General features: G+C 47.7%; 5 protein-coding genes and 1 pseudogene across 9 annotated transcripts; 4 read left to right on the top strand and 2 right to left on the bottom strand.

Annotated features, from left to right (window-relative positions):
- The first annotated feature begins 7,608 nt into the window (after positions 1–7,608).
- Vps11 (VPS11 core subunit of CORVET and HOPS complexes) lies at positions 7,609–21,926 on the top strand. 2 transcript variants are annotated; one of them, XM_036193395.1, is made up of 16 exons: positions 7,609–7,840; positions 9,445–9,593; positions 9,684–9,819; positions 10,557–10,720; positions 12,170–12,417; positions 13,816–14,017; positions 14,397–14,548; positions 15,452–15,638; positions 16,257–16,403; positions 16,521–16,709; positions 16,804–16,965; positions 17,468–17,607; positions 17,695–17,897; positions 18,009–18,180; positions 20,996–21,218; positions 21,482–21,926. In XM_036193395.1, the coding sequence occupies exons 1-16, from the start codon at positions 7,654–7,656 to the stop codon at positions 21,644–21,646; spliced, it is 2,826 nt and encodes a 941-aa protein (XP_036049288.1). In that variant the 5' UTR covers positions 7,609–7,653; the 3' UTR covers positions 21,647–21,926. The 2 variants fall into 2 exon arrangements, with proteins under 2 accessions (XP_036049288.1, XP_036049289.1); XM_036193396.1 differs by lacking the exons at positions 7,609–7,840; positions 9,445–9,593; positions 9,684–9,819; positions 10,557–10,720; positions 12,170–12,417 and having other exon boundaries at positions 13,902–14,030.
- Positions 21,927–25,606: 3,680 nt separating this feature from the next.
- LOC118587569 lies at positions 25,607–26,010 on the top strand (annotated as a pseudogene).
- Positions 26,011–26,645: 635 nt separating this feature from the next.
- Positions 26,646–35,654, top strand: Hmbs (hydroxymethylbilane synthase). The gene is made up of 14 exons (XM_036193879.1): positions 26,646–26,854; positions 29,971–30,024; positions 30,364–30,436; positions 30,959–31,008; positions 31,093–31,148; positions 31,479–31,556; positions 32,457–32,534; positions 32,632–32,707; positions 33,934–34,047; positions 34,264–34,302; positions 34,499–34,618; positions 34,833–34,886; positions 34,991–35,077; positions 35,155–35,654. Exons 1-14 carry the CDS (start codon positions 26,822–26,824, stop codon positions 35,326–35,328), a joined length of 1,086 nt encoding a protein of 361 aa, XP_036049772.1. The 5' UTR covers positions 26,646–26,821; the 3' UTR covers positions 35,329–35,654.
- A 303-nt stretch (positions 35,655–35,957) lies between these two features.
- On the bottom strand, positions 35,958–37,332 carry LOC118587797 (histone H2AX). The gene has a single exon (XM_036193881.1). It carries the CDS (start codon positions 37,235–37,237, stop codon positions 36,806–36,808), a length of 432 nt encoding a protein of 143 aa, XP_036049774.1. The 5' UTR covers positions 37,238–37,332; the 3' UTR covers positions 35,958–36,805.
- Positions 37,333–38,228: 896 nt separating this feature from the next.
- On the bottom strand, positions 38,229–44,925 carry Dpagt1 (dolichyl-phosphate N-acetylglucosaminephosphotransferase 1). 3 transcript variants are annotated; one of them, XM_036194263.1, is made up of 9 exons: positions 44,327–44,923; positions 43,871–43,991; positions 43,394–43,607; positions 42,553–42,699; positions 40,820–40,904; positions 39,881–40,069; positions 39,481–39,568; positions 39,158–39,313; positions 38,229–39,073 (listed from the first exon to the last, which is right to left on the bottom strand). In XM_036194263.1, exons 1-9 carry the CDS (start codon positions 44,485–44,487, stop codon positions 39,008–39,010), a joined length of 1,227 nt encoding a protein of 408 aa, XP_036050156.1. In that variant the 5' UTR covers positions 44,488–44,923; the 3' UTR covers positions 38,229–39,007. The 3 variants fall into 3 exon arrangements, with proteins under 3 accessions (XP_036050156.1, XP_036050158.1, XP_036050157.1); XM_036194265.1 differs by lacking the exon at positions 44,327–44,923 and having other exon boundaries at positions 38,530–39,073; positions 43,394–43,591; positions 43,871–43,937; XM_036194264.1 differs by lacking the exon at positions 38,229–39,073 and having other exon boundaries at positions 39,247–39,313; positions 39,462–39,568; positions 44,327–44,925.
- A 6,912-nt stretch (positions 44,926–51,837) lies between these two features.
- Positions 51,838–61,849, top strand: C2cd2l (C2CD2 like). 2 transcript variants are annotated; one of them, XM_036193007.1, is made up of 14 exons: positions 51,838–52,615; positions 54,487–54,582; positions 54,942–55,061; positions 55,214–55,324; positions 55,404–55,520; positions 55,597–55,708; positions 55,955–56,063; positions 56,711–56,775; positions 56,864–56,991; positions 57,082–57,256; positions 57,881–57,982; positions 58,094–58,227; positions 58,312–58,597; positions 60,767–61,849. In XM_036193007.1, the coding sequence occupies exons 1-14, from the start codon at positions 52,262–52,264 to the stop codon at positions 60,976–60,978; spliced, it is 2,121 nt and encodes a 706-aa protein (XP_036048900.1). In that variant the 5' UTR covers positions 51,838–52,261; the 3' UTR covers positions 60,979–61,849. The 2 variants fall into 2 exon arrangements, with proteins under 2 accessions (XP_036048900.1, XP_036048899.1); XM_036193006.1 differs by having other exon boundaries at positions 58,091–58,227.
- Positions 61,850–66,133: the final 4,284 nt, after the last annotated feature.

Raw genomic sequence — 66,133 nt, 5'->3', positions numbered from 1 at the left:
TTCTTTTCCCAGGAAAGAGAACAGTATTTCACAAGAACAGGTTGTAAAACGATGGAAATTTTTCACGTAAAGATGCCTGTTATGGATTGACCTTGGCTGAAAACCTCACTGTTCCAATCCGGAACAACTGGTTAATGTAGCTCTTTTCTGGCACTGTGCAGAAATCCCAGGAAAGAGCATCGCTGTCCTGCAGGGATAGGGGCTAAACTGACAAAGTAGAGGGAACACAGACGGAGGACAGCAGCACAGACTGGGTGATAGCAGAAGGAAGTAGAAGGATCTAGAGTTCAAGACCAGACTAGGCTACCTGGCCAGAAAGAAACCCAGCCAAAGTATACATGCTGTGTGTTTCGTCTACAAAATTTACAGGAGGCAAATGGTCATGGAAGTGAGGGCTGTGCTTTCCCTTAAGAAAGGTAGTGTTCCAGAGAAGTCAGGAGGCGGGCTTCCGGAGTGCTGGCAACTCTGCAAAAGCTCTGTCCTGATTGTGCAATTTCAGCGGGCTATAGCACTGTCTGTATGTTATAAACTAATAAAAAAAATGTTACACAAAAACTTCAAAGCTTGACTTTGTTGTGCCTTCTGCAGGGAGAGAATCTATTTTTTTTTTCTTTCTCTGTTTCTCTCTTCTTTTTCTTTCTTTCTTTTCTCCCCCCACCCCCCCCCCCCCCCCCCCAAGACAGGGCTTTTCTGTATATTCCTGGCTGTCCTGGTACTTGCTCTGTAGACCAGGCTCACCTCAAACTCACAGAGATCCACCTGCCTCTGCATGTGCCACCACCACCCAGCTGAGAGAACCTAGGTTTTTGTTGTTGTTGTTTTTTTAACTGAGCATTGAACCCAGGTCCTTGCGCTTGCTAGGCAAGCAGTCTACCACTGAGCTAAATCCCCAACCCCGATTTTTTGTTTTTGTTTGTGGTTCATTTATTTATTTATTTATTTATTTATTTATTTATTTTTCTATTATCAGCTTGATACAGTATAAATTCTTATCCTAATAGTGAAATGTTTCATTGAGGCTTGCCCAGTAATTGAGTAAAACCAAAACTTATTGTAAGCCAGTCATCCTAGGGTCCCCCCAGCTATATAGTCTCTCTGGTGAGTAGACCAGGCTGGCCTTGAACTCACAGAGATCCACCTGGCTCTGGACCCCCAGTGCTGGGATTAAAGGCGTGCACCACCACCACCACCACCACCACCACCACCACCACCACCACCACTGTCTGGCTTGACTTTTTTTTAAAAGAAAAAAAAATTTAAAGATTCATTTCTGTTCTGTGTATGAGAATTTAACTGCTTGCATGTGTAACATGTATGCACAGTGCCCAAGGAAGCCATAAGAGGTTGGATCCAGATTCCCTGGAACTGCAGTTATGGATAGCTGTGAGTCACCACGTGGGTGCTGAAAACCACACTTGGGGCCTCTATAAGAGCAGCAAATGAGGTCTTACCCACTCTGAGGAGTGGATGGGTGTAGAGTGGGAGGGAGGTGAGGAGGCAGGAGAACGGGAGGGAGGGGGAATTGGGGTTGGTATGTAAAATGAAAAACATTAAAAACAAAACAAAACAGCAAGTGTTCTTCACTACTAGCTAGCTCTCCAGCTCTTCTAAAATCTTTTAAGATCGGTCTTCTGTAGCCCAGCCTGGACTCAGTGGAGGTTGTTTTGAATTGTTTCTTCCTGTCTCTACCTTCCACATGCTAGGATTATAGGCATATGCGGCTATTCTGGATTTTTGGTTTTTGGTGGGAGGCTGGGGGTTGTTATGTTGGCCCAGTTCCTTTTATTTTAAGAAAGTATTTATTATTTATTTAGTTTTTAACTACTTATTTATTTTTCTATTATCAGCTTGATACAGTATAAATTTTTTGTTTGTTTCTTGTTTTTTCCAGACAGGGTTTCTCTGTGTAGCTTTGTGCCTTTCCTGGAACTCGCTTTGTAGACCAGGCTGGCCTTGAACTCACAGAGATCCGTCTGCCTCTGCCTCCTGAGTACTGGGATTAAAGGAGTGTGCCACCAACGTCCGGCTATAAATTCTTATCTTTTTTTTTTTTTTTCTTTTTCTGGAACTGAGGACCAAACCCAGGGCCCACTGAGCTAAATCCCCAACCAAATTCTTATCTTTTTTTCTTTTTGGTCTTTCTCTCTCTCTCTCTCTCTCTCTTTTTTTTTTGTTGTTGTTGTTTTTGTTTTTTCGAGACAGGGTTTCTCTGTAGCTTTGGAGGCTGTCCTGGAACTCGCTTTGTAGACCAGGCTGGCCTCGAACTCACAGAGATCCACCTGCCACCTGCCTCTGCCTCCTGAGTGCTGGGATTACAGGCAAGTGCCACCACTGCCAGGCGCAACATTTCACTATTAAGATAAGAATTTGGGCCGGGCAGTGGTGGTTCACGCCTGTAATCCCAGCACTCGGGAGGCAGAGGCAGGTGGATCTCTGTGAGTTCGAGGCCAGCCTGGTCTACAAATAGTCCAGGACAGGCTCCAAAGCTACAGAGAAACCCCGTCTCGAAAAAAAAACCCAAACAAACAAAAAAGTGAAATGTTTCTTTGAGGCTTACTCAGTAATTGAGTAAAACCAAAACTTATTATAAGCCACAGTCATCCTAGGGTCCCCCCCACCCTGCTATGTAGCCTTCATGGTTCTGTGGGTTGCAGTCTGATTGTTCTTTGCTTTATATCTAGAATCCAGAAAGTGTTTATATTTATTTTATATATGTATAGTAAGTTTGCTGGCACGCATGGATGTGCAATGAATATGCAGTTCCTTAGGAGGCCAGAAGATGGCATTAGATCATAGATTCTAGAATTAGAGTTACAGACAGCCATCATCTGCTACTTGGGTGCTGGGAACCAAACCTGGATCCTACAAAAGAGCAAAAAGTGCTCTTAACTGTAATATGAATTGCTAAACCATCTTATTAATAAAAAACCCAGATCAGATATTGGGGTGAATAGTGAAAGATTAGAGAAACAGAACAAGCCACAGCCACCAGCTATTACCTTACCAACTCCACGAATCCTCTGACTGAATTCCTTAGCCAAGTTCCTGTTTCCTCACGCCTTATTTACCTTTCTGTGTCCTGCCATATTACTTCTTGGGATTAAAGACCTGTATCCTTCCTCAGCAAACACTGGAGATTAAACAGACTTTAATCCCTTCAAGTGCTGGGATTAAAGGTGTGTGCCACCACACCTGATTCTGTTCCCAGTGTGGTCTTGAACTCATAGAGATCCATACAGATCTCTGCCTCCCAAGTGATAGGATTAAAGGTGTGTGCCACCACGTCTGACCTCTATGTCTAATTTAGTGGCTGGCTCTGTTCTCTGATCCCCAGATAAGTTTTATTGGGGTGCACAAATAAAATATCACCACACTTAACTGCTGAGCCGTCTTGCTAGCCCAGTGGTTTTCATATATGGGGTCACATATCAGGCATTTTTTCCTGCTCTGATACATATCAGGTATTTTGCATAGCATATATTTACATTATGATTCATAACTGTAGCAAAACTACAGTTATGAAGGAGCAATGAAATAATTTTATGGTTGAGGGTCACCATAACATGAGGAACTGTATTAAAGAGTCACAGCATTAGGAAGGTTGGGAACCATTGATCTAGTCACCCCCCCACCCCCACACACACACTTTTTTTTTCTTGGTTTTTCAAGACAGGGTTTCTCTGTATAGCAACCCTGGCTGTTCTAGATCTCACTCTGTAGACCAGGCTGGCCTCAGATTCACAGAGATCCACCTGCCTCTGCCTCTCAAGTGCTGGGATTAAAGGTGTGTACCACCACCTCTGGGCTAGTCCCTAATTTTTTAAAAATTTTGAGACAGGGTCTTGTCATTTAGTGCAAACTGGCCTCTTCCAAACAAGATAGGAGTTCTACCACATGATACATCTCTAGCCTTTTAAAACTATTTAAAAAAATATTTTAATTAATTAATTAATTTTATTTTGTGTATATGAATGTTCTTGCATATATGTTTATGTACCACATGTGTTCCTGGTGACCTCAGAGGTCAGAAGCGGCTTCTTTTCAAGAGGACCTGGGTTCAAGTCCCAGCACCCACATAATGGCTCACAGCTGTCTGTAACTCCATTTCCGGGAGATCTAGTGCCCTCTTCTGACTTTTGTGGGTACCTCAAGAACACAGTGCACATACATGCAGGGAAAACACCCATACTCATAAAATAACAGAAGAAACATTTTTAAAAAATAATTTATTTAAATTTATTTTATGTGCATTGGTGTGAAGGTGTTGGATCCCCTGGTATTGGAGTTACAGGCAGTTGTGAGCTGCCATGTGGGTGCTGGGAATTGAACCCAGATCCTCTGAAAGAGCACCCAGTGCTCTTAACCACTGAGCCATCTCTCCAGCCCCCAGAATAAACATTTTTAAAGTTTATATTGATTCTTGAATTCCTTCAGAACTGGAATTCTCAGTATTCAAAATTGTATACAAATTTGTGCCCATACCTGTTTATCTTCTTCGCCTGACTGATGTTCCTAGGTTAGAAAAGCAGAACTAACAGACTAATCCTGGTGTGTGTTCTGACAAGAGTACCTTACCCTCACACCCCAGAAAACCATCTAATTAAAAATCAGGAAAATGAAGAACTCATGTTTTATTTTCAAATAACTTTGATGTTTTTGGCTGGGGAATCACTTCTCCCTTGGATAATTATACCTCTTTTTGCAGCTGGGTGCAAAAAGGACTCTATGAAAAAGCAAAACCACTGTTAGGTATAATTTGCTACATGAAATTGAGGACTGGTTACTGCTGATTTTTTTTTTTTTTTTTTTTTTGGAGACAGAGTCTCTTAGGCTAGCCTTGAGCTATTGCAGTCTTCCTGCCCCAACCTTCCAAACTTCAGGCATGAGCCAACCATCTCCGGCTATTGTCGGTTGATTTTTTTTTCCTTTTCTTTTCTTTTCTTTTCTTTTTTTTTTTTTTTGGTTTTGGTTTTTTGAGACAGGGTTTCTCTGTAGCTTTGGTGGCTGTCCTGGAACTCGCTGTGTAGACCAGGCTGTCCTGGAACTCACAGAGATCCACCTGCCTCTGCCTCCTGAGTGCTGGGATTGCAGGCGTGCGCCACTACCACCTGGCTTTTGTCAGTTGATTTTTAAAGCCTGTTCCCAAGTGTGGTGGTCAAGGATCGAATTTTGCTTGTTTAGCTTTTGGGCATTTAGTACAATTTCAGGAATGGGGAGTTTTTGACTTGGTATTACACATCTATAAGACACCAAAGGCACTGGCAGGGTCAGATCCAGATATCAGAAAAAGAAAGACTTCTGCCACTAGGCAGCAGGGGAGCACATGCTGGCATGCTTTGGCACGTGCTGTTCTCCTGTGTTTGTTTTGTTTTGAGACTCAGTCTCTTTTTGTAGCCCTGGCCGTCCTGGCATCACAATACTTCTTGAGAACATGTTTGGAGGCTCTAGTAGGGGGAGTTCCTCCTTCGTCCTGGAAGGTCCCGACCTTTGAGTAAGCATGCTACAGGAGGGTGGCACACGCAGTGATGCAGTGATGCAGTGACGCGAGAAGAAGGGGACATCTGCCTGGACAACCAGGTTAACTAAATCAGTCCTGGTGAACAAGATGTCACACTTGATATTGTCATATTCCTCACAGTGCTTCTTTTGACACAAACTCCTTATGATTTCCTCCAGCACACGAACAGGACACAGAGCTGTCTCCACACAGAGCTGGTTTAGTCAGCATTGCTGGAACAGCCATGGACTACCTTGACTCACCTTTTATTAAGTCACTCTGTTCTCAAAGCTGCCACCCCGACACTCCTCCACTGTTGGTGGGAGTGCAAACTTGTACAACCACTGTGGAAGTCAGTATGGCGGTTTCTCAGAAAATTGGGAATCAATCTACCTCAAGACCCAGCCATACCACTCTTGGGCATATACCCAAGGAATGCTCAATCATACCACAAAGATACATGCTCAACTATGTTCATAGCAGCACTATTCGTAATAGCCAGAACCTGGGGACAACCTACATGCCCCTCAACTGAAGAATGGATTAAGAAAATGTGGTACATATACACAATGGAGTACTACTCAGCAGAGAAAAACAATGACAGCATGAAATTTGCAGGCAAATGGATGGAAGTAGAAAATATCATCCTGAGTGAGGTAACCCAAACTCAAAAGGACAAACATGGTATGTACTCACTCATAAGTGGATACTAGATATAAAGCAAAGAACAATCAGACTGCAACCCACAGAACCAGGAAGGCTATACAGCAGGGGGACCCTAGGATGACTGTGGCTTATAATAAGTTTTGGTTTTACTCAATCACTGGGCAAGCCTCAGTGAAACATTTCACAATTAGGATAAGAATTTATACTGTATCAAGCTGATAATAGAAAAAAATAAATAAAAATGAAAGCAAGCTGAGCAAGCCAGTTTAAAAACAACAACAACAAAAGGCTGCCACTCCCTGGCATTTGCTGTCCCCTGCCCAACATCCTGCCCCTATATTAAGGGTGAGAATGGTTTTGTTTTTGTTTTTCTAGACAGGGTTTCTCTGCAGCTTTGGAGCCTGTCCTGGAACTTGCTTTGTAGACCCGGCTGGCCTCGAACTCACAGAGATCCACCTGGCTCTGCCTCCCAAGAGCTGGGATTACAGGCATGCATCACCACCGCCTGGCAAAGGGTGAGAATGTTAACAGTGTCTTAGGATCCCGTTTCAACAGTACTTCCCATCTCAACAAACATGTTTTGAGTGTTATCAGGCACGACACACACTGACAGGTGAACAGAACTGAATATATACCACAAGGTTGGTTCAACATGTGTCAGTGGCAGACACAAACTTTTATTTCTCCTTTCCAGCAGTTGAAAAACTGGTTTTGTATACCTGCTTTCACTTATGACCTAAAATATTTCTGACAGGTTAGAAATGCAACTCGCTTAGGCACACCAAGCTACAATTCACAAAATGCGTGACGTCCTTCATCAAGAGCCATCAGTGCCTCAGTGTTTCATTGATTTGTGCGCTTCCCTGCACCCCCACCGGAAAACAAAACAAAACAACAAAAGCCAAACCCAAACTTTCTTTGTTGGAATAAGATTTCTGATTGGTATACAGGCATGTGTTTACTAAAGAGACCTGTACAGAAATTACATACTATCTATCCGTCTAGTTGCCTATTGATGGAATAGTTCCATTTATAAAGTCTTAACATATATCTAAAAAGCCTTGAATTTGATCAGGCTGTTTTTTTAACCACTTCTGAAAAGGTGGCGTTTAATTTCAGCTCGATGCAACATTAAAAAGCTGATGCATTAGATAGCTTCCCAAAACATTACTCTCTTGCACAGCGACCCCGAACAGAGCTGAGTATTTTAATTCTGAGACACGGTCTCACTGTGGAGGGCATGCTGACCTCGAAACGCGCCACCACACGTTCAAAGGGAAAAATGATGCAGAAGGAAGGACCCTCGACGTTTTAACAAGATCAAAGCACTAAGGGAGCTAGCGAGCAAGCTCCACCCCCAGAGCTTTGCGAAGTAGGCGCCGCCTACGCAAGCGCGCCTGTGCGCGCATGCTCCCGGAGGATGCCTCTCACATGACTCGCCTGTGCGGTTCACGTGATGCTGCTTCCGGAGGCGGGGGCCCTCGGCCAAGATGGCGGCCTACCTGCAGTGGCGGCGCTTCGTTTTCTTCGAGAAGGAGCTGGTGAAGGAGCCGCTGGCTAACGATGGGGCCGCTCCCGGGGCCGCACCGGCCTCTGGGTCCACTGCTTCCAAGTTCCTTTGCCTCCCTCCTGGCATCACTGTCTGCGACTCCGGCCGCGGGAGCCTGGTCTTTGGAGATATCCTTCTTGTGGAGCTGTCCCTTTCCTCCGCGGAAGCCTTAAGAGATGCCTCCAGCTGGAATGGAATCTGTCAGAGGTGCTTTGCGCGCTCGCAATTAGATGCGAGCCCAGACCTCTTCTGTGGTCTGATGGGAGAAAGAAGCGAGTCCGTTTTCTAACTTGTCAACTGAGCAGTCCTGGGCAAGTTGTTTAACTCTTGGCCTCAGTTTCCTTTCCTGTAAAAAGGTTGTTAGTGCCATTTTGACAAGGTTGAGGTCAGCCCCCTCCCAAGTAGATGCAGCTTGCCTTTAAAGATGCGTGTGTGAGGTGTTGCTTTCCCTGTGTGATATTGTAGGCAAGGAAACAGATGAGTCAAGGAGTTTGTTAGCTTTGTCACGAGGTATATGGGGAAAGCCCTTGGAGTTTCTAAAGAGGTTATGTGCATGTTTCTTGATGTCTAGATTCTGGTGTAAATACAGTCAAGCCCTCAGGTCATGTCTGGAGCCACAAATAGTGACAAACGACATAGGTGCTACTTTTTCCTGTAGAGATGTTCCTCAACTTATGCTGGGGGTCACACCCCGGTGAATCCATCCTAAATAGAAAGTACTGTAAGCCAAACATGCATTTAACGTGCCTAGTCTACCAGTGTAAATAGCAACACGGTACACTGTACTCTATCAATTTTCCCTTCTAATTCCATTGCTGACAGGATGCTAAACCTGCACAGCATCACCAAAGAGTTTTTTTTTTTTTTTTTTTTTTTTAATTGTAGGACAGGCTCTCATTGTGTAGACTAGGCTGGCCTTGAACACACAGAGATCTGCCTGTCACCAGAGCACTGGGATTAAGGGTTGGCCTCAAAGCATCTTCCCCATATTATTAGCCTAGGAAAGGCTGACAGTTCAAATTCTGCCACCTTCTCAAGCGCTTTGCTCCTCAGCCCTTCAAAGTAGGGTTTCTACTACATGTCACTTTTGTAACATTGTAAATTAAAAATGGTTAAATCAGTGAAAACAAATACTGACCATACCTTTAATTTCTAACTTAAAGTTGGTATGAGACTAGCAACATAATACTAAAACAGAACAGTTGTAATAGTATCTTATAATTTGAAGTTATGTGAATATGACTTTTCTTAAGGTGTGTGTGTTTCATTTTTTTCTCTATATATATTTCTTTTTTTGTCTTTGTTTTTTTTTTTTTGAGACAGGGTTTCACTATTTAGCTCTGACTGTCTTGGAACTCTGTAGACCAGACCGGCTTCAAACTCACAGAGATCCACCTGCCTCTGCCTCTCAAGTGCTGGGATTAAAGGTGTGTTTCACCACTGCCTGGCATTTCTTTTTTTTTTTTTTTTTGAGCTGAGGATTGAACCCAGGGCCTTGTGTTTGCTAACTAGGCAAGTGCTCTACCACTGAGCTAAATCCCAACCCCATGGCATTTCTTTTTCAGTTACTTTTTCTTTTCATAAAATATTTTAATTTTTCATCTACTGTAGTGATACTTCAGGAGTATGGTTGTCTGAAGGTAACTTAAAGTTAGAAAATGCAGCCACAGATTAGAGGGTGAGGGTGGGGTATGTCACTCCTTGGAAAGGAAGCTTCTTGACTCCCCTGCACATATGGAAGGCCAGATCTGGTTCTTGCCACGTTCCCTACAGCTTACAGGCTTCCAGGCCTACAAACTACGAGTGACACATCTGTATCAGCTGAAGCAGCACAATATTCTGGCATCAGTTGGTGAAGATGAAGAGGGTATTAACCCTCTGGTAAGTCCTAGAAAAGGAAGATCCAGAAGCCGAGGACTATGTTTTGGTTGGAGGGAGACTGATACTCAGGTGTCTGTGGTCTGTCCCCAGGTAAAGATCTGGAACCTAGAAAAGAGAGATGGTGGCAATCCACTCTGCACCCGAATCTTCCCTGCCATCCCAGGGACAGAGCCAACTGTTGTGTCTTGTTTGACGGTTCATGAAAATCTCAACTTTATGGCCATTGGTAAGTGGTAAAAAGCGGAAAAGCCAACATCCTACTTTGTTTTTTGAGACAGAGTTTCTCTGTGTAGCCTTGGCTGTCCTAGAACTCCAGTCCTAGATTTTTAAGCACATTTTCTTTGAAGTAGTTTTTACAGTACATATGGTGTGTTCTCATTGTACTGACCCAAGGCCTTGTAGATTTATTAAAGTTTATAATGGTGCCAGGCGGTGGTGGCGCACACCTGTAATTCCAGCACTCGGGAGGCAGAGGCAGGTGAATCTCTATGAGTTCGAGGCCAGCCTGGGCTACAGAGCTAGTACAGGACAGGCTCCAAAGCTACAGAGAAACCCTGTCTCAAAAAACAAAAAAACAAAAGTTTATAATGGTATTTATTTTTGTTCTTTGAAAATGAGTCAGTCAATGGGCTGGATGTGGTGGCATACACCTTTAATCCCAGCACTTGGGAGGCAGAGGCAGGAGGATCTCTGTGAGTCTGAGGCCAGCCTGGTCTACAGAGTGAGTTCCAGGACAGCCAGAGCTACACAGAGAAACCCTGTTTTGAAACACAAAATAGGGAGAAAGAAGAGAGAGAGGGAAAATGAGTCAGTGAATAGATACTGAGGTTCCCAGGTTACCATTAGTGAAGTTGTAGGTACAGAAAAAAGCAGGGCATTTCCTATGAATGCCTCCGATGGCCTTTTTCTCTGTTTCCACTCCCTCTTTTCAACCTCACTGAAACACTGTTTTCTGGTCTTCAGGTTTCACAGATGGCAGTGTTACTCTGAACAAGGGAGACATCACCCGGGACCGCCATAGCAAGACTCAGATTTTGCACAAGGGTAACTATCCAGTCACTGGACTGGCCTTTCGCCAAGCAGGAAAGACCACTCACTTGTTTGTTGTGACAACTGAAAATGTTCAGGTATGATTAAGGTCTCACTCAAGGAGGAACCAAGGAGGGTCTCCCCAGTGCTCAGGGAAATAGTGTAAACAACTAACAGGAGAGGTGGGAGTCTAAAGTTTTACCATAGAGCCTTGAATCATTTGCCCAGTTTAATATTTTATTTCTTCATGAAGGAGACTAGAAGAGGGAGACTTAGGAAAAGAACTCTGTGCTTGTAGTAGAATAGCTTGATTCTTCATTGTTAAACATAATTAGGACAAATAGCTGTACCTCTCTGGTTCCTGGTATTCCATTACATTCTTAATTAAAAAAAAAAATTTCTCCCCCAATTTTTATTTATGTGTATGTCTGTAAGTGTAGGCTATGTGTGTGCATTTGCCTTCAGAGGCCAGCGGGAGTTATGACACCTGTGAACTGCCTTTGGAAAATGTTTGCTACCAAGAGTCAATCCCAGAGCCGCGTGTTCACTATGCTGAACTGAACTGCCTCCCTAAACTAGGAATACACTTTTGATAAAATAGCAAAGAATCATTGTGTTTCTTTAACTTGCATGATAGCTTGTGATCATATAAAAGAAAGGGACTATGGCCCCCCAATACATTCATCCAGTAGCTAGGTGGTGGTGACTGGAGAAGGCAGGGTACCGAGGGCAAGTAGAATGCTAAGTGGAGAAAATGTAAGAGAGTCAAGGTAGAAATGAACGTCTGTAGCTGGATGTGGTGTTGCACACCTATATTTTATTTTATTTTTATCATTAAAAAAAAAAAAGATTTAGGGCTGGAGAGATGGCTCAGTGGTTAAGAACACTGACTGCTCTTCTAGAGGTCCTGAGTTTGATTCCCAGCAACCACATGGTGGTTCACAACCATCTGGAATGAGATCTGGTGCCCTCTTCTGGCCTGCAGTCAAAACATCCTGTATATTGGGGTTGGGGATTTAGCTCAGTGGTAGAGCGCTTGCCTAGCAAGCGCAAGGTCCTGGGTTCGATCCTCAGCTCCACCAAAAAAAAAAAAAAAATCCTGTATACATAATAAATAAATGAATGAATGAATAAATAAATAAATAAATCTTTAAAAAAAATAAAAAAAGATTTAATTAAAAATTATTTAAAGATCATAAGCACTATTCTTTTTTCTTTCTTTCTTTCTTTTTTTTTTTAAAGTTTTTTTGAGACAGGGTTTCTGTGTAGCTTTGTGCCTTTCCTGTATCTCACTCTATAGCCCAGGCTGGCCTGGAACTCCCAGAGATCTGTCTGGCTCTGCCTCCCAAGTGCTGGGATTAAAGGTTTGAGGATCTCTGAGTTGGAGGCCAGCCTGGTCTATAAAGCAAGTTCCAGGACAGCCAGGACTACAATGAGAAACTCTGTCTTGAAAGAAAATAAAAGAAGAAAAGAAAAGAATGTCTTTATGAAGACTTAGGTGCTGCCTCTTCAAAGGGAGCCTGCTAACTTTCTCTTACCTTTGGCAGTCCTATATAGTTTCTGGAAAGGACTACCCCCGTGTGGAGCTGGACACCCATGGTTGTGGCCTGCGCTGCTCAGCCCTGAGCGATCCTTCTCAGGACCTGCAGTTCATTGTTGCCGGAGATGAGTGTGTTTACCTTTATCAGCCAGATGAACGTGGGCCCTGCTTTGCCTTTGAGGGTCATAAGCTCATCACCCACTGGTTCAGAGGCTACCTTGTCATTGTCTCCCGAGACCGGAAGGTTTCTCCCAAGTAAGACTCCCGGGAAAGGGGAACAGGAGAGGACTAGACTTGTGCCCCAGAACTATCGTATTTTTAAAACCCCAGTGCCTGGATCCAGCCAGTCTGTCATTTGAGTTTTATGTAGGTTGACCTTCCACCTAGATTCAGTTAACTGTTTTTACTGAAAAATAAGGTTGTGCTCCAGGCATTTGCTGTGAAAATACTAGGATTGGATTTTTTTGCTCTTTGGTTAAAGTAAGTTAGGTAGAGCCAGAGGGTTGAGTGTTGAGGAAGTGCAAAGTGCTAGGAAGTGTAAGGCCTGGGTTGTTTTTTTTTTCTTTTTTCTTTTTTTATTAATTAATTTAATTTTATTTCATGTGCATTGGTGTGAAGGTACCAGATCCCCTGGAACTGGAGTTACAGACAGTTGTGAGCTGCCACGTGGGTGCTGGGAATTGAACCCGGGTCCTCTGAAAGAGGAGCCAGTGCTCTTAACCTCTGATCCATCACTCCAGCCCCAGGCCTGGGTTTTCTTGTTGGGGGTTTTTGTTACCTTCATCGTTGTTTTCTTAGAGCACTGAAAGGGAATGGTGGGCCTTTAGCATAGTGAAAGCACTCCCTGTTGGCTTGTGTGTGTGTGTTCATGTGTGTGCAGGTGCATGTATGCACGCATGTATGTGGAGGCCAGAGGACAGCCTCGGGTGTCATTCCTCAGGCACAATCCACTGTTTATTTTGGAGGATCTGCCTGTACCCTTTTCCCTAGCCCAAATGTGTGCCACTGTACCTGTTGTTTTATTTTATGTTTTTTCCTTTATTTGTACATATTTGTGTGTGGATTTTGTGCACACATGTGCAAGTGCTCGTGGAGGTCAGAGGCATCTGATCCCCTGGAGCTAGACTTATAGGTGGTTGTGAGCCACTTGATGTGGGTGCTAGGAACTGAACTGGGGTCTTCTAAAAGAGTAGCAAGTGCTCTTAACTGCTGAGCCATCTCTCCCACCCCTGTACCTTTTTTTAAAATGTGGGATCTAAGTATTGAACTGAGATCCTCGTGCTGCAGAGCTAGCATTTTATCAACAGGGCCCTCTCCTATCCCCTGCTGGATTGTTTTCATTCAGTACCAAGCACATTGTCTGACATACCAGGCGACGGGTGGTTGTTGTTGTTGAGCGGGTGGACATGTGAGTGTTTAACTTTCTGCTCTGTTGGTTAGGATTAATGACAGGATGCTAGTGGCAAGACCGGGATTATGTCCTTTTTCATAGCCGGCAGCACAGTTCTGCACATGTCAGATAAGCTGCTGGAGGGCCAGTGAGGTGATCCGTTCTAACTGGAATGGGGCAGCACCAGAGTTGTCGTGGGAAGGAACCGTGAGGGAACTGCAGCGGGGTGGCCTAAATAGTGGGTGCTTCTCTTTCCTGTGCAGGTCAGAGTTTACCAACAGGGACTCGCAGAGCTCTGACAAGCAAATTCTCAACATCTATGACCTGTGCAACAAGTTCATAGCCTACAGCGCTGTTTTTGAGGATGTAGTGGATGTGCTCGCTGAGTGGGGCTCCTTGTACGTGCTGACGAGGGATGGGCGGGTCCACGCATTGCAGGAGAAGGACACACAGACCAAACTGGAGGCAAGGCCACCAGGTTCTGAGAGTTGGCACAAGCATCTGGAACTAGCTGCAGGAATAGGTTTCTTAGGTCACCTGGGCCCAGGGACTTTCCTTCCTTTGGGTCACAGTCTTACCCAGTTTCCTTAGGATAGCATAACAGTGGCCTAGGATGTGGCTTTGGAGGGAAGTAACGGCTGGGAACCTGAGCCAACCCTCCTTGTTTACAGAGACCTGTATGAGGTGAGGTGATGCTGGTGTTGGTCTTGGGGTTACCTTGAGGTCTTTGTCTAGATTGTAGGCAGATTGTAACTCCAGGACTGTTTGCATTGTCTATTATGGGATGTTTTGGGAGGGTGTACTCTCAGGACTACCTCTACCAATGTTCTCATCTCTCCTCTAGATGCTGTTTAAGAAGAATCTATTTGAGATGGCAATTAACTTGGCTAAGAGTCAACATCTGGACAGTGATGGGCTAGCTCACATTTTCATGCAGTATGGAGACCATCTCTACAGCAAGGGCAACCATGATGGGGCTGTTCAGCAGTATATCCGGTTAGTGTGGACGTGCCATGGGATGCAGCTCTGGATGCAGAACAGTCAGCTAGATTTCTGAAACCCATGCTGGAAGTGAAAGCAGAAGTGTGTGTGTAGGCGAGAGCGGGGAGAAGGTGTCTTGTATTTCATCAGGAAGTAGTCACTTTTACTGTGGAAACTGGGAAGCCAGTGAGAGGATAGCTGGGCATGCTGATACATGCTTATAGTCCCAGGACTGAGGCAGGAGGATTGATTGTGAGTTCAAAATTAGTCTGTGCTACACACTAAACCTATCTTAAAACACAAGACAGGGCATGGTGGTACAAACCTTTAATCCTAGTACTTGGGAAATAGAGGCAGGCTGATCTCTGTGAGTTCAAGGCCAGTCTGGTCTACATGGAGAGTTGCAGGACAGTCAGTGCTACATATAGAGACCCTATCTCAAAAAACCAAAAAAACAAAAGCCACCCAGCCCTATACTCATGCTTACTTTGGCAGCAAGGATAACACACAGGTTTGTGAAGTGGTTCATAAAAAAGAAGAACCAGTGTACTGGGATGGTTGTGGTGGCACTTGCCTGTAATCTCAGCACTTGGAAAAGAGAGGCAGGAGTATTGCCCTAAGTTCAAGGCCAACCTGGTCCAGATAACAATTTTCTAAGCCAGCCATGACTACATAGTGAGACCTTACCTCAAAAACAACAAGAGCCAGTGTTGTGGAGCCTTGTGCAGTATGGTTAATAGTCAACTATCCTGATACCATCTTGACTTTGTTAGAAGTGAGCTCCTCAGGACTCACTGACATGCTCCACAGTGATCCCGTACAGTCACTTGACTAAGTACTCACTGACATGCTCCACAGTGATCCCGTACAGCCACTCGACTAAGTTCTCCATCCCTGATGATACTGACGTTTCCCTAGAACCATTGGAAAGTTGGAGCCATCTTATGTGATCCGGAAGTTTCTGGATGCCCAGCGCATCCACAACTTGACTGCCTACCTGCAGACCCTGCATCGGCAATCTCTAGCTAATGCTGATCACACCACCCTGCTTCTGAACTGCTATACCAAACTCAAGGACAGCTCCAAGTTGGAGGAGTTCATCAAGGTGAAGGGTGGTGTTGGAGGGGATGATTTCCGGTAAGCCTCACTAAGCCTGAAGTGGCTTACTCGGACTTGCTGTTTCTCCACAGAACACAGGAGAGCAGAGGGCCAGCTTTATTTGGGAACCAGTGCTCTCTCTTGTATAAACAGGAAAAAAAGCATTTGCTCCTGCTAGCTGTCGAGAACATTCCATGGTGCTGAAGCCCAGGAAGTGCCATTAAAGAAGCCCTCAGTCCCTAGAAATGTCTTCCTTTTCTTTTCTTTTTTAACATCTATTTAATTTTATTTCATGTGCATTGGTGTTTTGTCTGTGTGAAGGTGGATCCCCTGAAATTGTAATTACAGACAGCAGTGAGCTGCCATGTGGGTGCTGGGAATTGAACCCGGGTCCTCTGGAAGAGCAGCTAGTGCTCTTAGCTAGAGGTGAGCCATCTCTCCAGTCCTAGAAGTGTCTTTCTAGTGATAGGGACAGAGGAAAGCCTTGGGTTTTTAAGCAGAAATTGCAAGAGGCTGGCTGGCATGTTTTCACAGCCCTTTAATAACATGCCTTAAAGGTGCCTGTTTGTTCTCCCTTCCCCAGCCACTTCGGTGCGATTGACTTTGTTTAATGTCTTGTTGGCAGACAAAGAGTGAGAGCGAAGTCCACTTTGATGTGGAGACGGCCATCAAGGTCCTCCGGCAGGCTGGCTACTACTCCCATGCTCTCTATCTGGCCGAGAACCATGCACATCACGAGTGGTACTTGAAGATCCAGCTAGAGGACATTAAGGTGGGTGAGTTCTTGCTTTGGGCAAAGTGCTGCTTTGAGGACATACTGGGGAAGATAAAAATGCATCCTGGTGGATGAGGCAGGAAAAGCACTAATTCCCTTTTTACCTCTCTACAGAACTACCAGGAAGCCCTTCAGTATATTGGTAAGCTGCCTTTTGAGCAGGCAGAGAGTAACATGAAGCGCTATGGCAAGATCCTCATGCACCACATACCAGAGCAGACAACACAGTTGCTGAAAGGACTTTGTACTGATTACCGGCCCAGTACAGAAGGCCGAGGTGATCGGGAGGCTCCAGGCTTCCGGGTGAGACTTGGGAAACAGTTTTGGGTAGCAGGGATCACCTTAGAGGCCTGCTCACTCACTCAGCCCCCTCGCCTCTTTCTTTCCTCTATCCTAGGCCAACTCTGAGGAGTTCATCCCCATCTTTGCAAACAACCCAAGAGAGCTGAAAGCTTTCCTGGGGCACATGAGCGCAGTGCAGCCAGACTCACCCCAGGGTATCTACGACACGCTCTTGGAGTTGCAGCTGCAGAACTGGGCCCACGAGAAGGATCCACAGGTGACACCTGGCCAGAGCATGGGAGGTGCTGGAAAGACAGCTGGGTGCTCAGTGGTCTAGCATGTTATGAGGCCTCGGGTTCCTTCCCAGCAATGAATAAAGAAAAGATAGCTCCTCTTGTGCCTATCCTCTAGCTAGCTTTGTGGCTGCCTTTTGTCGCTTTATTTAGATCAGGGATTCCCAACCTTCCAGATGCTGCGACCCTTTAATACAGTCCCTCATGTTGTAGTGACCCCCAACATAAAATTATTTTCATTGCTACTTCATAACTGTAATTTTGCTACTGTTATGACTCATAATATAAATATTTTTGGAGATAGAGGCTTGCCAATGGGATCGTGACCCACAGGTTGAAAACAGCTGATTTTCAGAGTAGCCCCTTACCTCTGGGGCTATATGGGTTTCACTGATGGGAAATCGGACTGAGAGAGACTGAGATCTGCTTTGTCAAAAAAATCTTGTGCCCTCTGATGACTAACAGCCCCACCCACTTCTCTTGTAGGCCAAAGAGAAACTTCACGCAGAGGCCATCTCCCTGCTGCAGAGTGGCCGATTCTGTGATGTGTTTGACAAGGCACTGGTCCTGTGCCAGATGCACGACTTTCAGGATGGGGTCCTTTACCTCTATGAGCAGGGGAAGCTGTAAGAGTCGGGCACTTCCAGGGAAAGGGAAGAGGCAGGTGATTTTCCAGGGACAACCTCTGAGGTGTACCCTTTCCCCGGCCCCAGGTTCCAACAGATCATGCATTACCACATGCAGCACGGGCAGTACCGGCAGGTGATTGCTGTGTGCGAGCGCCATGGGGAGCAGGAGCCCTCCCTGTGGGAGCAGGCCCTCAGCTACTTTGCCCGTAAGGAGGAAGACTGCAAGGAGTATGTGGCAGCCGTACTCAAGCACATCGAGAGCAGGAACCTCATGCCTCCTCTTCTAGGTACTTGGGAGGAGAGGCTGGCTGAGGGGCAGGCCTCCCTCCACAGTTGTGGGCTCTGTTTAGTGGGTGCTGCGTGGCTCATTATCTCGTCTTCTTGGCCTCTTATCTCAGTGGTACAGACCCTGGCCCACAACTCCACAGCTACCCTGTCCATCATCCGAGACTACCTGGTTCAAAAACTGCAGAAACAGAGCCAGCAGATTGCACAGGATGAGCTTCGGGTGAGGCGGTACAGAGAGGAGACTACCCGCATCCGCCAGGAAATCCAAGAGCTCAAGTCAAGGTAGCCATAATATGTGGAGCGGACAGGGATGACTTTGTCAGTCACAGTGTGATGTTATATGCTTTCCAGACTGAGGATCTGTGAAGTGTGTTTGAGCTCCTTCTTTCTCCTTTTTTTTCTCCCTTTCCCCTTCTTCCTGCAAGGATTAATCTAGGGCAGCGGTTCTCAACATGTGGGTCACTACCCCTTTGGGAGTTGCATATCAGTTATCTTGCATATCAGATATTTACATCACAATTAATTTATTCACCCATTTATTTAAGTTTTCCGAGATAGGATTTCTCTATGTAACAGTCCTGGCTGTCCTAGAACTCACTCTGTAGACCAGGCTGGCCTTGAACTCACAGAGATCCACCTGCCTCTGCCTCCTGAGTGCTGGGATTAAAGGTGTGTGCCATCACTCCCAGATTTACACTACTGATTCATAACAATAGCAAAATTATAGTTATGAAGTGGCAATGAAATAATTTTTTTGGTTAGGGTCACCACAACATGAGGAACTGTATTAAAGGGTTGCAGCATTAGTAAGGTTGAGAACCACTGATTGAAGGCCTCTTGTACATGCTAGGCATCTACCCTACTACTGAAACTACACACCCCAGCCCATATCTTTTCTTTTTTAAGAGTTATTTGTTATGTATATTCTGCCTGCATGTGTCCCTGCAGGCCAGAAGAAGGCACCAGATCTCATTACAAGTGGTTGTGAGCCACCATGTGGTTGCTGGGAATTGAACTCAGGACCTCTGGAAGAGCAGTCAGTGCTCTTAACCACTGAGCCATCTCTCCAGTCACATCCCAGCTCATATCTTAATGAAGGAATTCTAAAAAAAAGATGATTAGTTATATATCCCCCTTTTTTTTGTTTTGTTTGAGACAAGGTCTGTCTATATTGCCTTAGCTGTCCTATCACTGAGATCCACCTGCTTCCGTCTCCTGAGTGCTAGGATTAAAGGGGTGTGCCACCATGCCCAGCCATAAATCTTATTTTTAAAGATTTCAGTATATGGGGAAAAAAAAATGTGCCACTACCACTCAGCCTAAGCTGGCCCTGGCTGCACTTGCCTTTAATCCCAGCACTCGGGAAGGCAGAGGCAGGCAGATATTTGTGAGTTCAAGGCCAACCTGGTCTACAAAACAGAGAAACCCTGTCCCAGAAACAAACAAAAACAGGAAAAAAGAAAAAAGATTTTAGTGTGTGTGAGTCTGTGTGTCTGTGTATTTGTGTGTGAAAGTGCTTGTGCTTGTATAAGAGCTTGTGCCTACTGAGGCCAGAGAGGCTATTGGATCTCCTGGAACTGGAGTTACAGGCGGTTGTAAGCCCCTTAGTGTAGAAGCTGGGAACTAAACTCGGGTCCTTTTCAAGAGAAGTGTATATTCTTAACCAGTGATCTGTCTCTTCAGCCCTATTAGATTATGTATGTGTTTGTGTGCAGGTCTGTGCACCTGAGTGCAGGTGCCTACATTTGACAAAGACATCAGATCCAGGTGAGAGTTACAGGCAGTTCTGAGCCCTGGCCCACCCCGCCCCCTGTGTACTGGGAATTGAATTCAGTTCTTACTTCTGCAAGAACAATATGTACTCTTAACTGCCGAGCCATCTTTCTAGCCCCATAAGCCCCATAATGGGCTTTGGAGGAGGTTATTTTATGGCCAGGCCACTTCTTCTCTGCATCCATAATATTTACATTTTTCTAAGCAAACATCTAAGTTGTGAAGATGTTCTGAAATAAAATTTGATTTTAGAAAGTACAGGGGCTGGAGAGATGGCTCAGTGGTTAAGAGCACTGCTTGTTCTTCCAAAGGTCCTGAGTTCAATTCCCAGCAACCACATGGTGGCTCACAACAGTCTGTAATGAAGTCTGGTGCCCTCTTCTGGCCTGCAGGGATATGTACAGACAGGACACTGTATACATAATAAATGAATGAATGAATGAATGAATGAATGAATGAATGAATAAATAAATCTTAAAAAAAAAAAAAGTTGGGACTGGAGAGATGGCTCAGTGGTTAAGAGCACTGACTGTCCTTCCAGAGGACCTAAGTTTAAGTCCCAGCAACCACATGGCAGCTCACAACAGTCTGTAACTCCAGTATCTGACACCCTCACACAGTCTATGTACATGCAGCAAAACACCAATGCAAATAAAATTTTAAAAAATTTTTTAAAGAGTTCAAAGTGGAGGGAAGGAGCTAGAAGATGGCTTAGTGGTTAAAAGCACTTGTTTGATTCACAGCACACATACAGTGGCTCACAACCATTTATAACTTCAGTTCCAGGGGATCCAACACCCTCTTTGACAAAACCCACTCATATACATAAAAGCGAATAAAGCCAGGTATGGAAATCTGTAAAGAAGATAATAGTAAAGGGAGAGGAACACAGTGTGCCTCTGTGTCTGTGTCTGTGTGTGGCAGGGCGGGGATGAGGGTGGTGGGTGTCGGTGTTGAATGCCATGATACTGTAGATTGAATGCAGGCCAGGGACCTCACTAAGTAAATACTTTGCTAAACTAGATCTGCACCTCCTCCCTATTTCAAATGTCTGCCACAGTTTTAGACAGGGGGGTAGGAATGGCTCCTTTAAGAGGATGTGATAGCAGTTGAAAACTGAAAGAGGGCAGAGTCTGTCCTTCTGGATTATGTGCTGGTGAAAAGCTTCACAACCTGGAGCTTTTGTCCCTTTGATTCCCTTTGGGTGCTAAAACCAGGCCAAAACAAGTCTGGGACCTCGCAGAGACTTGTTGTTCGTGTGTCCTCTCTGAACTGGGCATCTGGCCCTGCTCTCACTCTTTGCCATGTCTGTCTCCTGCCCTAGTCCGAAGATTTTCCAGAAGACCAAGTGCAGCATCTGTAACAGCGCCTTGGAGCTGCCTTCCGTCCACTTCCTGTGCGGCCACTCCTTCCACCAGCACTGCTTCGAGAGCTACTCAGAGAGCGATGCTGACTGCCCCACCTGCCTCCCTGAGAACCGCAAGGTGACGGACATGATCCGGGCCCAGGAGCAGAGACGAGACCTTCATGACCAGTTCCAGCACCAGGTGGGGATGAGGAGCTTCGAAGGGTGGGGAGGGGGCCTGGAGAGGTGGCTCTGTAGTTAAGGGCACTTCTGGAGGCTCACAATTGCCTGTGATTCAGTTCCATGGTATCTGATGCCCTTTTCTGGCCTCTGTTGGTGTACACATACACACACACACACACATACGCACGCACGCACGCACGCACGCACGCGTGCGCGCGATTGGTTTTTTCAGTGAGCAGCCAAGCACTGTAGGTCTGATTCTCTCTCCCTCTTTCCTTCTAGCTCAAATGCTCCAACGACAGCTTTTCTGTGATTGCCGACTACTTTGGCCGAGGGGTTTTCAACAAGTTGACTCTCCTGACCGACCCTCCTACAGCCAGACTGACCCCCAGCCTGGAGGCTGGGCTGCAGCGGGACCTGCTGATGCACTCCAGGAGAGGAACTTAATTTAGCAGCTCCTGGGGAGACCTGGAACTCTTGGGCCCCTAAAGCACAGGCATGACCACAGTTCAGACTCAAGACAGGATCTGCTTTTCCTTCCTCTCATCTTGCCAGCCTGCTGTCCTCCTGCTGACCAGCAATCTAGATTACTCCACACCAGTGAAGAAGGGCACCTCAGCAACCTCTCTGTGGACAATAGCTGCTTTCTTCTCTAGTCAAGGGCACCAGGCTGTGCTTGGGTCCTTGTTCTCAGAGCCTATAAATAAAAGAGTATAATGACTTGAGAGTTGAAGAATATTTTCTGGGGACTTTTCAGGTGATTTTTTTTTTTTTTTTTTTTGAGACAGGGTCTAGCTGTGTAGCCCTAGCTGGCTTATAACTCATTATGTAGACCAGACTGGCCTTAAACTCCCAAAGATCCTCCTGCTCTACCTCCTGCGTCTGGGATTAAAAGCCTGTGCCATCACATCTAGCCGTTTGGCGATTCTAAATTATATCTAAGAACCACCCTGTGTTCGAGAGTTCTAATTCCCTACCTGTGGTCTTCTGTCTGGTTGGCCTCACATCACGTCAGTAGTGGGTGGGGTCTGGGGCATCTAGGAACGTTAAGCTCCCTGAAGAACTTCGTAGTGTTGGGACTTGAACACAGGGCTCTACACATGCTAGGCAAGTACACCACTAAGCTCTCTATCTGCAGCCTCCTGAAGAACCTCTTCCGAAGGCCTAGTGAAGCTGGGTGAGGTAGCACACACTGATAAGACACTGGGACAGGAAGGACACAAGTCCCAGGCTAGCCTGGGCTACATGCTTGGTTACTTAACCTCAAAACAAAAGTGACTGAGCTTCAAGCACGTCCTGGAGCAAGACATACAAAACAGCTCTGACTTAGTTCAGGAGAAAGGGTCACTCAGAGACTGGGAATGACAGTACTCCCACACCTATAACCCAGCATCCTGAGGTGGAGACAGAAGGGTCGGGAGTTTAAAAGCCAGCCTCAGTAGCTAGGAGTTCTCTGTGGGCTTGATGAGCTTGTCTCAAAACCTACAGACCCAGGGAGATGGCTCAGCAGGTCAGTCCACTTGCCCAGCCTGAGGACCTGGGTTTGATCCCTTGGGGCCACAGGGTGAAAGGAAAGGACTCCCTCAAGCTGGCCTCTTACCTCCATACACATATACACACATCTGTAATAATAAAGTGTTTTAAAATACTCAAACAGAAGGCACATAGCCCTGGACCTAGTCAGGATAGGTTAGTATCTTGCTGTGTTCATATCAGATAAGCAGGATAAAAGATCTCTTGTTCAAACATTTTTGCCCTTTTGAAATCAGGTTAAGGGTTCTGTTACTGTGATTTGTTATTTGGGTGATGTTATTTGAGGTCCTGTCAGTAAATTGCTCCAATGAGATTGTTTAAAGAGAGTAACAAGAGCCAGGCATGGTGGTACGTGCAGTACTAAGGGGGCAGAGGCAGGCAGATCTTTGTGAGTTCCAGGCCACCTGGGGGCTACAGTGACCCTGTCTCAAAAGAAAAAATCCTGGGCTTTAAGCAGCTTTGTTAAAGAAGCGCAGGACAGTTTTCCTGGCACGAGCCTTTCTATGGAGCCCTGGCTAGCCTTCATCTTTTGACAGTTTCCCAAGGGTTGTGTTTATGGGCATCACTACCTTTTCTTTCTTTTTTTGTTTTTTGTTTTTTGAGACAGGGTTTCTCTGTAGTTTTTGGTGACTGTTCTGGTTCTCGCTTTGTAGACCAGGCTGGCCTCGAACTCACAGAGATCCCCCTGGCTCTACCTCTCGAATGCTGGGATTAATGGTGTGTGCCACTGCCGCCTCGCTACCACTACCTTTTCTATAGCAGTTCAATAGACTGGATCAGATGGCCTGCGATTTGAATCCTAGTTGTATTATTTGACTTAGGGCTACTCTTAATTTTTTTTTTTTTTACATTTATTTATTGTGTGTGTGTGTGTGTGTGTGTGTGTGTGTGTGTGTGTGTGCACACATGATGTGGAGGAAGGGTGGATGGTACATATGTGGATTCTCTCCTTCCACCTTTACACTGATGCAAGCTCAGATGACCATGACTGTTACAGTTAAGAACTTTTTACCCATTGAACCATTGCCAGCTCCACGGCTACTTTTCATTTTGAGATGGGGGCTTCCTGTATTGTCTAGGCAGTCTTTGAACTCCTGGGCTCAAGCCAGCCTCATCCTGTCTTCGCCTCCCCCATAGCTGGGATCCTAGGTGAGCACCCCTCCTTCCAACAACTTAGGGCAATTCCCGCTTTTTTCAGAACCTCCATGTTCTCATCTGTAAATTACTTTGAATAGCTATTCACAGACTTATGAAACAAATGGCTATCTATGTCTATGTACAATGCTCAGTTCATTACTGTTAATCCAAGTAGTGAGAAGAGCCATGTGTGTGTTTCTTGGAACTAACCCAAGACCTTGGGCAGACTATACAAGTGTCGTACATGCCAGTCCGGCATATGTGTGTGGTAGCATTCTTTTTGTTTGTTTTTGAGACAGGGTCTTGCAATCCAGCATTGCATTGAATTCAGAGTCCTTTTGCCTCAGCCTCCCCAGTGCTGGCACACACTGAACAAGCACTCTTCAAGGATGGGGTATAGCTCAGTGGTACCCGAGGCCCTGGAACTCATCCTTATGAGTGATGCTCCTCCCACCTGTCTTTAGGTTGCATACCTCCGCCCCTCCCCCACAGTCCCTTTTTGAAACAGGGTCTTACTATGTAGACCAGACTTGCAGAGATTTGCTTCTGCCTCCTGAGTGCTGAGAATAAAGGTGTTCCAGCCCAGCCGAGCCGGATTTTTTTTTTTTTTTTTTTAGATAGGGTCTCTTGTAGCCCAGACTAGCTTCAAATTTACTGTGTGGCTGAAGATAACCTTGAGATCCTCCAACTCTCCAACTCTAAATGCTAGGATTACAGGAGCACCATTATGCCTGGCTTTTTTATATTTTATTTTTCTTTATCTAATGTACATTGGTGTCTTGCTTGCATGTATGTCTGTGTGAGGGTGTCAGATCTTGGAGTTACAGACAGTTGTAACTGCCATGTGGGTGCTGGGAATTGAACCCGGGTCCTCTGGAAGAACAGTCAGTGCTCTTAACCGCTGAGCCATCTCTCCAGCCCCCATACCTAGCTTTTTAACATGACTTTTTCCTTTAGGAAAGTTTTGTTTTTATTTTATGTGTAAATGCCTGCCTGTATGCATGTGTACCTCATGCATGCCTGGTGCTCAGGGAGACTAGAAGAGGGTATCAGATGGCTGAGAAACCCACATTGGTGCTGGGAACCAAACCCAGGTCCTCTGTACGAGAGCAAATGCACTTAACCATTGAGGCATTCATCTCTTCATTTGTGTGTGTGTGTGTGCGTGTGCGTGTGCGTGTGTGTGTGTTGTTTTGTTTTTCGAGACAGGGTTTCTGTGTAGCCCTGGCTATTCTGGAACTCACTTCGTAGGACAACACTCAGAGATCTTCCTGCTTCTGCCTCCTGAGTGCATGGACTAAAGGTGGGCGCCACCACTGCCCAGCTAGTTTCTCTCTTTCTTTTTTTTTAAATAGAAATGCAAGCATGGTGGTACAAGCTGTAATCCTAGAATGTACCTAGGTGGAGTTCAAGGTTGTTCTGGGCTATATGGCAAGTTTGAGGCTGGGCTACATGAGACCCTGTCTCAAACAAAAAACAAGAAATACTGTCTACTGCCAGGCGGGGGTGGCGCACGCCTTTAATCCCAGCACTCGGGAGGCAAAGCCAGGCAGATCTCTGAGGCCAGCCTGGGCTACAGAGCGAGATCCAGGACAGGCTCCAAAGCTACACAGAGAAGCCTTGTCTTGAAAAACGAAACAAAAAAGAAAAACAAAACAACAAAAACAAAAACCAAACAACAACAAACTTGCTTCCTCTTTCTCTCGGCCCGAGTCGCCGTCAAGATGGCAAGTCAAGATGGGCAAGTGTCGTGGTCTCCGTACTGCCAGGAAGCTCCGCAGTCACCGACGGGACCAGAAGTGGCATGATAACAATACAAGAAAGCCCACTTGGGCACAGCCCTGAAGGCCAATCCGTGCCTCTCATGCAAAGGGAATTGTGCAGGAAAAAGCAGGGGTTGAGGCCAAACTGCCAGATTCTGCCGTCAGGAAGCGTGTCAGGGTGCGGCTCGGCAAGAGCGGCAAGAAGACCACAGCTTCCGTGCCCAGTGACTGCTCGAACTTCATTGAGGAAAACGGTGACGTTCTGATTGCTGGATTGGTCCAAAAGGTCAGGCTGTAGGTGATATTCCTGGAGTCTGCTTTAAGGTTGTGTCCCGTTTGGCCCTGTACAAAGGCAATAAGGAAAGACCAAGATTCTAGATTTTGACAATGGAAATGCAATAATAAATTTTCATATTCTGAAAAAAAAAATACTTGCTTTCTACTGTTGTAGAAAGTTTAGTTCGACTAGAAGAAATACCACAGTTACACTAATTGTTTAGGCCAATGCTGGAGAGGTGAAGCTGTAAAATTCTGAGGAGCCTTCTGGAGCCCTTTTATCTGCCGATAATGAATGTACCTCAGCAGGTATGGTAACCTGTTCAAATCCTCTGGGACATAATGGAGGGAGAGAATCGACTCCCTTAGGTTATTCCCTGACCTCTCTATGCATACCATGGCAGACGTGCACCCACACTACACACATTTAATAAATGTAATTAAAAAAAAATTGCAGGGCGGTGGTGGCGCATGGCTTTAATCCCAACACTTGGGAGGCAGAGGCAGGTGGATCTCTGAGTTCGAGGCCAGCCTGGTCTACAGAGTGAGTTCCAGGACAGCCTGGGCTACACAGAGAAACCCTGTCTAGAAAAAAACAAAAAAAAAAAAGAAAGAAAGAAAGAAAGAAAAACAAAAAAAGAAATTGAAAAGAAAAAAACCACTGAGCTGTTCTGTACAGGGCGCCATGTGGCTGTCTGAGATGAGGCCGGCTATGTCGCAACCCTAATTCCCGCCCAGAGGAAGGTGCCGCCCCTTCGAGGGAGGGCAGCGGACGTGACGCAGAGCTCAGCAGTCCTGCACCCCGGCTGAAGTGCAGGCTCGGGCTCCATGTGCCTTCAGTCCCCGCCGGCCCAGGTCGCCGGCTTCTGCAGGACCGCAGCGGCACTGCCGCGCCTGCGCCCTAAGCGGAGCCATGTCCGGTAACGGCGGGGCGGCTGCAACCGTGGTGAGTCCTGAGCCGGTCACTCGCACCTCTCAGGGTTTTTTTTGAATGCAACGATTGGTCCAGGTTGCCATGCTCCGTCGTCTATTGGTCAGAATAGCTAGCTGTCATTCCCCCCGCCAGACCCTTTAAAGGGCCAGTAACTAGGTTGCCCTTAGTAAGGGAAGGAGAGAGCTGAGCAGTGGGGGCGGAGTTGGGAGTGGAAAGATGGTCCACTCTGGCCTTCTGTCTGGATTTCCCTTGGCGTGAGGGATAGTGGGCCGGTAAAAGTGTATACACAGACAAGATCCTTTCACGAAGTAGGGGCCGAGACAAATCCAGCTGCCTTGGAATACGATCCAATTGATTCATGGGAGAGCACACCCCCAAGTCTTAAAACTACATACAGACGTCTTGGAGGTGTGCCTTCTCCCTTTCTCCGTTATGAAAGTCACCCAGCCACCCACAAAGTCACCAGCTGAGACACACTTGAATTACTACTGTGAATAGGTCTTGTCATTCCTTGCCTGCTGGAAATCTCTGGACACTGAGCCCTGAGGCCACTGACTGCCTGAGATAAGGCAGAGCTGTGGGGCCTGCTTATCTCTTGCCCAAGCTGTGAGCAGCGGGGAGTCTTTGCTAGTGAAGACATTTCAAGGCTCTGGGTTAGGAGGAGGAAGATCTGGATTCCAGCACCCACTTTCTTCCTGTTCATAGCTGTGAAACTTTTAGCCAGTAATTTGACCTCTCTGCATCTCTGTGACACTGGGTGGAAGTACCTGCCCTATCTAACCTAGTAGGGCTGTTGTGAGGGCAATATGCAAGGACATGGCTCAAGCCTATAAGTAATAATGCTCCATTCACCAGGCTGGTCTCAGACTCCTGGGCTGGGGTGATTCTCCTAGTTATCAGCTTATTGAGTGACTGCAGACATGTGCTACCATGCTCTGTATGTCTTATTCTGAATTTTATTTAATTACTGTTATCATTAGTGTGTATGTGTTTGTGCCTGTGGATACATGCCACAGTGCAGGTGTGGAATGGACGATAACTTCTGGAAGTGAGTTCTCCTTCCACAGAATCTTGGGATAGAACTTAATATTATCAGGTTTGTACAGCAAGCTGCTGGCTGAGCCATTGTGCCAGCCCAGATACTTTTTGTTTGTCTGTTTGTTTGTTTTGGAGACAGCGTTTCTCCCGTGTAACAGCCCTGGCCTGGCTGTCCTGGAACTCGATTTGTAGACCAGACTGGCTTCAGATTCACAGAGATTTGCCTACCTCTGCCTCCTGAGTGCTGGGATTAAAGGCATGTGCCACCTGCCCAATTCCAAATACTTTTTTAAAAAATTAATTGATTATGCCTGGCAATGGTGGCACATGCATGCCTTTAATCCCAGCAGAGTCAGGAGGATTTCTGAGTTTGCTTTTATGTGTATGGGTGTTTTGCTTGAATGCATGTCTGTGTGAACTACTGTGTGCCCAACAGAGGCCAGAAGAGGGAACCAGATCTCCTGGAACTGAAGTTACAGACAGTTGTGACCCTTGTGTGGGTACTGGGACTTGAACCTAGGTCCTGTGGGAGAACAACCAGTGCTTTAATCAGGGAACCATCTCTCCAACTCCTCACCTCACAATACCTTTTTTGGGGGAAGGGATTGAGACCGGGTTGTTCTGTGTAGTCTTGGATGTCTGGGAACTTGTAGACCAGGCTGGCCTAGAACTCAGAAATCTGCCTGCCTCTGCCTCCCTAGTGCTGGGATTAAAGACATGCATGTGTCACCACCGCCCAGCTTTATTTATTTTTTTAAAAAATTATTTATTTATTATATATAGTGTTCTACCTGCATGTATCCCTGCAGGCCAGAAGAGGGCACCAGATCTCACTATAGATGGTTGTGAGCCACCGTCTAGTTGCTGGGAATTGAACTCAGGACCTCTGGAAGAACAACCAATGCTCCTAACCTCTGAGCCATCTCTCCAGCCCCCAATACTTATTTATTTTTTTAATGGAACAGTTGGACTTTCTATACTGGCTCAGTTAATTTAAGGAATTGCTTGAACCTAGCAATTCCTTTCTGAGGGTTCCCTGTGGCCTAGAATCTGTGTTGAATATTCAAGCGTAGCTAAATTACAAAGACGATCTCAGAGTCATTTGTTGGAGGAATAATCCCAGTAGAGTAGAGTTCAAGAGCAAGTTTTCACCTCCTCTGGTGACCAAGAAACTGAGTGTCTGCTACCAATGAACCTGTGGGATGAGGGGCCCGGTGCAGGGAAGGTGGGCAGTTTCTACAGTGGCTCCAGTCAGCAGAAGGAAATAAGACCTTTGTGTCAGACTGCAGAACCCAGTTCTACCTGCTTGGCACTAAACACCTTTATCCAAGGCACCACAACAGGAGGAAGAGGTGTGTCCGTTTGAGCTCTTGGCTCTGGCTCAGACATCAGAGAAAGTGTTTAGACAAATGAATGTTAGGTAGTTTATCTTCATAGTCTTATGGGGTATCTTGAGGCATTAGGTGGTCTTTTGTTTATCAGGTCCTTGATGGTGATGTTCCCAAAGTCACCCAGTCAAGAAGATGAACAGGACTGTACATTAGATACACCTCAGTCCTTATAAGGGTACATCCTTTTCAGGGTAAGGAACCCTTAGTGTCTCACCTAGAGGTTAGTGAGGCTTTCTCAAGTGCCTGAGTTGTTGTGGACAGTGACCCTGTCTTCTAGTGATGTGTGACTTCAGCTGTCCAGCCCCAGCCTCTGGCAGGCCCCACCCTCCGGCAGGGCCCACCCTCACTGTGCCTAGGCTGATGGGCCTTATCATTTTACCCACCTGGCCGTGTGTAGCCCTCCCACTGAGAACAGCCTTGGCCAGGCTAGGCTTTGGGGCTCAGTGTCCCAGTGGCTGCTGCTACCATAAGGGATCCTTTTACAGCTTTCTTCTGGTCTCTGCTTCTCTGGATCCTATAGGAGGGCCGAAGGTACCAAGGAAGGTTAAAGGACCAGGCGTGGGAGTCTTTCCCTGTTTGAAGACTCACAGCCAGAGGGTCTGGGGGGGGGGGGGGAGTGTCCTTTCTCCTAAGCATGTGATCCTGGTTCTTGGAGAAGGTGTCGTGAACAGATTGTAACCTGGGGACTTTCTTCCACAGGAAAAAAACGGCTCCAAGATGAGGGTGATCCGAGTGGGGACCCGGAAGAGCCAGGTGAGTACAGATGTGGGAGTTGCCAGAGGAGTTCTAATACTCACAAGACCACCAGCTGAGGGGACCCAGAGGGTTAGTTCCTAGCATAGGGGAAATAAAGAATGCCTGGGAGTCAATTTCATAGGGAAAGGCAGTTTACTTCCTCTGAAGTAAAGTCCCTAGACCAGAGAAGTGGATGGGATACAGAGAAAGGATTCCCAATTCAGGCCCTTCTTTCTCATCCCAGTGTGAGAGGTCTAGTCCCTTTTTTAAAAATCTTTCTTGACCCATATGAGGATTTGAGCCTGGAGCCACTAGTGGCCAGGGAAGGGCAGGAACGATCCAGATCTCTGTCCCCAGCTGGCTCGCATACAGACGGACACTGTGGTGGCGATGTTGAAAACCTTGCACCCTGGCATGCAGTTTGAAATCAGTAAGTTCTCTTGAGAGGGCGAATGGTAGAGAACGGGAAGCCAGTGAATGGGGGAACACAGCATTTTTGGCCTTGCCCAAGGTCAAAGCCTGTTTGTGAGAATCTGTTGCGTCTGCTTGCAGATGGAGGGATGGCCTCCTGTGTGCGTGTTCACCTCCGACTGCCTGGGCTAGCCTGCACTTACTACCCTCTGCCTTGGGTCTTTTTTTTTTTTTTTTTCCAGACTGGGTTTCTCTGTAGCTGTCCTGGACTAGCTCTGTAGACCAGGCTGGCCTCGAACTCACAGAGATCCACCTGCCTCTGCCTCCTGAGTGCCGGGATTACAGGTGTGGGCCACCACCGCCTGGCCTGCCTTGGGTCTTTTTATGAGTGTGTCTGCTTTTTCTGTTAGTGTGTGTATTCCTAGAGGGTAGGAGCTGGGACTTATGTGCCTCTGACCCCAACTGTGAATCTTAGCACAGTGCTGAACCACTGGTGGTGATAGATGCTAATTAATGGGTGCCTGATTGACTCTCTCCTCAGTTGCTATGTCTACTACAGGGGACAAGATTCTAGATACTGCACTCTCTAAGGTAATGGCAGTCCCCATCCCTGCCTTTCCAGTCCCTCTCCCCACTTCTTCCCCAAGAGGGTCACTCTGAGGCTCTTTTTGGCAGATTGGAGAGAAAAGCCTGTTTACCAAGGAGCTAGAATACGCCCTGGAGAAGAATGAGTAAGTGAGAATGGGAGAGCACGGCACTCCTCCAGTCTCTTGCTAGAACCCCAAAGTGGCTCCCTAATATTAGCAGGACTGTTGGGTTAGGCTAAGGAGCTCATAGGCTTCCACACAGGGGAGCGTCTTGTTTTGGGGCCACCTAACTGCATAGAGTATGAGATTGGTTGGGGAAATGGGGTAGAGTAGTTGAGAGGACAGCAGGCCTCAAGGTCCTTAGGTGTTAGGGCGGCTTCTTCCTGAACAGCTGCAGTCAAAGCTCGGGTGGGTGGAGAAGGGCAAGGTCAACTACTCAAAGCCACTCTCCATGTTCTCCCCTCCTGTCTCTAGAGTGGACCTGGTTGTTCATTCCCTGAAGGATGTGCCTACTATACTACCTCCTGGCTTCACCATTGGAGCCGTCTGCAAGTGAGAGTTATGCGTGGGAGGGGTCTGGGAAGGGGCTTAACCCCACCACGGGAGGCTTTGACTTTTTCCCCTTTGGAACTGGCCCACGTAACCCTCTGCTGTGAAGGTTGTCAGTCATTAGGCATGGCAGGAAACTCGGGAAAAGCCAATTGCTTGGCTAGTTAGAGTGCATGGAGTTGGGCTCAGTGGCACAGGCCTATGATCCCAGGTACTAGGGATAGATAAAGCAGGAGGATCAGAGGTTCACAGCCTACCTGGGCTACAGAGTGGTTTCAACCAGCCTGAGAACTTAGTGAGATTGTGTCTCAGGGTGTCGGGTACAAGAAGGCTAGTTTATGATGGCTTAGCTGGTGAAGACATTTGCTTCCAAGCTTGATGACCTGAGTTTAATCCCTGGGATCCACATGGGGGAAGGGGAAAATCGAATCCCATAAGTTGTCATCTGACTGACACATGGCCATAGCATGTGTATCTCCCACCCTATAAATAAAAATTAAAACAATCAGCCAGGCAGTGGTGGCGCACGCCTGTAATCCCAGCACTTGGGAGGCAGAGCCAGGCGGGATCTCTAAGTTCCAGGCTAGCCTGGTCTACAGAGCTAGGACAGGCACCAAAACTACACAGAGAAACCCTGTCTCAAAAAACAAACAAACAAACAAACAAACAAATAAAATAAAACAAAATTAATTAATTAAACAATCAAGAAAGCAAAACTCAAAACCCTTTAAAAAGAAAACAAAGTCAGGCCTGGTGGCTCACACCTATAATCTCAGCATTCAGGAGGCTGATACAGGAGGATTATTGTGAATTTGAGGCTAGCCTAGGGGTACATTGTAAATTTTTGGGCTAGAGTTAAACCTGTTTCCAAATAATAATTTTATTTCATCATTTGCTCTCCAGACGGGAAAACCCTTGTGATGCTGTTGTCTTTCACCCAAAATTTATTGGAAAGACCCTAGAAACCTTGCCAGAGAAGAGGTGAGTGGGGCCTGGTATGCAGAAGACAGAGGGATGGACAGTGGAGAATGGTGGGCAACTCTTGTTAAATTTAATTCCAAACTCTCTCTCTGAGCAGCGCAGTGGGAACCAGCTCCCTGAGGAGAGTGGCCCAGCTACAGAGAAAGTTCCCACACCTGGAATTCAAGAGTATCGTATCCTTTCACAAGAGGGAAGGGACAGTGACCAAAGAGCAAGAGAGGTCTAGAGCACTCTTGAGGGTCCTGAGTCTAGAAGGACCTTCCAAAGCAAGTGGTCCAGGGGGGCAGTGGGTTATCTCTTTCCACCCACCCACCCATCCAACCCCCATCCATCCATCCATCCATCCATCCATCCATCCATCCATCCATCCTTCCATCCTTTTTCAGTGTTTTCTTAAACTCTGGCAGGTGCCTGGCCACGAGGATAATTATAAAATAAACAGTGCTCCTGCTTATATAGTCTACATGTTATAAACAGTGCTCCTGCTTATATAGTCTACATGTTAGTTAGACAGGCATTGACAATACATATGATACTGATCAGTAATTACTTCTAGGTGGCTGGGATGGAAGGTGCTTTCATTTTTACTTTGTTTGTTTTAAAGACTTATTTATTATGTACACAGAAGAGGGTGCCAGATCTCATTACAGATGGTTGTGAGCCACCGTGTGGGTGCTGGGAATTGAACTCAGGACCTCTGGAAGAGCAGTCAGTGCTCTTAACCTCTGAGCAACTCTCCAGCCCCCGATTTTTTGTTTTTTTGTTTTTGAGACAGGGTTTCTCTGTGTAGCTTTGCGCCTTTCCTGGAACTCACAGGCTGGCCTTGAACTCACAGAGATCCACCTGCCTCTGCCTCCTGAGTTCTGGGATTACAGGCGTGCGCCACAACCGCCTGGCATCATTTTTACTTTTTATGCTACTAAACGGTTTTGATTTTTACAGTGACTATGTGGTATGTTTCATAAAACTAATTTTAAAAACAGTATGTGCTGGGGCTGGAGAGGAGGCTCAGTGGTTAAAAGCACTGGTTATGTTTCCAGAGGTCCCTGGTTCAACTCCCAGCACTCACATGGTGGCTCACAACTGTCTCTTACTTCAGCTCTGGGGGATCTGATGCCCTCTTCTGGCTTCTGCAGACATACATGCATGCAAAACACCCATACATATAAAACTAAAATACTGTTCCAGTCAGGTGTGGTGGCACATGCCTTTAATCCCAGCACTCTGGAGGCAGAGGCAGGCAGATCTCCATGAGATCAAGGCCACCCTGGTCTATCAAGTTCCATTCCAGCCAGGTGACACTGTGAGATCCTGTCCCAAATAGTTAGCTGAAGGGGAAGAGACTGGGACAGAGGGTGCACTGTGTGGGTCCTGATTTCTCCTTAGCACGTCTCCACAGCGGGGAAACCTCAACACCCGGCTAAGGAAGCTAGATGAGCAGCAGGAGTTCAGTGCCATTATCCTGGCTGTAGCTGGCTTACAGCGCATGGGCTGGCAGAACCGGGTGGGGCAGGTAGGGGCTGCCCCATTCCATTCCAATCTGCCTTTCTCTCCTGCTATCTTCTGACCATTCTGCCAATAACACTGACAAACCAGAAGTAAGCCCAGGCTAGGGGGAGTGGGATTAGAAGCCAGACTCATGCTTGTACCTCCCCCAGGCTTCCCAATTGGGAAACCCTAGCTCGCTGCTTTTGAACACCCCAGCATTCTGTCTGTTCTGCTTTCACAGATCTTGCACCCAGAGGAGTGTATGTATGCTGTGGGTCAGGTAAGTTTGCCTGGAGAGGGCTTTGTTCATGTGCCCCTTCAAGAACCTGGTTCATAGCCTTTGGCATCTGCTTCCCACCAAATAAAATGTTCAGGGAAGGGTGGGCTTTGGCAAGCAGAAGACCCTGGGAAGCAGGTAGGAGTGGTTCCCATGTTCAGCTCCATGACTGGAGAAAGCAGGCCTGTTTTTCCTTTAGGGAGCCCTAGCGGTGGAAGTCCGAGCCAAGGACCAGGGTATCTTGGAACTTGTGAGTGTGTTGCATGATCCCGAGACTCTGCTTCGCTGCATTGCTGAAAGGGCCTTTCTGAGGCACCTGGTAAGACTTGGGTCCTCCCATGGTGGTATGAGGACTTGGGGAATGAGGAAGGGCAGTAGGCCGTTTCTCCAGTAAGTGCTCTGTAAAGGTAACTCAAAGAGTTGTGGAGAGGACCTTGGTCTGGCCCAGCAGCCTTTTCAGTTCATGTCCTTAGGTTTGTGGTCAAAAGGTGGCGTTAAAGGCCCTTAGAGCTCAAAGGAACTTGTCATTGCAGGAAGGAGGCTGTAGTGTGCCTGTAGCTGTGCATACAGTGATGAGCGATGGGCAAGTAAGCAGGGAAAATGAATGGGGGGCGAGGCGCTTGGCATTTCTGTGTGCACCCGAACATCTAAGCAACTTTCTCTATGTGGTACAACCCATTTTATTTCCTAGCTGTACCTGACTGGAGGAGTCTGGAGTCTAGACGGCTCAGATAGCATGCAAGAGACCATGCAGACTGCCATCCAGGTCCCTTTCCAGGTACGGAGCAGGAGGTGGAGGAATAAACAAGTGCTTGCAATCTTCCCTCTCACCAAATTATAACTCCTGTCATCCAGCATGAAGATGGTCCAGAGGATGACCCGCAGCTGGTTGGAATCACTGCCCGGAACATTCCAAGAGGAGCCCAGCTAGCTGCTGAAAACCTGGGCATCAGCCTGGCCAGCTTGTTGCTGAACAAAGGAGCCAAGAACATTCTGGATGTTGCACGGCAGCTTAATGATGCGCACTAACTGGTCTATAGGGTACAGGAACCCCAGCTGCTTCTTTCCAGTGCCTACATCTGGCTTCCAAGTACCCTGTGCTCCCTAACTTTGGGGGGTGACTATCCCAGGAGACTGAACCACAGGGTGTTGAGACTTCCAGAGACATGCCTCACCTTGGGGCTTGATGACTGCCTTTCCTCCTCAGTAGTTGGGGCTTCATCTCTTTAGAAAAAGTCCATGCCAATCTTTGAATGTAACCAATGCCACTAATAATTAAACCAGCTCTGAATGTCGTTGTTGTTTTGGTGGAGTTGGGGAAGATATAAATAAACCCAAAGCGCTTTAAACCTGAATTTTGAATCTGGGACTTCTGTTGTAAAAAAAACTAACAAAAACCTTGACTACTTCCATGTTCTCAAAATATATCCAAAGAAATATCAAGGAAGCAGAGAAAACAGCCTGCCTATCTCCAGTGAGCTACTTGTATTAGACTTTCCCATTCCCCACTGTCCAAAGAAAGTAAGGGAACTTACCCTATAGTCCCACCTCCCACCACAACATGGCTAGAGCCGGGCACATGGCTCTACCACGCAGCCATGTAACCCCAGCCCCGGGCCTACAGCAATTCAAAATTAAAACAAGACACTCCATTTTTAAAAAACCAAACAATCCTTTAATAAAATTAGCCCATCGAAACTCCCCACTACCTAAGGATCTAAACTTGGGATAGCTGCAAAAATTCCAGTTCAGAAGCCAACAGAGGCTCAGTCCAGAGAGGGATTCACCGACTTGTGCTGGTATCTAGGTGTTTGGGTTGAGTCGCTGGGGAGAAAGGGGGATGGCTAGGCCCGGCTGCCAGTCTCCTGCGGCAGGAACACAGCTCTTCTTCTGTCCACAGGCCTGTAAGCTTCTTCCAAACCCTTTCCAGGAGGCATCCTGGGGAAAATCGGTTCATAATACAGTGATTTTGTCCCGGCCACACCACACACCGGCCTATGGATGAAGATGGGGGAAACTGGTTTGAGAGGCCAGCAAGGGGGGGTGGGGGACAAACGGGACCAAACAATATGATCCGCTTCTCTTCACCAAAGCCTGGTAGTCAAGTCACTTCGGGAAGGTCCAGGCGAGGGCTAAGCACCAAGCTGAAGAAGAGACGCCCAGGTTGCAGCAGCGGAGGGACTCACCTTCAGGCCCACCTCTGCCGTGCGTCACAGCAAAAAGACCAGACTCCTGGAAGGTGTCGCAGCCTCTCCGCGCGGCCCATCGAGGACGGAGGTCGGCGAAGCTCCGGGATGGGCAGGTGCCGCGGCGGGCGCGTCCTGCGTGGCTGAGCCGGAGGCCGTGCAGGGGAAGGGAGGCAGAGACGCGCGAGGGCCGAGGAAGGAGCCCGGGGACGAGGCGGCCCGGCCCGCAGTGGCTCAGCTCTTTCAGTGGGGGAAGTGGTGGCCCTGAAAAGGGCCTTTGTGGAGGTGTGGGGAGGGCTGGGCGGCCGCGGCGCGGGCCCTTAGTACTCCTGCGAGGCCTGGGTGGCCTTCTTGCCGCCCGCCGGCGCCTTGGGCCCCACGGTGGCGCTGGTCTTCTTGGGCAGCAGCACGGCCTGGATGTTGGGCAGGACGCCGCCCTGCGCGATCGTCACGCCGCCCAGCAGCTTGTTGAGCTCCTCGTCGTTGCGGATGGCCAGCTGCAGGTGGCGCGGGATGATGCGCGTCTTCTTGTTGTCCCGGGCCGCGTTGCCCGCCAGCTCCAGGATCTCGGCCGTCAGGTACTCGAGCACGGCCGCCAGGTACACGGGAGCGCCTGCGCCCACGCGCTCGGCGTAGTGGCCTTTCCGCAGCAGCCGGTGCACGCGGCCCACCGGGAACTGCAGGCCGGCGCGCGATGAGCGCGACTTGGCCTTGGCGCGGGCCTTGCCGCCGGTCTTGCCGCGACCCGACATCGTGTACGAGGTAGAAGGGCAGAGAGAGAGACACGGAGCAACACCGACCAAGCAGACCAACTGCCAACCGCCGCAGTCAACTGTCGCCGCGCGCGGGCGAGCGCGCCCTTATAAGCTCACTGGGCACGCCCCCGCGTCCGCCTGATTGGCTCTTTTCTCTAACACCGGCCTCTGGTTGGTTCCAATTAACCCTTCGGTGACGCGCCTAGGCGGAGAGAGCTCGCCCAGCGATTGGTCCAATTTGAAAACCTTTTACCCGGGGAAGAAAGCAAGGCGGAGTAGCCGCAAGCAGGAGGCTAATCCCCCGAGCAAGTGGCCAATCCGTATTAAGCGCGCGAAATTTAAACGCTACTGAGCGCAACCAGAACCGGAAGACAAGGAGGGAGGAGTCTGGAGCCACCTCTACGGTCTCTGGGAAATCTGGGCCGGCCTAGGGTTTTAAAGGAAAAGGGTCAGCTGGGCACTGGTGTTGCCCGTCTTAAATCCCAGTGTTCAGGAGGCAGAGGCAAGTAGATCTCAGTTCAAGGTCAGCCTGGTAACAGAGTGAGTTCCAGGACAGCTAGGGCTATGCGGGGAAACCCTGTCTCGGGAGAAAAAAAAAAAGCTTAAAGAGAAAGGGTCTACACTATAGACCACCACCACTTCTCTCCTTCCAGGACAGGGCATTCCCACTCCCTCCTCAAATCTGGCAAAGGGAAGGTTTAAAAGAGGAAAAAATGAGGCTGGGCGTGGTGGTACATGCCTTTAATCCCAGCGCTCTGAGGCAGAGGCAGTCGGATCTCTGAGGTCAAGGCCAGTCTGGTCCACAAAGTGAGTTCCAGTACAGCTAGGGCTGTTACACAGAGAAACCTTGTCTCAAAGAGAGAAAGAGAGAAAGAGGAAGAGAGAGAGAGAGAGAGAGAGAGAGAGAGAGAGAGAGAGAGAGAAGAAATGAAACCTGAGAGTTCAATCCTATGTCAGAAAGCTGAGCGTTATGATCCTTTGTTTTACTACAAGTTAATATTTTAATATTTATTCAACATGTTCTGTCTGGTTTCAGTTCAGTCACTTCTTGCAGGAAAGGGTCTGATGGGGCAGAGGTAGGCATACTATTGGAAAAGGTACCCACCCCAATCCTTCCAATCGATCCTAAAATGCCCATACGAAAAATAAATATTATCAGGCTGGGGATATAGTTCAGTGGTAGAGCACTTAAGTACAAGGAAGCCCTGAGTTCAATCCTCAAGCACCTCAAAGGTTAGGGGAAAAAAAAAAAAAAAAAAGAGGGAGAGGAGTGGATCTACCTACAGGAGCAAGTAAAAGACAACCCTTTATTGTCGCCATTTTGAGCGCATGGTCCTGCCTCTGCTCTTCCTAATCAGCACACTTAATTTTAAAGTCAAATGTGACATTACCTCAGAGTTATAGGGCCCTAACTCTAAGCCTAGCTCAGGTTCTCTCTCAAGGTCCAGCAAATTCCTGTAGAATCAGGGCTCTGAAAGTTGAGCTGTGAATATTTGCATAAAAGCTGCTACATCTCCCCTTACGAGGCTGCAGATAGGACAGAAAGGGAGAGGGTAGCAAGCTAAAGAATGCCATAGGCAAAGTCCAACCAATGGACTTTAAATCCAATAAGGTCCAGGTCAATATCCACAGGTGATGGGAGAAGCTGAAAACGAAACCGAAAAATGAACAGAGAGGCCTGGACCAGAAGGCAGTCTTGGACCAAACAGGCTGGTCCTGGGTGAGGTCCAGTGGAGACTGTGTGGTAAAGGACAATCTTCAGGGAACTCAGACATCATAGAAGAGTCGGACAAGCTGGTAACGGATGGAGAAGGTCACGGCACTGCTCAGGATCTGGAAGGAGAAATGGACTGGAATAAGAACCCAGGTAAAATAGAGACAAGAAAACGTAGGTAATGACCCCACCCTGGATTCTACCTGCAATAGCAGCAGGAGCAGTGTGAGGTTTCTCTCGTGTATGGGCCCAAAGACTTTGAGCAGCAGGTTGATGAGGGTCATGTTGTTACACTCAGTGAAGGCACCGTCCTCACTCTCACCGCGGTGGACCGTCACCAGCCGGAGGCTCTCTGCTACCTGGAGGGGCCGGATGTGAAGACAACTTCTGATACACACATTTCACCAACGGGGAATCTTCTTGATGCTTCCAAACTCCCCTTGGGTCTGAGAAGGCCTAAGTTTCCCATGTCCCAAGTTAAGGATGGTGGCCTGCCTGGGGCCTTACCTCCTTGTTACCTTGTTACCTTTAAAATAAAGGTGCCCAAGAAAGAGAGGCTCTTGGTCTTGAACTTGGAATAGCTCATCTCCAGTTTGCCTGTCTTCGTATTGAGTCTGTAAAGGGAAGATGATTTCATGTGATTGAATCACTGCTCAGAGAACTCTCCACCCTGCTGTTACTGAGCAGAGTACTGACTACGTAAGCACTGGAGTTTGTTTCTGTCTCTGCTGCTTATATCTGGGTGACAGAAACTGTTGTAAGCATTACACATGAAAGTAAATGTGCTTTGGAAATTAGAATGGGCTACCCACATACAGCTCTCCCTTCTTTTCCTCCTCTTCTTCTTACATAGGAAATGTGTAGGCTGGCTTTAGCTATCCCCAGTGAAAAGCTGTAGTGACGCTCTGAAGCCCCGGAGTGGCTACCTGGGTATACGGTGTCGCGGGCAGGGGACGATGTGAAAGAGCTGAGGCAGCGAGTAGAGGAAATTGAATACTTGTGGCATAAAGAAGAGGAGCATGGTCTTGCTGAAGTGTCCCAAGATTCCCACCACGGCAAAGGTCATGCCAGCAAAATAACAGAAGGTGTCTCCCACAAACACCTGTGACGGGTACCTGTATGGGAGAGAGGAGCTGAGCCGACGGCAAGAGTCACCACTGACCCTTTCTTTCCCATCACATACTCTCAGCCACAGGCTAGTCCTGACCCTGAGTTCTAGGGGAAAGTTTGTTCCAGAAATTCTATAGGCCCCAAGGCCCCAAATTCATCCATTCCTGGGGGCTCCATAACATTGGTTCCCAACTACTGCGAGAAGACAGCAACCCTTAAGTAGCAGGCTGGGGTGTGGCTTAGTGATAAAGTAGTCACCTAGCATGTACAAGGTCATAAATTCGATCCCCAGCACTATGGTGTATGTGTTGTGAGGGTGAGGGATGGTATCTAATAGCACATGCTTGTAATCTCAGCTGTTATTGAAGGCAGGAGTCCAGCCTTGACAATACAGTAAGTTCAATGCCAACTTGGGTAACTTAAGTGAGCATGTGCGTGCACGCGCACACACACACACACACACACACACACACACACACACACACACACCCGCCACCCCAATCGCAAAAGAAAAACTAAAGGGCTGGGGATACAGCTAAATATTAGTGTTTGGGTAGCATTTTTAAGACCCCCAGATTCAATCCCCTGTACCATAAATACAGGAATGCTCACCCACAGAACAGGAATGGTAAACCACTACCAACAGAAGTCCCAGGAATACCCAACAGATATGTACAATTTTAGTCTCTTCACTAGAAGCCAGGTTATGTCCAGACCATCCCTCCCACATATCTTTTATCCATAGGCCTACTTACCAGTTATGGTACAGCAAGCCCAAGGTGGTAAAAAAAAATGGTATCATGAAGTAAAGGGAAAAGACATGATCATCCCGATAATCACCTTGGGAGCAGAGTAAAAAGGAAGAAGTTAGAACCCACATCCCTTATGCACCCTGGTCTCATCTGTGTCTAATTTATGTTCCCAGCCATGTTCCTCACCCAAGTCAACTCTCCCTCACCCTGCCCCCACTGGTCTACAACTTCCCAGGTAGCCAAGTCTGACCTCCACCTCCCATGCGCTGGGATTACAGGTATTTGTCACCATCCCCAGCTCTAACTTCCCCTTTCACATCACCCAGGCAATTCCCAATACTCTAGCACTTTCACTGAGGCTTCAAAAGAAGCTAGTGACTGTCTTAAATGTGAAATTCCGGCTGGGGTTTGAATACCAGTTTTACTTCCTAGCTGTGTGAATTTGAATATGACACATTGAATTTCTCTAAGCTTCCATTTTCTCATCTGTCAAACAAGATAAAGCAAGTTCCACAAAGTCGTCATCTGATTTAAAGGAAATAAAGCTTTAAAAGTGCTCGGCTTTAGCAGGGGGGGGGGGGGGGAGGTGCTCACGCCTTGAATCTCAGCACTTGGATCCCTTGAGTTCCAGGACTACATGGTACAGCCATGTCTCAAAACAAAACAAAGCGCTCAGTTTTAATAAGCACTTGTTGATGTCCAGCAACTAAAGACAACCAGAAATATCTAATAGTCAAACTTGGGTTTACTTAGAAACTAAGACTTCTGAAACCATATACCACAGGGAACCATAAAACATATCACTCAAGGGAGTGCTGAGGAGCTTGTTTTAGAATTTTGTTTTGGGTAATTTGGGAGAGGAAAAAGGAAGTAAAGATGTACTATGAATTGGGAGCTCTCAGAAGGCACGAGTAATTTTTTGTTATTGTTTTGTTTTTTGAGACAGAGTTTCTCTGTGTAGCTCTAGAGCCTGTCCTGGAACTCACTCTGTAGACCAGGCTGGCCTTGAACTCACAGAGATCCGCCTGCCTCTGCCTCCTGAGTGGGCATGAGTAATTTTTAATATACATTTTTTCAATCTAAGAAGTAGGAGGAAGTCAGGTGTAGTGCACATGGCTGTAATCCCAGTGCTTGGGAGCCAGGTGTAGTGGCACATACCTATAACCCAAGGGCTCGGGAGACATAGATAAAGATCTGATCATGGGTTTGAGGCCAACCAGGGTTACATAGCAAGACTGTCTCAAAATAACAAAACAAAAAATGGGAAGAACTGAATTGTTATTGGAAAAACATGCTAGCTGAAAGGGGATCCTGGTCATTTTTATGTTGTGAGCTCAGTCATTGTTCTGGGTTTGCCTGTACTCAGATATAGTTATGAAGGGAAGAGTCTTTGTTTTCATCTTTGTGTGTGTGTGTGTGTGTGTGTGTGTGTGTGTGTGTGTGTGTGTCTTTTTCCACCGTGGTCAGAGGCTGAGTGACCATTTTTGATGCTGGGGTTCTGTGCAACTGTTTATCTCCAATAGAAATCATCGGTCCAGCCAGGACAATCAAGCTATAAATGACAGCACTGCTGTTCTTCTTCCTTGTGTTTAACTCCCTGCTGCTGCTTGCAAAGTAAAAGCTTCCATTCTAAAACGGCTTTGTGTTGTGCCCTTCCCCCGGGAATTCTCTAAATCCACGCCAGGCAATTCCCTTAACACGCAGGCATCTCTTTCCCCACCTCCAGTCCTACCTACCTCCCAGCTCCACTAGGTTGAAGACAATGATGGAAGCAGAGATGACTAGTGACTGACCAGCCTCTAGGCCATTAATTCCTGCTAGGATGTTGATGGCATTGGTACAGAAAACTGCAAGCAGTCCCATGTAGACATAGTACAGGATCCCTGTGGAAACAGAATCAGAGTTAGAGCTACCTAGGGAAGTAGGATTTGGATTTTTTTTTTTTTTTTTTGAGAACAGAGCACGGGATGAAGGAAAGGATCTAATAGGCAAGGCCTCGTAGCACAGGTCTATAATTCCAGCTACTTGCAAGGCTGGGATAGGAGAATTACCAGTTTAAGGCCTGCCTGGGCTAAGGAACAAGGCAACTTAGTGTGTGACCATGTTTTGAAATTTTAAAGACTTATGTATTTTATGTATATGGGTACTTCGTCTGCGTGTACATCTGCTCACCAGAAGAGGGCATTCAGATGGTGATGAGCTGCCACGTGGGTGCTGGGAATTGAACTCAGGACCTTTGGAAGAACAGTGAGTGCTCTTAACCACTGAGCCATCTCCCCAGTCCCCCTGATTTGAAATTTTTAGAAAATGGAAAAAATAGAAAGGAAAAGCTTTGGTATAGCTCAGAGTGCTTGCCTGGCAAGCATGAGATCTTCGGTTCAATTCCTTGATGCAGGAAGGAAAGAAAGGGTAGGAAAGGTGAGGGAAGGAAAAAGAGAAATCTGAGCAGACACAGGGACAGCAAAGGAATACACGATGGAGAATACAGAACACCAGCGAGGGTGTTCTGTTGGGATCTCAGAGGGAAGGGTACCTTGAAGCAGGTGCTGCAGGAGCACCAGTGATGGGGCTACTCACCCAAGTCCAGATGCAGGCCAAGAACCCAGCGGAAGGGCTTGGGCACCACGATGGTTGTGTTGCCAAAGTTAGTGAAGTAGACCATGAGGAGAGGCAGCGAGGCAGCTGTGGGTAGCAGCAGCTTATGGCGCCAGCGCAGATTGAGAACATCGTCGGCGAAGCCCAGGAAGATCATGCAGCAGATGGCAAGCAGGGCACCTATCAGGGCCACAAACTGGGGAGGGCTCGGGCCAATCAGGACTCAAGCCTGCTATCCTCCTTTCAAGAAGTCCTGCTTCCTGTCTTTTCTTTGGGAGTAGAGGGTTGAACCTGGGGCTTTGGGCATACTAGGGAGGCTCTATCATTGAGCTACAATCACCAGTCCAAGAATTCCTGTCTCTACAGTTGGGTCCACAAGCACCCTCTGCCCAAATCTAAATAATCCCCAACTCAAGTAAGTACCCGGCCCCAGCCAACCGTCCCCACTAGTGCACTTACTTCATGGTGGGGGAATGCCTTACACTGTTGCTCCACAAAGCAGTTCAGGAAGGGGAAAGGGATGAAGCAGAAGAGGATGATAAGGAAAACAGCACCGCTGATCACTCCCTGGGACTCTGGGCTGCGGCCCAGCAGCAACCGGTGGAGGAAGAGGAAAGGGGCGTGGTCACTCACTCTTGTAGGGGTTACAGTAACCCAAAGTGGCTTTCTTCCCGGGACTTTGTTTTGTTGGGGAGTAGGGAGAGTGTGCACAGGGAAGAGGATACCACTGCTAGAAGTCCGAACACCCAGAGGTCCCATTCCGTCCTTTCCAGGATAGACAATTCTATCACCCCACCCCACTCCCCCCAGAGTTCTGAGTTGCCCAGGTTAGCCCTCTCGGCCCAGCGCAAAGCCAAACACCTCAGTCCTCGCCCTTGTCCTGCACAACCTGGCCCCCTAACCCAGGACACTCACATCTGCTGCCGGCCGAGCTTGTTGAGATCCTGGCCACAGAGGCGCGCGGCGATAAAGTGGCTACGAAAGGCAGGAATGAGGGTGACAGTAGCCACGAACCCCAGCAACGAGCCGATCAAATTCACCAGCAGCGGCAGCGGCAACTCCGGGAAGGCCCACATGGTGACCCGCCAGGGGCCGCCGCTCCGCCGCCTACTCAGCTAACTGGCAAACCCGGCACAATCCCAGAGGCCTCGGCAGTCAGCAGTGCCGCACCCTTACACGCAGAGTGTTCCCGCGCCAGCAGGAACAAAACCCAACTATGACCTGACCCTCCCTCCTGACCTGCAAGAGGCTCTATGAAGCAATCTCGGCTCTGCCTCGCTGCACCTACCCATTGTTTCCGCCCGGATCTTAATTGCTAAAGAACTATCGCTGCTGAAGACCGAGGCACCATTTTTAAAACGGGCACTGGAGCCGGACGAGTGGTGTTATTTTAAACTACACTTTTGATCGAGAGGAGTGGGTGGCATCATTAGAGTTTTGGAAACTCAACAGAAGAAAAGATAAGTGGATACTCTCGGAACATCATATTGTACAGCTCAAAGCGGAAATACGCTTTGCCCAGTTCCAACATGAACGCTTCCTTGTACCACGTGGCTGACACAGCTTGTTCTGTGGTTCCACGTCGTCCCCCCCCCCCCCCGCAGGTCGGGTTTAAAGGGCTAGCAACCTGAGCTTAATCTAGGATATCCCGGGGCTAAAATATGGCTACTGAAAGCCTGTGGTCAAGAGAGAAGAGAGTGTGGGACCACGCATGCTCTTTGCAGGAAAATTGTTGCCAACACAGTAGGAAGCCAAGGTAAACACTGCTTCCAGAAGCGCAGCCACAATTTAAAAGGATTTTGTAAATTCGAAAGCTCAGACACTCGAAAAGCCCCTCCCATTCTTTTTCTTGTTCACGATCCAGGTACTTTTCCCTCAACAACCCACCCACCTTCTGCCTCCACTATAGCAGTTTGTTGCTGGGCAACCCACGGCTGCATTTCGCCACCGAGGGAGCTGTTTGTGCGTTCGGGTACTGGATTTAAGCAGGGACTTTAACTTGCCAAGCTCTCAAAACACGGAGATAAACAAGCATTCGAAAGAGCTAATGAGGCAGGAGAGCTTAACCATACCTCTGGTGAGCCTGTGGGTCTCCAGTCAGGTTTCTTCCTCCAAGCCACTTGCCTTTTGACACCTGTTCTTCGGCAAGTAGCAGTTCACGGAAACGTTGATCTCTTAGGTGGCGAATGTTTTCCATTCCTCGGAGAGGAATCCACCACAGAGAATTAGGAAATTAACCATAGCATGGTATTTTGTCCATCCCATTTAACTCCTAGAGTCAAAGTGAGTTTGACATTTTTAAGGTAAAAGATAATCTTTCCTTTTCCTCCAAACCATCCAACAGGTATGAAATGCCCCTTCTACTTGAAAATGGCTATTAACCCTAAAGCCCCCTAAAACTCCTAACTCTCTCTCTCTCTCTCTCTCTCTCTCTCTCTCTCTCTCTCACACACACACACACACACACACACACACACACACAAATTTACTCGATAGTATATACTAAGTTTTGTTTTTTTATGTGTGTTCACATTCAGACAAACACCGGGGAGGAAAATGGTTCCTTTTCCACTGGTGTCTGTCCCCTGAGGGTTAGGACACAAAGATATCTATGTACAAGGCATCATTGAGCATGGTGAGTGAGTCTAGAAAAGATATAGAGAGTGTTAGATAGGAGTACACAAAAGTGAGAGGGCCCTGGGGTGTATTATCTTATATTTCTGTAGTGAGAGGGTAAGGGTCTTCCAAACGGGAATGTGAGCTACATGGAGCAGGTGGGAAGGCGGAGCTTGCAGGATCCTCAGGAGGGAGCATTCATCTATCTTGTTGATCAGGAGTAGGCTGAGAGAGACTCCCTGGAGGTGTGAAGGACAGTCTGTATCCTTTTTTTTTTTTAATTATTATTTTTATTTGTAAGCCAATCCTAATTAATCTTTTCCAACCTGGCTTAAGCTGTAAAATCTCTTTGTGTCTTTCTTCTCCAGCAATCATTTTCTTACCCTGCACCCATCTAGGAAGGTGAGAGGACTTTTTTGAAGACAGGCATTCGGGATTTATCAGAAATATAAGACATGTTACTCTCAGAAGTGGTGACTTGGATACTTGTCATATAATCTGAATAGTTGCTCCTGTGGCGGTAGTGCTCCCTTGATTGACAGAGAAAGAAACAAATACATGGCTCACGTGAAATTTTGTGTCTCTCCTGGTCATAGTTCAAACACGTGCCGTCATCACGGGGACTCACAGATCTGCTGAGTTGCGGTTGTCCCTGTGCTGAGCAGACAGCACACTTTTCCTAAGCAGCCAAGTGCCTCCCAGGAAGCGAGGCCAACCTACCATTAAATCAATTGCCTGACAAAGCTGAGCTCAGAAATGTTTCACCGGCCAAGTCCGGGGGCACCGAAACCAGCAAGGCCTGCCGATGGCTCTGTTCTTTCCTTTCTACCTCTCTCTTCTCACTCCAGATAGCAAAACTCATCAACTGAAAGTAAAACTGAATGTCTCCCATTCCACTGGGCTGACATGGACTTGGAAAAGTGGAAATAATATAGAAATTCTTATTATCCACTTGTTATTATTCACTTATATTCCATTTGGCTGGTCTGGAACTTTTGGCAATCCTCCTGCCTCTCCTCCCTGAATGCTGGTATTATACATACCATCACATCCAGCCTAGAGTTCTGGTTCTTTTTTTTTTTTTAAGAAAATGTGGTAACTATACACAATGGAGTACTACTCAGCAGAGAAAAACAATGACAGCATGAAATTTGCAGGCAAATGGATGGAAGTAGAAAATATCATCCTGAGTGAGGTAACCCAGACCCAGAAGGACAAACATGGTATGTACTCACTTATAAGTGGATGCTAGATGTAAAGCAAAGAACAATCAGACTGCAACCCATAGATCCAGGGAGGCTACATAGCAGAGGGACCCTAGGATGACTGTGACTTATAGTAAGTTTTGGTTTTACTCAATCACTGGGCAAACATCAGTGAAACATTCCACTATTAGGATAAGAATTTGTACTGTATCAAGCTGATGATAGAAAATAAAATAACATAAAATAAAAAAAAATTATTTATTTATGTTTATGAGTGCTTTATCGGTATGTACACCTTTATGCCAGAAGAGGGCATCAGATCCTACTTTAGATAGTTGGGAACCACTATGTGGTTGGTGGGAATTGAGCAACTCAGGACTTCAGAAAGAGCAGTCAGTACTCTTAACTGCTGAGTCATCTCTCCAGCCCCAAAGTTCTTGTTTTTTTGTTTTTAACTTCACTCTACAGCCCAGGCTGGCCTCGAACTCACAGAGATCCGCCTGCCTCTCCTTCCTGACTCCTAAGTGCTGGGATTAACAGTGCCCGGCTTTTTTTTTTTTTTTTTTTTTTTTTTTTAGTTATGATTCTTAAATTTGACTGACAATTTGTAGAGAGGTTGGGAAAAACGCTCAGACAGATTTCTGAACAGGGTAGACATTCCTAATATTACTACAAAGGAAGAAAAATATGGATTCAAGTGATACTTTCTTGTGGAATATTATTTTAGGATGTGTTACATTTGTTTATGCTGTGGAACATTTGTTTAATGATGCAAAGATGTGTTGCATTCTTTTTTTTTTTTTTTTTTTGTATGTGGAGCTGAGGATCGAACCCAGGGCCTTGCGCTTGCTAGGCAAGCGCTCTACCACTGAGCTAAATCCCCAACCTCGTGTTGCATTCTTTTATGTTGCATTTGTTTAACTCTGAAGCTGTGTCACTTTGCCTGTCTAAAACACCTGATTGATCTAATAAAGAGCTGAATGGCCAATAGCAAGGCAGGAGAAAGGATAGGCGGAGCTGGCAGGCAGAGAGGATAAACAGGAGAAAAAGAGGGACCAGGAAGCAAGAGATTATCAAGGAACAAGAAAAGTAGAGGTCGGCCACACAGCCAGCCACGGAGTGAGACTGAAAGTAAGATACACAGAAATAAGAGAAAGGTAAAAACTCAGGGGCAAAAGGTAGATGGCATAATTATAGTTAAGAAAAGCTGGCTAGAAATAAGCCAAGCTAAGGCCAGGTATGTATAAGAAAGAATAAGTCTCTGTGTGTGATTTATGTGGGGGCTGGGTGGTGGGCCTCTCAAAACAGCCAAAAAAGCAAAAGAGTTAAAATCAACCAACAACACCTTTTTCCCCTTTAAAGAGCTTGGACAAATTGGATACAACAAAGGTCAACCTGAAATCTAAAAATGAGTGGTCATCATCAACCGAGTTTCATGCTGCTCATGGTTTTTGGTCCTGGTGTTTGTTCCTTTTGAAGTAAGATGTGTTGACCCTCTCTAATTTTTTGTGTGTCTGTTTTATTTGATATGTAGCCTACATTGGTCTTGAACTCAGAATCTCCTGCCGTGTGCAAGGTGAGATTCTAGTGTGAGCCACCATGGCCTGTCCAAGTGAAGCTAACTTGTCTGACGTTACCTGAGCCTCAGCTGCTGAGGTGCCACTTAGGATAGGTTGCCTTGAGGCAGCCTTTTAATTTTCCTTTTTTCAGTGCTGGGGAGGAATCACAGCCTCATGCATGTTAAGCCAGGCCTCTACCACTGAGTTATACTCCAAACCCTCCTGGGCTGTTTTCTGTTAAGACATTTTAAGACAGGGTCTTACATCTTCCAGGCTGGGCTTGAGTTTACTAAGTAATCCATATTGCCAGCCTGACTTTGAACTTCCGACCTTTCTACCTTGCCTCCACCTCCTGAGGGTTGAGTCACAGTTGTGTACCACCATGCCTAGTGTTTGTGGTGCTGAGTTTCGAACTCAAGGCTTTGTGCATGCTAAGCTAGCACTTTACCAACTGAGCTTGACTTCTAGCTCCTAGATAACTGAGGTGGGGGCATGGTGGTTGCACCCTTTTAACCCCAGCACTCAAGATGCAGAAGCAGGAGGACCCCTATGAGTTCAAGGGCAGCCTGATCTACATAGGGAATTCTAAGCCAGCCACAGCTACACAGTGAGACCCTGTCTGGGAAAACAAAATAACAACAATAGCAACAAAAATGACAACCAGCACATCTCGATGGCATAAGAAACTCCTAAGTGCTGTAGGGAATACAGTGATAAAAATGCAGTTGCTGCCTTCAAAGACTTCTTCAACATGATGAGTAAAACAAAGCGCTCATATAAGCACCCAGCTAAACCATAAAGCAAAAAAGAAATAAGCACTCAAAGGCTAAGTAGTAGGTGGAAGGGAGATGTGGGAACCAGGGAGATCGTGTAAGACAATTTTGAAGTAGGATCTGGCAGCATAGTGCCATGTGTCCAGTATAGAAGTTGAAGGAATAAACCTAAGGTCGTAGAGAACTTTTCTTGAGACAAGGTGTTAATGTCCAGTTTTAACTGGCCTAGAACTCATTATATATAGACCAGGCTGACTCCAAGTAATAGAGATCAGCCTGCCTCTGCCCCCCCCCCCCCCCAGTTTTGGGACTAAGGCATATGCCACCGTGCTGAGCTTGCCTGTATAACCCTGGGCTGACCTTGAATTCACAATCCTTGCTCAGTCTCCAGGATGCTGGGCTTACAGGTGAGCTCCTACTCATTGCTAGAGAACAGAGTTCTTGGGAGCTCTAAATGTTCCCGAAGAAGAAATCTTGATGGAAAATGGCCTTGATTTCAACAATTTCTTACATTACTTGCTTCCCTGAACATGGCTCTTCTTCCCACTGACTCCTTTCTCCTAGGTTCTGGCCCAGAGTTCTCTCCTCCATTGATCCCATGTCTTCTGCTCTTAGATTAAAGACTGAGACTTTAGGGATCTCCATTAGTTTTGGAGTTCACTGTGTAGGGTCAGGGTCACAGCAAAGCTGCCTTGTCATCTTACCTCTGTCCCTTACGGTGAAATTAGGGATACCTCAAGCTACATAACCTTTCCTCTTCTGGGTCAGACAACTCTGTTGTTGACAGTCGGTGTTTTACCTAGCCCCACAACCCTCAACCTTGTAAAGCACTGTTTAATCTTATAGGCTTGTTTTGGACAAATGAACTTGAAAGATATTTAATATCTTCTCATCCTATCTTGTGTGTAGAAAGAATTGTGTTAAAGACCTCACCATAAGTCATGAAAATGGGCTCTTGGGAATAGAGTTCCTCTGAATCTTTTTGTTTGTTTTTAAAGATTTATTTATTATGTATACAATGTTCTGCCTGCATGTATGCCTGCACACCAGAAGAGGGCACAAGGTCTCATTTTAGATGGTTGTGAGCCATCATGTGCTTGCTGGGAATTGAACTCAGGACCTCTGGAAGAGTAGTCAGTGCTCTTAACCTCTGACCCATCCCTCCAGTCCTTGTTTTTGTTTTCTGAGACAGGGTTTCTCTGTGTAGCTTTGGAGCCTGTCCTGGAATTAGCTCTGTAGACCAGGCTGGCCTTGAACTCACAGAGATCCTCTCACCTCTGCCTCCAGAGTGCTGGAATTAAAGGCCTGAACCACCACTGCCCAGCCTCTGAATCTTTTACTAGATACCCTCCCTTGTCCCCAAAAAGTGAAGATGAGTTTGTCTTTAAGGAATCTAGAGAAAAGGGTACCTAGAACATCATTTCTTTGGACTTGGCTTGGGATATCACTTATGTGTTTTGTGGGTGGGGTTTGCTATGACAAGGTCTCGTCTAGGGTGGATTCAAACTCCTGGGCTAATATGTCACCCTGCTTCAGCCTCCCGAGTAGCTAGGACTATACAGTCAGATGGCACTACACGAGATGCTACACGTTTGGACGAGAGTCTTTTGACCAGATCTATTGATAGTCCAGTGCTACAATGCCAGCTCCCTTCTCATTCCCATCCCCTCTACACGTGCTCCACAGGCAGGAGCTGTTACTATGGAAATGTATTATTTTTAAAAACAGACAGCCCTGGGCTTGGGAAATATCTCGAGAACAAACCCACGCAAGCAAGGAGGTTAATAGAGGGGGTTCCTGAATCCTAGCTCCAAGGGGACGATGGAAATGTTCTATTCTCAACCTTTACCAGATTTAGGGTGCATTTTCCTCGCCGTTGATATTAGCTGGACTTTTGCCAGGCACCTCTCTCTGAGAGGAATACCTAACCCCTCCTTATCCAGGGCCTAGCTTCAGCCAAGGAATAAGACCAGAAGCTGCTGAGCCAGGTATTAGAAGTGGGTGGTGATTTCCACAGGGACCAACTCATTCTTAACCCCACAGGCGGCCAACCTGTAGAAATCTAAGAAGCGTAAGGGAAAACAGGCGGTATCTCAGATTAAGTGAAGTTCCCTAGCCCGGTACTGAAGGGGTGCGCCCGGATTTCAGGGCGGGGCGGTTAAGGTCTCCGCCTATTTCCATCCCGGAACCCTCTACGTGTACAGCTCCAGCCCCTGCCCTCCTCCAGCTCTGAGCGCCTGGCTGGCTAGGCCCCGCCCGGTGCGGGCGCGGCTCCTTTAAGGGCGGGTGGGGGCGGGGCGCTGGCGGTGTTGTCAGTGTCAGTCTGCGCACGCAGCCCTCCCGGAGCCGGTGCCGGCCCGCGAGCCCCGGTGTCTCTGCAGACCGGTCCCCGCCCGGGTCCGGCGGGTCCCGCGCCGTGGGAGGAGTCGGATGCTAGCTGGCGACTAGCTGGGGTCACACCACCGGACCTAGCGACCCGGATCCCCGGCTACGGAGACAGAGCCCAAGCGTCGCGACCCCGGAGGACCTCTTCTCTATCCGTGGCACCCACTGGTCCTGGGATCTCCGTGGCGCCGGAGAACCCCGGAGCCCGAGCGCTCAGCCCCGGGGGAGCTCGCCCACGCCCCGCGGCCCGCCCGGGCCATGCTCCCCCGGGGCAGCGGCTGAGCCCAAGCCGGGACCTGAGCCCGCGGGAGCATGGATCCGGGCTGGGGGCAGCAGGACGTGGGCTGGGCGGCCCTGCTGGTCCTCTTCGCCGCCTCGCTGCTCACGGTATTGGGCTGGCTGCTGCAATATGCCCGGGGTTTGTGGCTGTCGCGGACTGGTGGGGGCCAGAACTCCCGACCCACCTCAGCCGCGGAGCCTGGGGGTTCACTCCGCGAGCTGGGTGTGTGGCGTTCGCTGCTGCGTCTGCGGGCGACCCGGACCGGCGCCTCTGAGGAAGCTGGCGTCCGGGGCCTCCTGGTTTCGCTCTTTGCCTTCAAGTCTTTCCGGGAGAACTGGCAACGAGCTTGGGTGCGAGCCCTGAATGAGCAGGCCTGCAGGGACGGGGTGAGTCGCATGCAGTCCCTGTGTCGTCCCTTCAGCTTTGCCCCTTCTAGGGAAAAGCCTGCTCATGTTAGGAGGGCTGGATTAGGGCTGGGGATCAACTAGAGAACCCCGTAGCTTTCTCTTTCCAATCACAGAAAAGCGTGCAGGTGAGGCTGGGGGTAATTAAGAGTCCAGTTATGTACCCAATTTTCTATTTTTCTGTGCAAGGTACTCCGGTTCCAAAGCTAGTACAAGTTACTGTTCTCATAGCAACGCTAATCCGTGTGCCTGAGGGCACTTCCGCCTAGACTGGGCTGGCTAGCCCAAGAGAGACAGGTGCACCTGCAGAAGGAATTTGCCTGGTCCTCATACCACCACACCCAATTAAGATTTCATGCTCCCAAATCCTGGTGGTCAGGTAGATCCCCCCAAGGTTAACTGAATCGTTTCTTCATCTATCAGCAATTTAACTACTACAATCAAACATATTCTCTTCCTCCAGGCTGGCTTCCAGTGTAGTGTTGAAAGGAAAGGATTTCAGTTAGAGGGCATATTGATAACCAATGTCCTTTCTAATAAATGAACTTGGGCTGCCCCTTGAGGGTCAGTCATAAACCAGCTCAGCCTCCCTCTGCCAGTTGCACCATGGGCGTCTGGCCTCCCAGGAAGTGGGTAGGAAGCAGTCATGAGACTGAGGTTGGATGGAAGGCAGAGGTCTCCCTTTTCTGGCCCAGCAACATCTCCTGGCCCCCCAGTCTATCAGCTCCTTTCTCAGAGGCTTCTCTGTTTCCAGCCATAAGAGCTTGGAGGCTTTGCCCTGTTCATCCAGATGCCTGGAGTCAGAAGTGGCTCCATGAAGTTGTCTTGTTTCTCCTTCCCAGCTGGCAGCTGAAAGCCAGGTGACATCTGTCAGTTTACACATTGAACCTACCCTTCCAACCTGGCTCTTCCTGTACTTTGTCCCTGGGTCAGAAGCACCTCCCTGGGACAGCTGACTCAGCTGGACATTGGCCTCTCTTGCAGGGGGGAGGGAGGAGATCCAGATTCTAAGCGCTCATCTCCTATCCACTTTGGCACAACTTTTGAAGACGACAGCTGCCATAGCAGGGAAGTTGCCCTGGCAGGGAAAGTGAGCGAGCCCTGTGAATTGGTTTTCTCTGTCTCAAGCCTCGCTAACCCAGGCTGTGCCCCTCCCCAGTTCTTCCACCCGCTCTCCACTGCTGCAGGAGAATTAGGGGGTGGCTCTTTTGAGAGCTAAGCAGCTTTCTGCTCCCTAATACCATCCTGATGTCCGCCTTAAGGAATTAACCAGGCCTGGGACCCTTGAACCCTCCCTCAAAGCTTGCTTCTCTTCCCAGCGCTTCTGATCAAGTTTCCCCAAGCCATGCTGTTAGTCTTCATTTCTAAGAATTTAGGCGGATGTGACCATTCACATCCTATGTATTTGTGAAAACGCCTAGTCTTGGTTCTCCATCTTATTTACAGTAAATGACACAACCATTTTCACCCTTAGCTCAGCCCTGCCCAGCAACAGATGGCAACGAACATGTCAATTGTTGTTATCTACCTTTATTTGTGATTAGAAAATTAGAGTGAAGAGTTAGGGACAACAGGGAGGTTCCTGGGATTTAAAGAGGTATCCAGGGTTCAAGGCAAACTCCCCTCCAAGGGATTCTAGCATCCAGGTTCTCAGCAGCCGCTTAGAAGCTGCAGATCCCCGGAGATGGGGTGGGGGGGCCTTAAGAGGAATGCCTTCTATTCTGACGTCCTGAGCCAAGGAGGGGCCCAAGGCCAGCCTGTAGCTGAGGCCTCTGCGGTGCTAGAGGCCGGCCAGCAGTGGAGTAGACCAGCTCCACAGACTTGATCTTGTTGTGCCCATATTACTTCCTCAGAGCTCCATCCAAATCGCCTTTGAGGAGGTACCCCAACTCCCACCCAGAGCCAGCATTAGTCATGTGACCTGCGTAGACCAATCAGAGCGTACCATGGTAAGGGTCTGGTGGGCACAACCTGATTGGGCCAGAGGGGGGTTGATCCCAAGGTTCCCTATAGTCTGAGGGTTCTTAAGTTTGAGTTTCTATGTGCCTTAAGGATCTAAGGATTTGTTTCTAGAGGTCTAAGAATCTCACTGAAGTGATGGCAAAGTGTGTGTGTGTGTGTGTGTGTATGTGTGTTTCTGTGGGGAGGAGTTTTTAGCTTTTATCTAATTCATTAAGAAGCTTAGGGCTCCCAAAGGGTGAAATCCCAAGGAAAACAGAAATGGGGAAGGGTCTCTTGAACCATTGTAGGGCACAGTAGAGCAAGGTAAGCATCCTCTTCAGTGCCTGATGCTGCCTCCCTGTCACAGGTGCTGCACTGCCAGCTCTCTGCTGAGGAGGTGTGCTTCCCAGTCTCTGTGACCCAGCAGTCCCCCGCTGCCGTCTCCATGGAGACCTACCACGTCACTCTGACACTGCCACCAACACAGGTGGAGGGAAATGTGGGAAACTGAGTTGGGCAGAGGACAGTTGAGTTGACCCAGCGTTTTTTTCCTTTGGATGGAATTTGGGAAGGAAGGGTCCTGAGGAGTTAGGATTAGAATGAGGCAGGTCATTCTAATCCTTTTATTCTTGTCTCTAGTTGGAAGTCAGCCTGGAGGAAATCCCTGATGAGGGGCTGCTGGTGTCCTGGGCCTTCACTGACCGCCCAGATCTCAGCCTAACGGTGCTTCCTAAGCTGCAGAGCAGGGAGGTAAGAAGGGGGCAGGCAGAGAAGAGACTGAACTAGCAATGAAGCAGAGCACGGGCTCCACCTCTTCTCCTCTCCACAGAGAGATGAGGAACAAGCAGAACTTTCAACAGTTGAGGAACTGATCAAGGATGCTATAGTCAGCACTCAGCCTGCCATGATGGTCAACCTCAGGGCCTATTCTGCCCCAGGAGGCCTGGTGAGTATTTGTATGTATCCCACCTCCAGGATCCTATATCAGGATTATTGCTCTTTTTACCTCCTTCTGCTCTTAGGTACCCAGTGAGAAGCCACCCATGATGTCTCAGGCCCAGCCATCCATCCCCAGACCTACACGATTATTCTTAAGGCAGCTTCGAGCATCTCACCTGGGAAGTGAGCTGGAAGGTGAGAACTCCATTGCCTGGGGTTGGGGATTTAGCTCAGCAGTAGTGCACTTGCCTAGCAAGTGCAAGGTCCCGGGTTTGGTCCTCAGCTCCAGAAAAAACAAACGAACAAACGAACAAACAAGAACTCCGTCACCCTTGCAATAGGTACAGGCAGCCCCTTCCCCTCTGCCAACGACACAATTTCTCTGCTCCTTAGACTTTGTGTCTTCTGCCTGAGCGTTCTCTAACTTCTGGTTCCTTATAGGTACTGAGGAACTGTGCTGTGCTGCTGAGCTTGACAACCCCATGCAACAGAAGTGGACCAAACCCATGAAGGCTGGTCCTGAGGTGGAATGGGCAGAGGATCTGGCACTGTAAGTCATACCCTGCTCCCAGCCCCTGTTCCCACAGGCAGTCGGGATGAAGAAACCTTTCCAAGCTAGTCTTGGCATGAATCAGCCAATCCTGCTTTCAGTAGCCTTTAGTGTAGACCTCTATCTATCGTATGCCAGGTCCCTGGGGTAGAGGTAAGATAGAGCCTACCTCTGGGTAGGTCACAGGCCTGAAGCAGAGACAGATGTACCTAGGGAAGATAGTACAGTGTGCCAGTTGAGATTCATGCACAGCATACCATGCGCATGCTTAGATAGGGGAGATGAAGTCTTATGATGAATAAAGATCTAATGAGGCTTCATTTAAACCATCCCTTCAAACAGGTATAGCATTGACCAGAATGTGAAGGTCTTGGAACAGCTTGAAAAACAGGGCAGCTTCAGACTGAGAGAGCCATGGGTTGGGAGGGTGTTGGGGATGTGAGTGTCTGGCTGAGGAAAGTGGTTTCCACTCAGACTTGCTCCACACTCCTAGGAAAATGGACAACTTGGAGGACAGGACAGTCTGGTTGGAGCCCTGGTGCCATCTCATTTACCCACGTCTCTCTTTCTGACCCACTGACTCAAGGGTGGGGTTAGTTTGCTAAGCCCCTTCTTCCCTAACCTGTCCATCCTCTTTTGGCCTCCAGGGATCTGGGTCCCCAGAGCCGGGAGCTGACCCTCAAAGTGCTCAGGAGCAGCCGTTGTGGAGACAGTGAGTGTGGGGCAGGAGGGGCGCTCCAGAGTGGGTGCCCGCAGGTCCTGCTCACGGGCCCAGCTCACTGTGTCACCTTTGTGTGCAGCTGAACTCCTTGGCCAAGCCACCCTGCCCGTGGGCTCACCCTCGAAACCCCTGTTACGAAGACAGGTGTGCCCATTAACTCCAGGGCCAGGGAAATCCCTGAGCCCAGCAGCCACCATGACGGCAGAGGTGAGAGGCGACCGCTTTGGAGGATGGGTAGACCTAGGCTGGGCAGTCTCTGGGATGCTAACCCCTTGCTCTCTCCTCACCGTTGGGCAGCTGCACTATGAGCAGGGCTCCCCTCGGAACCTGGGCACACCCACCTCCTCCACCCCTCGCCCCAGCATCACACCTACCAAGAAGGTTGAGCTGGACCGGACCATCATGCCCGATGGCACCATCGTCACCACTGTTACGACTCTCCAGTCCCGGCCCCGTGTAGATGGCAAATTAGGTAAAAGGGGGTTAGTTCTAGTCAGGGCCTTCGGCTATAGTCCTCTGCCTGGGGATGGGGGGTGGAAAGCCATAATGGCAGCACATCTTGTTTCCTGCTGTCCCGTTCTGATCTCACTGCTGCCTCATCTTTGTCTCTGGAACCTTCCCTCGTACCTCTCCATCCCATCAGCCATCCGCTCGCTCACCATTTGGTCCTTTGGAATCTGCTAGTTCCTCTTGCTCTAAATCCCCTTCTTTCCTTGCATCTAACCCCAAATGTCGAATTGTCCCACCTCCTCCACTCCCAACCCTATGTGGCCTCTGGGCTCTTCCAGCAAACCGGGGGGGAAGGGGGGTTCTGTGACATTTTTCGATCTCCAGGGGCCCCTAAACATTCTCCATATATGTTTGGTATCTCCCTATACCCTCAAGTGGGCCCCGTGGTGCTTACCCACACTGTCGTTGGTTCCTCTAGCATCTTTTCCGTTTGTACAGCATCTTCTTAATCACCCTTGTGATTAATCCCCCTTAATCATCCTTGCCCTCTGAGTCAACCAAAGTCTGCACACCTCAATAAAGATAGTAGGGGCGGGGACCATTCTAAAAGCACTTCCCAGCTCACTCCCCCTCCCCCACCCACCAGACTCCCCCTCCCGCTCCCCGTCCAAGGTGGAGGTGACTGAGAAGGCGACAACCGTGCTGAGCGAGAGCAGCGGCCCCAGCAACGCCTCCCCCAGCAGCAGCCGTGAGTGGGGAACTGGGGAACGGGGATAGGTGAGCGCGGTGGAGCAAGAGGAGTTTGAGTCCAAGAAGTCAGGTAGAAGTCAAGCAATGTATTCCCTGTATCCCCCAGCAGGGGAGAGCCACCTTTCTAATGGATTGGACCCAGTAGCAGAGACAGCAATTCGCCAGCTGACTGAGCCCAGTGGGCGGGCAGCCAAGAAGACACCCACCAAGCGCAGCACGCTCATCATCTCTGGTGTTTCCAAGGTAACAGAGCTCCAGAGAGAGCTAAGAAGGGGAGAAAGCCCTAATGGGTCGTTCTTGCCCATTAAAATCTGTCCCTCCTGGCAGGTGCCCATCGCTCAGGACGAGTTGGCACTGTCCTTGGGTTATGCGGCTTCTCTGGAAGCCTCAATGCGAGACGATGCAGGACCCAGTGGTGGTCCTTCATCACCTCCCTCAGACCCGTCAGCCACATCCCCAGGACCCCTCGATGCCCTCTCCAGTCCCACAAGTGTCCAGGAAGCAGATGAGACGACACGTTCAGACATTTCTGAGAGGCCATCCGTGGATGATGTTGAGTCAGAAACAGGGTCTACTGGTGCCCTGGAGACCCGAAGCCTCAAGGATCACAAAGGTGGGGAGCAATGGACAAATCATCCCCCTACTTGCTTTTCTGAGGGGTAAGGCTGAGACAGAGTCTGGCCTGGAACTCAACCATGTAGCCCAGGCTAGCCTCAAACTTGAACTAATTCTTTGCCTCAGTTTCCCAAGTGCTAAATTCTAGGCATGGGCCACCACACTATCTCAGCTGTCTAGTGCTTTTGTATATCACCATATTGTCACCGCAGTCCTACTAGACGCTCGAGGACATGGTAGACTCAGCTAACTTGTCTTCAAGGGCCAGGCAAACTCAGGTAGAGCAAGGAACTTGGTGCTCAGTTCCTAGCCTGGGTGTGACCACCTGGAGTGACAGCAGGGAAGTCACCATGTTTGCCTTCTTCCCGAGCTGACAGGCTTGTCACTTGTTTTTGGTGTTTGAAGACAAGGTCTCATGTAGTCCAGGCTGGCTCAAACTTGCTCTAGACCCAAAGTTGGACTTAAATATCTGATCTTCATGCCTCCACCTCCCAGTTGTTAAGATTATAGGTAGGCACCAACATGTCCAGCCATTCTTGTTTTAATTATGACATTTATTTATTTTAGTGTTTGTGTGTGTGTGTGTGTGTGTCTCCTTCTATCACGTAGGTCCCTGGGATTGAGCTGTAGCTGTCATGTTTGGCAGCAAACACTTTTACCTGCTGAAACATCTTTAACAGTTTTTTAAAAATGTGTATGGGTGTTTTGCCTACATGCATATCATTACCTCACATGTGTGCCTGGTGCCAAGGAGGTCAAAAGAGGTTGTTGGATCCCATGGACCTGGAGTTATGGACAGTTATGATCTGCTATGTGAAAATGCTGGGAATCAAACCTTGGTCCTTTGGAAGAGCAGCAGGTGCTCTTAACCACTGAGCCATCTCTCCAGTGCCCTGCTGAGATATATGCTTACTCTTGTTTAGTTTTTGCTTTTGTTTTGAAACAGGGTCTCACACTATATCCAAGGTTGGCTTGGAACTCACTGGTCCCTCCCACTGCCGCCTTTTACTCTGTATCCCCAGTTGCTTGGATATAAGAAATTCTACTCCATGCCAGCCTAAAAGTTGTTCCTCTGGGCTGGGTGTGGCAGCACACATCTTTAATCCCAGCATTCAAGAGGCAGAGGCAAGTGGATCTGTAAGTTCAAAGCCAGTTTGGCAGAGAATACGCAGTGAGACCTTGTCTCAGAGAGAGAGAGAGAGAGAGAGAGAGAGAGAGAGAGAGAGAGGAGAAAAGAAAAGAAAAGAAAAGAAGATTGTTCCTCTGAGCCAGGGATGGTGGCACTTATAACCCCAGCATTAGGGGCTGGAGCAGGATTTTGAGTCAAGGCCAGTTCACAGGCCACCTATTGAGACTATCAAGGAAGGGAGGAAGGAATCATTCTCCCTCTGGTGGTGACTCAGGCTGCAAACAGAATTCCTGACTTCAAAGGACAGAGTTTGCTGTTGTGAGCCTTCATCCTTGACCAGGAAGCCTGAGAGCTGTGGTCTATTTGTGATGTAAAAGCTAGTGTGGTCATGCATGCTGTGATCTCAGTACTGGAAAGTCTATGGCAAGAGGATGGCTGTGAGTTTAAGATCAGCCTGGCTTGCATAATGTGTTCAAGGCCAGCTTGGGCTACACACCCAGAATCCGCCTCAGATAAAACTATCGACAAAATTCAATTTGTGGCTTGCATCACTTCTTGAGATAATGGAGTTTTTAAGTTCAAAGCCTACTGTGTAAGCACCTTTTTCTTTCTTAGAGACCCATATTTACCTCTGAGGTTTTGAGACTCCCCACTGCTCACACCCTGGAATGCAGTGTGTTATTCCATCTTTCCTTTTATGATTTATAGGCTTTGAGGAATCCTCTCTGTACAGCCTTTGTCTTTCCACAGGAGGCTGAGTCCCAGCGTGTTCTCCCAGAGCAGCAGCAGCCCTACCCCTGTTATTCCTCCTGGGATAGGGTCAGAGGCGCACACAGATCCATCCCCCAGAATGTTGTGCCTTCCTCAATCCGGATGGGTACAGCTCATGTGTGCTTCCAGATTCTTTCCCGGGAAAGTCAGGCGTTAGGCAAGAGACTTTGCGTCCTTCATCTTCTGTCCTATCATCCCAAGTCTTTTCTCCATCCTCACCTCGTCCAGTGCCCCGCCGTCTGCCTCAGTTTCCCTTCTTCCCCACAGTGAGTTTCCTGCGAAGTGGCACTAAGCTCATCTTCCGCCGGAGGCCCCGACAGAAGGAAGCTGGTCTGAGCCAGTCACACGATGACCTCTCCAACACGTCGGCCACACCTAGTGTCCGGAAGAAGGCTGGCAGCTTTTCTCGTCGCCTTATCAAGCGGTTTTCCTTCAAATCCAAACCCAAGGCCAATGGCAACCCCAACCCCCAGCTCTGAGAGCCCTCCTGAACTAGGAGAGGGCAAGAGTTCTCTCGGTCCACTCCCCACATCCCCTTCTGTACCCCTTCCTGGATTCCCAGTGCTGGGGCGCGGAAGGCCCTCGGGTTCTGAGAAGCCCCGGCACTCTGGGCTGTGGGGTAAATTGGAAGGATGCTTGACATGGGAAGCATTTGAGAGGCGGGCACTCGTTGCTGTGGACATAGAAGAGAGTTTGGCAGCTGGGGGTAAGAGGCAGGCTCTGTCTGGGCGTGCTCGGACATTCTTCAGAAGCCTGTGCCCTCCGCTGGTATGTCCCCAGGGAGGAGCCCCAGGGCACTCATCTCTCTCTCTCTCGGCAGACCCCTCTCCCATATTTATTCTCTTTTCTATTTATGTGTGTGGTCTAGGACCCTTGGCAGACATGCTAGAGGGTGTCTCTCCCAGGTGACCCTTTTCTGTCCCAGGAGAGTAAGGCAATTTCCAGGAGGGGTTTCTACACCTCTCTTGGGGGTCCGCACTTAGACCAGCACCAATGTCTGTCTCAGAAAGACATTGGCAGATCATAGGAAGCCGGGCTAATGCCCGGGATGGGGGGCAGGTACTCCCCACCTCCCTACCTCCCACACTGCTCCTCTCCTCTCCTTCCCCTTTATTACCATTTTGTACTTGATGCCTTCTCCATGAGCAGTGGCTCATTTAGGAGGAGGGAGCCAGGAAGCGGGTAGGAAGCCTTCTCTAGAGAGGTAGCTTTAGGAGCTTTAAAGACAGTCTGATCATAGAACAAGGTTGCACCTCTGTGTGTTGGGGGATGATGATGATGTCCATTGCTGTGTGATGGCTTGGAACTTAACTTATTTAATTAAAGTCAAATTGGAGTTTATAACGAGAACCGCTGTTTATCCTTTGAAAAGCAAACAGACAGTGGGGCTGTGGGACTGATAGTGTAGGAGGACCATCGGCATTGACCCCGGTAGTGAGGTAGGACAGAAGACAAAGACCTCCAGAGGACAGAGAGACATGCAGAGAGGGCTGAGTGACAAGAATCTGAAAAGCCAAGTTTGCACACCAAAGTTAATCAGCCAGTTTGCTTGTCTTCTTGTCTCAAACAGGCTGCTCTTTCGAGGACATGATGGAGTTCAGAGTGTGGACTCTGGGACTGAACTATTTTGATCTGAGACCCAGCTCCACTGGTTACCTTTGTGACCATGGCCAACTATGGGTGCTCAGCTGCTGGTGTTTTATCCAGAGTCTCTATGTTGCCCTGGCTGGCTTGGAACTCCTTGTAGACCAGGCTATCCTTGAACTCAGAGATTCCCCCTGCCTCTGCCTCCTGAGTGCTGGGATTAAAGGTCTGCACTAGCACACCTGGCTGTGTGCTCAGCTTTTTTTTCCCCCTGTAAAATAGGGACTATGAGCTGGGCACCTAGGTAGAGAGCACTATCTTAGCATACCCGAGGCCCTGGGTTTTATTTCTAACATCGTTTAATGAAGCAAGTGGAGCCAGGTGTGGTGGCATAAACCTCTAATGTCAGTACCTGGGAGTCAGAAGCAGGAGGATCTCTGAATTCCATGCCAGTTAGGTGAGACCCGTCCAAAAAAAAAAAAAAAAAAATCCTAAAGTTCTATTTGTGAGTTTTAGGTATATGCCTCTGTTTCCTGTCCTTTAGGATATCATACCGGACTTGAACTGGGTAAGCTGCTATAGGAGGTCGTGCAGAATGCAGAACTCATAGGCAGGAAACTAGGCCTGCCGCAAACATCTCTTTATCTGGAACAAGCTACTTCTCCTTTCTGGAGCCCAATTTCTTCACCTCTAAAATGAGAGTGTGTTGTTTGTTTTTCCATGCTTTGGCTCTTTGGGGGGCCTGCCACCCAGCTCCCAAATAAATCACACAGAGTGTTATTATTTCTTATAAATGCCCAGCCTTAGCTTGGCTTGTTTCTTGCCAGCTTTCCTTAAATTTAAACTATCCCATGTACCTTTTGCCTCTGTGCTTTTTCCTTGTCTTACTTCTGTCTATCTTTCACTCCTACTCCACGGCTGGCTGGGTGGCTGGCCCCTTCTTTTCTCCTCTTGTTCTCTTGCTCCTTCTCGATCCCTCTTTTCCCATTTTCTCCTCCTATCTATCCTCCCTGCCTGCCAGCCCCACCCATCCCTCTCTCCTGCCTCGCTATTGGCCATTCAGCGCTTTATTAGACCATCAGGTGTTTTAGACAGGCACAGTAACACAGCTGCACAGAGTTAAACAAACACAACATAAAAGAATGCAACTCATCTTTGCATCATTAAAACAAATGTTCCACAGCACAAATAAATGTAACACACCTTAAAATGATATTCTACAACAAGAGTGGCCTTGGATAATCAGGTCACTTCTAACCTTGATGTGTGACCTACTCAGGATTGGGTTTGTGAATGGACAGCATGAATTTTTTTTTTCTTTTCTTCCTTTTCCTGATACAGTGTCTTGCTATGTGGCCCACATTGGCCTTAGAGTTTCCCAGTGCTGAGAATACAGGTGTGTGCCATCATACTTGGCTGTTACTTGTTTTGTTTCAAGACAGGGTTTCTCTATGTAGCCCTGGCTGTCCTGGAACTCCGCATTTAGACCAGGCTGGCCTCGAGTTCACAGAGATCTGCCTGCCTCTGCCTCCTGAGTGCTGGGATAAAAGGCATGTGCCTCTACCACCTAGCAAGCACATGTAAACTCTCCCACTTAGTTATATCTCAAATCCCTTTTTACCTTTTAGAGATAGGGTCTAAATTACCCAGATTGGCCTTGGATTTCTCCATAGCTCCGGCTGACCTTGGTATCATCCTCTCCACCTCTCTGGTGCTGGGATTAAAGAAGAGTTCTCATGTCTGACCCAATCCATATCTTTCAATGAATGTAATGATGATGAGGGGGGGTTGCAGCTTTTAGAAAACAAATCTCAGAAAATGTCTGGATAATTCAGCCAAAATTGTGGTTTCTTCTCAATAAAAGATGCAAGTTGCCAGGCAGTGGTGGAGCACGTCTTTAATCCTAGCAGCTGGGGAGCAGAGGCAGGTGCATCTCTGTGAGCAAGTTTGAGGCCAGCTTGGTCTACGAAGTGGGTTCCAGGACAGCCAGGGATACACAAAGAAACCCTGTCTCAAAAAAAGAAATAAAAAGGGTAAAGAGTTCTGTTTTAATTTAGTCAAGTGGATCTCTGAGTTCAAGGCCAGTCTGGTCTACAGAGTGACTTCCTGGACAGCCAGGGCTACACAGAGATGTTTGTTTCCAAAAAACAAACAAACAAACAAAACAAAAAACCACTTAAAACAAACTAACAAAAGGTGAAAGTAATCTATACTAGGCAACAAGCCTTTAAATCTGGACATTATTTGTTCCTGTGTCTCACTGTGTCTACCTGACTGGCCTCCAACTCAGATCCAGAGACCCACCTGCCTCTGCCACCCACCCCCAATAGCCTAATGTTAGGATTAAAGGCATAGTTCATCACATCCTGATAATTAAAATCTGGAAGCAGATCCATAAGAATACCGAGATTTGTGCTCTGAAAATCATGTTTGAGTCCACACATCTCTGTGACAAGTTTTTTTTCATGGAAATCCTAAAATGGCTAAGGACCATTTTCAGTGCTATAAACTCTAAGTTAAAATGATGAAGTAATGCTAGAATCACAAATGTCTAAATTAATTAATATGGTTGATAAAATAACTGGGTGTGATGGCACATGCCAGCACTCTTAAGAACAAGGAGAGGTGGGGCCAAAGAGAAGGTTCAGCCAAAAAGAACGCTTGCTCCTTTTACAGAGGATCCAGGCTCAGTTACCAGCACTCACTGGGTGACTTATAACCATCTGTAACTCTAGTTCCTGGGGATCTGGTGCCCTCTTCTGGTACCAGGACACACATGATGCATATACATTTAGGCAAAACACAAATTTTGTTTTTAATTTTTGAGATGGTACTGAGGAGATAGCTCAGTGTTTAAGAGCACTGATTCCTCTTACAGAGGACCCAGGTTTGGTTCCCAGCACCCACAACCATCTGTAACTCCAATTCCAGGGGGGATCTGATACCCTCTCTTGGCCTTTGCAGGCATTGTACATATATGGTGTACATACATACATGCAGGTAAACACTCCTAGACATTAAATAAATAAATCTTAGCCAGGAGTTTAATTGCACATGCCTTTAATTGCAGCACTTGAGGGGCAGAGGCAGTCAGATCTCTGAGTTCAAGGCCAGCCTGGTCTACATGGAATAATAGGAGTGAGTCATCATGACCACAGCTGCTGGTTGTTTTTTTTTTTTTTTTTTTTTTTTTTTTTTTTAAATGCTTTTGAGATAATGTCTCACTACATTGCTTAGGCTGGCCTTGGGATCTTTGGCAGAAGACCTAGGATTACAGGTTTTGGAATACCTAGCTCAACCTGATCTATTTTTATATTGTCTTTCAACTTTATGTATGTTACACACCAAGCTTAATGTGGTGGCTGGTTTTGTGTTGTTTTTGTTTTCTGAGGTGAAGTCTCACTGTGAAACCCTGGCTGGCCTGGAACTCACTATGTAGACCAGGTTGGCCTTGAACTAACAAAGATCTACCCTTCTTCCTCCCTGTGCTGGGATTAAAAGCATGTCCATCTGCTCCTTCCCCCACCCCCAATCCCACTCCTCCCATTAATGTGTTTCCTGATTACATAAATTATATAGGTTTGTTTTCAGAAGAGATAGACATAATAATATAATAAAATATCAATCCTAATGTATATTATTATTTTTATTTTTATTATTATTATTAATTTGTGTTTTAATTTTACACATCAGCCATGGGTTCCCCTGTCCTTCCCCCTCCTTCCCCCCATCCCCTCCCCTCCATTCCCATCTCCTCCAGGGCCAAGACTCCCCTGGGGATTCATTTAAACCTGGTGGATTTGTATATTATTATTAAGATATATTATTTAACAAATGTCTTGAGCCAGGTGAAGTGGTACACACATTTATATCAGCACTCAGGAGGCAGAGGCAGGTGGATCTCCATGAGTTTAAGGCTAGACTGGTCTACATAATTAATTATAGGACAGCCAGGACTATATAATAGAAAGATCCTGTCTCAAAAAAAAAAATTTAATTAAAAAAGCGTTTTTGAGACAAGGTTTCTCTGTGTAGCCCTGGCTGTGCTGG

The sequence above is a fragment of the Onychomys torridus genome, chromosome 7, assembly GCF_903995425.1.
Source record: "Onychomys torridus chromosome 7, mOncTor1.1, whole genome shotgun sequence".
In the NCBI taxonomy this organism is placed as follows: domain Eukaryota; kingdom Metazoa; phylum Chordata; class Mammalia; order Rodentia; family Cricetidae; genus Onychomys; species Onychomys torridus.
The sequence above is the reverse complement of the archived record's forward strand: the minus strand, read 5'-3'. Positions and strand labels throughout refer to the sequence as shown.

What these genes read in the sequence shown, in the direction of transcription:
- LOC118587797 (XM_036193881.1), bottom strand. Translation starts at nt 37,237, where the DNA reads ATGTCGGGTCGCGGCAAGACCGGCGGCAAGGCCCGCGCCAAGGCCAAG.
- Vps11 (XM_036193395.1), top strand. Translation starts at nt 7,654, where the DNA reads ATGGCGGCCTACCTGCAGTGGCGGCGCTTCGTTTTCTTCGAGAAGGAG. An exon ending in CCCACGAGAAGGATCCACAG is followed by an intron (nt 16,966 to 17,467) that starts GTGACACCTGGC and finishes CTTCTCTTGTAG; the next exon opens with GCCAAAGAGAAACTTCACGC. An exon ending in ATGACCAGTTCCAGCACCAG is followed by an intron (nt 21,219 to 21,481) that starts GTGGGGATGAGG and finishes CTTTCCTTCTAG; the next exon opens with CTCAAATGCTCCAACGACAG.
- C2cd2l (XM_036193006.1), top strand. Translation starts at nt 52,262, where the DNA reads ATGGATCCGGGCTGGGGGCAGCAGGACGTGGGCTGGGCGGCCCTGCTG. An exon ending in AGCAGGCCTGCAGGGACGGG is followed by an intron (nt 52,616 to 54,486) that starts GTGAGTCGCATG and finishes TTACTTCCTCAG; the next exon opens with AGCTCCATCCAAATCGCCTT. An exon ending in CGCCTCCCCCAGCAGCAGCC is followed by an intron (nt 57,983 to 58,090) that starts GTGAGTGGGGAA and finishes TGTATCCCCCAG; the next exon opens with CAGGGGAGAGCCACCTTTCT.
- Hmbs (XM_036193879.1), top strand. Translation starts at nt 26,822, where the DNA reads ATGTCCGGTAACGGCGGGGCGGCTGCAACCGTG. An exon ending in GTATGTATGCTGTGGGTCAG is followed by an intron (nt 34,303 to 34,498) that starts GTAAGTTTGCCT and finishes TTTTTCCTTTAG; the next exon opens with GGAGCCCTAGCGGTGGAAGT. An exon ending in CCATCCAGGTCCCTTTCCAG is followed by an intron (nt 35,078 to 35,154) that starts GTACGGAGCAGG and finishes CCTGTCATCCAG; the next exon opens with CATGAAGATGGTCCAGAGGA.
- Dpagt1 (XM_036194263.1), bottom strand. Translation starts at nt 44,487, where the DNA reads ATGTGGGCCTTCCCGGAGTTGCCGCTGCCGCTGCTGGTGAATTTGATC. An exon ending in AGGCATTCCCCCACCATGAA is followed by an intron (nt 43,608 to 43,870) that starts GTAAGTGCACTA and finishes AGCCCTCCCCAG; the next exon opens with TTTGTGGCCCTGATAGGTGC. An exon ending in TGGGCACCTTTATTTTAAAG is followed by an intron (nt 39,314 to 39,480) that starts GTAACAAGGTAA and finishes CGGCCCCTCCAG; the next exon opens with GTAGCAGAGAGCCTCCGGCT.